The 72,089-nt window shown below is 39.0% G+C and overlaps 3 protein-coding genes across 4 annotated transcripts; 2 read left to right on the top strand and 1 right to left on the bottom strand.

Moving 5' to 3' along the window:
* Positions 1-27,952: 27,952 nt before the first annotated feature.
* Positions 27,953-35,987, top strand: LOC131946448 (T-complex protein 1 subunit zeta). The gene is made up of 14 exons (XM_059307218.1): positions 27,953-28,178; positions 31,937-32,000; positions 32,352-32,486; positions 32,637-32,810; positions 32,899-33,002; positions 33,085-33,195; positions 33,281-33,440; positions 33,548-33,630; positions 33,716-33,812; positions 34,128-34,275; positions 34,893-34,985; positions 35,109-35,252; positions 35,501-35,573; positions 35,682-35,987. The coding sequence occupies exons 1-14, from the start codon at positions 28,042-28,044 to the stop codon at positions 35,758-35,760; spliced, it is 1,602 nt and encodes a 533-aa protein (XP_059163201.1). The 5' UTR covers positions 27,953-28,041; the 3' UTR covers positions 35,761-35,987.
* A 105-nt stretch (positions 35,988-36,092) lies between these two features.
* On the bottom strand, positions 36,093-41,222 carry LOC131946429 (elongin-B). Of its 2 annotated transcripts, none has more exons than XM_059307188.1 (2): positions 41,027-41,222; positions 36,093-36,809 (listed from the first exon to the last, which is right to left on the bottom strand). In XM_059307188.1, exon 2 carries the CDS (start codon positions 36,788-36,790, stop codon positions 36,425-36,427), a length of 366 nt encoding a protein of 121 aa, XP_059163171.1. In that variant the 5' UTR covers positions 36,791-36,809; positions 41,027-41,222; the 3' UTR covers positions 36,093-36,424. The 2 variants fall into 2 exon arrangements, with proteins under 2 accessions (XP_059163171.1, XP_059163170.1); XM_059307187.1 differs by having other exon boundaries at positions 41,031-41,215.
* A 2,757-nt stretch (positions 41,223-43,979) lies between these two features.
* Positions 43,980-64,837, top strand: LOC131946449 (uncharacterized). Its single transcript, XM_059307219.1, has 9 exons — positions 43,980-44,135; positions 51,548-51,814; positions 57,216-57,439; positions 59,956-60,123; positions 62,098-62,214; positions 62,608-62,748; positions 62,828-62,974; positions 63,316-63,454; positions 64,465-64,837. Exons 2-9 carry the CDS (start codon positions 51,626-51,628, stop codon positions 64,783-64,785), a joined length of 1,446 nt encoding a protein of 481 aa, XP_059163202.1. The 5' UTR covers positions 43,980-44,135; positions 51,548-51,625; the 3' UTR covers positions 64,786-64,837.
* Positions 64,838-72,089: the final 7,252 nt, after the last annotated feature.

Here is a 72,089-nt window from a genome sequence, read left to right as displayed (position 1 = left end):
AGCTATAGGGCTATGGGGTTATGTACCTGTAGGGCTATAGGGCTATGTACCTGTAGGACTATAGGGCTATGTACCTGTAGGGCTATAGGGCTATGGACTATGGTGCTGTGGGGCTATGTACCTAGTGCTAAAGGGCTGTGAGTCTATAGTGTTATAGGCTCACCTTCCGAAAGATCTGTTGGTAGATTTCTCCGGGTTTTCTGGCTCGTACTCCCAGGCCAGACAATGTGGCAGGTTGTAGAGTATGGACAGGATGACAACCATCATGACAACCTTCTTGGACGTGTGGTTGCTGGAACAATACATCCGATATGTTTACTGGTGGGGGGGGGGGGGGGTGGGGGGTGGGGGATGTGACAACCTTCCTGGAGGTGTGGCTGCGGGAACAATACATCTGATATGTTTACTGGTGGGGTGGGGGGATGTGACAACCTTCTTGGACGTGTGACTGCTGGAACAATACATCCTATATGTTTACTGGTGGGGGTGGGGGTGGGGGGTGGGGGGGATGTGACAACCTTCTTGGACGTGTGACTGCTGGAACAATACATCCTATATGTTTACTGGTGGGGGTGGGGGTGGGGGGTGGGGGGGATGTGACAACCTTCTTGGACGTGTGGTTGCTGGAACAATACAAATGTTTAATTGTGGGGGATGTTGTGATGTAGGGCTGTTGAAATTTTTTTTTTTTTGGGGGGGGGGGGGGGAGGGGTAGTTTTGATTTGTGGGTAGATTTGGGGATGTTGTGATTAACGGGTGAGTAAGATTCAGGTGACGAGCAACTCTCAGTCCTCCCAGCTACATGCCGAGTACATCAACTTTGAAATTAAAAGCTGGTTATCCGATAACAAATCGATGACCCCCCAACCCCCCCCCCCCATAACAAGCTAGATGACAACAACCAAAACACAGTAGACCGAACTGTAATTTAAGCTATGTTAGTACTTTCCTTAAAAATTAGTATCTAAATTCTGTACAAGAAAATTTTTATTATAATATTATAAATACTTAATAGTTTAAGGCATAGTTTGAAAATCTGGCTTTAACATCAGCTATAAATCGACTAATTTCATTTTCAAGCTGTTGGCTTCATAAATTCGGTCCTAAATAGCCCCACTGGCAACTTGATAGTAGCTCTTCAATCAATAAAATGACATTTCCCTTTCTGTCTTGTCCAGGATGAAATCCTTCAACCAACTAGGCTAAGTGCGGTACACCGTGTCTAAAATCGATTCGATTTGAAATGTTTACACGATATTTCATCTTCTTTTTTTATTCAAAAAACTAAAACAAAAGAATCTGACATACGATTTTTTAAAGTATGGAAGAATTGGAAGAATTTAAAAAATATATATCTCAAGACGGTACTGCGGCAGAAAAGTTTTGCCATCAAAGACCCCCCGAAGAAAGTCTACCCCCCCCCCCTCGAACGAAATGGAATGAATATAGAAAATATATACTTATAACAGTGTCCTCCCCCCCCCCCCCGCAAAATGTTGACCGCTCCCCCCCCCCCCCCCCCCCCGAAAATATCAAATTATCAAGTGTCCCGTCCCTCCGGATAAAAAAAAGTCTGGAAGAAACACTGAATACGTTATGATTTTTTTGTGAATGTAGTGCCAACAATTTATAGGATCTTTTTGAGAACATTAGGCAGGCAGTGCCAACAATTTATTAAACAACCCAAAAAATATGAGATTTAAAATCTCCAACTCCTGATCATGACAGTCTCTAGCATGAAGCCTTCAAATGCCGCTTTACGCGTGTCACATGAAAGTACTCTTGTGGATTTTAGATATATGTCTTCACTGTAGACCAGTGTTTCTTTCAGACTTGTTTCTCCAGTGGGGGAGGGGCACTTGAAATTTTCCGGGGGAGGGGCGGGGGAAACAACGACGACACTGGTAGAAGAATACTTTTTCCATATAATTTATATATTATACATTCTATTTCGTTCGTGGGGTGTCCGGTAAGCGGGGTGGGGGGGGGGGGTAGAGTTGCCTGAAATAAACTCTGCTGTCGACTGCGTGATCCAGTTCATACATACGCATATGCACACACATTAACACACAAATAATCACACAACACACACATACACCTATTACCTTATTAAATGTAGTTGAACAGTATCATTGTCTTATTTAAAATGTATTCTAGAAAACTATTCTAAAACCAGCAATCTCGGTAAGTGGGGCCAAGTATAGTTGAGTACGTCGCTGGCGGCTCCACATCAATTTGTTGTTCTCAGCCCCAGTGTTTACATTTTTGATCCTCAACTTAATTAAATTAATTGCGCGTATTTTTGTTTAATTAGATTAAGCCCAATTAATTCTCCGCACAAGTTCTAAGGTTAATACACCCTGACATTTTCGCTCTCTTTCTTTTTTATCTTTCAAAGATTTAGAATTTATTAATCTCGCGATTAAAATTGTTTTTCTTTAGCACGTAGACAGCTGTGGATGAAACAATCTTCGCCACACCATACATGCTAAGTAAATATCGTTATTGCGTCATCCATGAAGAAACGGCCTTGAAATATTTTTTTTTACCAAAGATCACACAGAGAAATAAAGTAAATTTTTGTCAAGGACGTCACATAAGCTGCTTTATACTTGACAATGTTTGAGAAATGAAACTTCAAAGTTTACACACTGAATATTTCACTTATTTAAACAACTGGATAATCAACAATGAGCTTATCAATTTTATTTACTTACCGACTAAAAATAGCCGAAGTACACGGTCATGCTTGTTTAAAACACAAGTTTATTGGCTATCCAATTAGTTGCTTTATTAAGTTTGTTTGTTGTCTTTCAGTTTTTGTTTCAGTACGCGGTATGTGAAATATATTTTAATGCTCAGCTATCGAATTATTTTTAGCATCAGTAACATGAAGCTGTACAAGGTCGTTACCAAAAATACTCTTTAAAGACTTTTTTTTAATACAATAATTTTTGTAACCAAAATGTGGAAAATTGTAGTTGGTGGAGGATGGTTGCTGATGGAAGATGGTTGTTGTTGAAAGATGGTTGTTGGTGTCTGACATCTGAACATGACATCTGAACATGACAACATGACATGTGAACATGACATCTGAACATGACAACATGACATGTGAACATGACATTTGAACATGACAACATGACATGTGAACATGACATCTGAACAGTACATCTGAACAGTACATCTGAACATGACATCTGAACATGACATATGAAAAGGATATCTGTAGGACACTGTCTCTGTTATCTAACCCACAAGGGAGGAACATGATTTAGGAGGATTGATTAGGGTTGTGAGGGGTGGGGTGGGGGGGGGGGGTGAACGTCTAGTTTAGTGACGGCTCCAACCATCAGATGGGCTGTGACGTCTACATGACGTATCTCTCCAGAACACGCAGAAACCTGACACCCTACTGGATTTTCCCAGCATGATTTGGGAGATCTGGTGTGTGTGTGGGGGGGGGGGAGGTAATATAGGGTCTGGTGTGTGTGTATGTGGAGGGGTCAATGTAATTGAACGAGTTTATGGTTTCCCGGAGCACGAAGACTTAAAATGACACTTTTCTGCTCATTTCTATTTTGGAAGATAAAACTCCGAGGATTCCAATCCATCTTGAATGATTCACTTTTTGTATCTGTAAACTGCTATAGAGTTAGTTCCCTTTCTCGCGGCTCTAGCTGTCTGTCATTTAATAAGATTGTTTTATTCCTATCTTTTTCTCCTGCAAGTTTTTTAGTTAACACATAAAACATCCCCTTTTAAATTACAGCTGACTATGAAACATTTAATGACGATTGTTAATGACAAAATGGCTGTGGATAATATGGCTCACTACAATTAACCTTTATAGCCTTAACACGTCTTCAGTGGCGTAGCTAGGATTTTCGGGCCCCTATGCAACAATTATAATTGGGCCCCTACGTCTATATGTAAATTGCGTATTTTATACGCCCCAATTGTGTATTTATACGGTATTACTATGTAGTACCCCGTAAAGTAAAATACCTTTGATTTTATATCACATTTATGTAAAAACAAACTAACAAATTAACTGTAAGTCTGTAACATTAAAGTAACCTAACACTGTAGCGTCACGGGGCGGGGGCCTCACAATTTAGGCGTGACACCATGACGAAAACCCGTAAAATTTGTTTTATTCAGTTAGATAATAAAATATTAAGGAGAGGAGTAACACCCCACCGGAAATGCAAAATTGTTGGACGGGGTGGGGGAGGGTGACACTCACTAAACGCACCGGGTGATATCAAACCTTGTGACGTAACTAACAAAATACAAATTTTAAAAAGCTGCTCATGATTGATTTAGATTTGTTTTTTTTTGCACGTATCGCGTTAAAAGAGCCCGCATTATATATATATATATATATATATATATATATATATATATATATATATATATATATATATATATATATATATATATATATATATAGGTACATACACACATAATTAATATATTATTTATATATATAGAGAGAGAGGTTGAGAGAGAGTGCGAGAGGCACACGTTTAAAAACCAGAGAAAAGGCCTTACCTGTCATTGAAGTAGGCCTTAAATGGCCAGGCAACCACCAGGTACCGCTCTAGGCTGATGGCAACCACGGTGTACGAGATGCAGGTCTGGCTGATGAGTCGGATGGGGAAGAAGATCCTGGGGAGTCAAAATGGGGAGTCAGGATGTGGGAGTCATTAGGGGGGAGTCAAGATGGGAAGCCATTGGGGGGAGTCAAGATGGGGAGCCATTAGAAGGGAGTCAAGATGGGGAGTCATTGGGGGAGTCAAGATGGGGAGCCGTTAGTGGAGTCAAGATGGGGAGTCATTAGGGGAGTCAAGATGGGGAGTCAAGATGGGGAGCCGTTAGTGGAGTCAAGATGGGGAGTTATTGGGGGAGTCAAGATGGGGAGTGATGGGGGAGTAAAGATGGGGAGTCATTAGGGGAGTCAAGATGGGGAGTCATTAGGGGAGTCAAGATGGGGATCCACTGGGGGGGGAGGGTCAAGATGGGCAGACATTAGAAGGGGTCAAGATGGGGAGACATTAGAAGGGGTCAAGATGGGGAGACATTAGGGGAGAGCCCATGGGTGAGAAATGGAGTCATTTGGGCAGTCATTTTTGGTAGCCACTAGAGCCTTGAAATAACGGTAAGATTATCCAGAATCATCATGAAAACAGAAAATAACGCATGGAAAGAGACCCATCATTAACCGAGAAAAGAATCGATGACACATTTACATGGGAAGTCGTGATCTGATTCCTTACAAAATAAAACCTTAGTGCATGAAGGTAACAGAAAAAAAGATTTGAAATGATCAAGTCTAGAACAAGGAAGGCAAGCGCAGGTCAGATTTTAAATGATAAACAACAGGGGGGGGGGAATAACCTCAGTTTGTCAGGCCCACGCCTTATTAACATGTTAATTAATATTCTCACTGGTCATGTGTAACGCTAAGCATGTCGTGGGTGTAATTGGGTTAATTAGAATATAGGATATATATATATATATATATATATATATATATATATATATATATATATATATATATATATATATATATATATATATATGTGTGTATATATATATGTGTGTATATATATATATATATATATATATATATATATATATATATATATATATATATATATATATATATATATATATATATATGTATATATATCTTAGGATATGATGGTCAATATACAGTGTTGATGAGGTAGAATTTATCTATTTCAATTTAATTATTTCCTGATTTAATAGTTTAACCTATTCCTTTGCTATGTGTATTTGAGATAACAAAACACAAAATACGGCTCAAACTCCGTTCGAATCTGAACTAATGTCCTACTTCTAGTACCTACGTATATGCCGGTATAATGTCCTATTAGTACCTAATGTGAGCCGACATAATGTCTCACTTCTAGTACCTACATGTAAGCCGGCATAATGTCCTAGTACCTACATGTAAGCCGGCATAATGTCCTAATACCTACATGTAAGCCGGCATAATGTCCTAGTACCTACATGTAAGCCGGCATAATGTCCTAATACCTACATGTAAGCCGGCATAATGTCCTAATACCTACATGTAAGCCGACATAATGTCCTAGTACCTACATGTAAGCCGGCATGATGTCCTAGTACCTACATGTAAGCCGGCATAATGTCCTAATACCTACATGTAAGCCGGCATAATGTCCTAGTACCTACATGTAAGCCGGCATAATGTCCTAATACCTACATGTAAGCCGGCATAATGTCCTAATACCTACATGTAAGCCGACATAATGTCCTAGTACCTACATGTAAGCCGGCATGATGTCCTAGTACCTACATGTAAGCCGGCATAATGTCCTAATACCTACATGTAAGCCGGCATAATGTCCTAGTACCTACATGTAAGCCGGCATGATGTCATACAGGTACCTACATGTAAGCCGGCATAATGTCCTAATACCTACATGTAAGCCGGCATAATGTCCTAGTACCTACATGTAAGCCGGCATAATGTCCTAGTACCTACATGTAAGCCGGCATAATGTCCTAGTACCCCATATAAGCCGGCATAATGTCCTAATACCTACATGTAAGCCGGCATGATGTCCTACAGGTACCTACATGTAAGCCGGCATGATGTCATACAGGTAACTCTTGAAAATGAGGCCGCCCCTGGACAGGTATGCCAAGTTCTCCAGGATGAGGGTGAAGAGCAGGTAGACCGTGTCCATCAGTGCCAGACTGACCAGCAGGAAGGAGGCAGACGTGTTGTTTCTGTGGGAGGGAAATGGTTAAAGTAGGTGGGTGGGGGGGGGGGGGTCGCTGGTGGATGGTTCGGGGTTTGAAATATGGCTGAAATAGTTGCGTTTGTTGTAATATGGCTGCAATAGTTGTTGCAATATGGCTGAAGTTAGAAGTTGTTGTAATATGGCTGAAATAGTTGCGTTTGTTGTAATATGGCTGAAATAGTTGCTTTTGTGAAAATATGGCTGAAATAGTTACGTTTGTTAAAATATGGCTGAAATAGTTACGTTTGTTGTAATATGGCTGAAATGGCTGAGATGGTTAGGTTTGGTTTGAAAATTGTCAAACAGTTTGTTGTGTTGGCTACACCAGAACTTAACTGGTTAGGGTTAGGGGATGATAAAAGTTTTTGTGTAAACCAAACGCAGACGTGAACCCACCCACCTGAAGTTGGCCAGCACGATGACGGAGCAGACGTTGCAGATAATCCCAAACACGCAGACGACAGAGCCGACCAGGGCGAACAGGATGATCCGCCAGTACCAGAGGTCCTGGTCGGGTTCTTCTGTTGTTGTCGTGTTGTTCATGGTAGAGGGGACAGAGATGATGTAGTCACACCTGGTATGTGGTGGTGTGGAGGTGGTGTGAAGGTGGTGTGGAGGTACCAGAGATTCTGTAATCTTAGCGTGTCTTCAGTTAAAAGTTTTGTTTTAAAATTCTTAAGTCACCTCCCCTAAGTCCTTAAGTCATCTTCTCCAGCTGTGAGTGCAGGTGCACACTGCTAGAAGCCTGCGTACGTTCTCAGAAGTTGCTGTAGTTGTTGTCTGCGACTGATGGCAAAGTTTATGTAGTATTAGTCACTGATTATGTCAAAGTTGGTGTAGATGTTTTGCCTGTGACGTTGGTGTAGATGTTGTCTGCGACTGATGGCAAAGTTGCTGTAGTTTTAGTCAGTGATTGATGGCAAAGTTCCAAGAACAAGCTTTATACAAAACATATTTTAATTATGTGGGGTTGTGGTGATGTAGGCGTTGTGTGTGTTTGTGTGTGTGTGGGGGGGGGGGGGTGAGGGAGGCGGATGACCCATAAGAACCCTCTCCTCCTCCAGGTCAGCCCACTCGGTCTCTCGGTCAGAAAGATCACGACGGAACATCACTAGAGATTCCTGGGGGTAGAGAGTGGAGGGGTTGCGTGTTGGCCATTGAGATACATGCCCGCTCTTTCTGCTCACTGGGGAAGGGGGGGGGTATTTATAACTATATTATATTGACCCTTCCCCCCACCATTACTGACTACTTGCGAAATGTACAAGCGGAGTATAGTGTCCAATAGTTGGGTGGGGTGGGGGTGGACAAATCGAGTACGTGACCCCTGACCTACTGAACTAGGGGTGAGGCAACAACCGGACACTCGTCACAAGGACATTTTAACACGAGATTTCTAATCACGTATTTCCGAAAAAAAAACATCGAAAAACATTTCAAAATCAAGATTTTCGAATCACAGAATCAGAAATCGTTATTTGTAACTAATGTTTTATCATTATGTTTAAAATATTTAGGCGGTGCTTGTGTAGGGGGGGGGGGGAAGAAGTGAAACTTTGTTATATAACACTGCTTGTGATTTTCATTAAAAAAAATTCTGAACATGATTACATTGGTGGTACGAAAGAATGGACACACCTTTAGTAGGTCTACTCATGCTGTCCTTTATCCGTGTAAGACCAGGCAGGTGTCTCCCATGACATATAAACAGTCATTTTCTCTCAAACGATACAACTTCCTTAAAATTTGTTGTTGTTTACTGTGGTGTGGTGGTGGGCGTTGTGTTTCTAGAAATACTATACCATTTAAAGTGTTTGATGTATGACAACATCATGTGGTGTGATGTGGCTTAGTTGTGGTTGAGAACTGTATTATGTTGTGTTCTATAATGAGTGCTTGGTCACTTACTCGTCAAAAATAAAAGTTGACGTGTTCCTCGGATTGTAAAAACGTAAATGTCAAATCACTATTTAAAAGTGTACTTTAAAATAACGGAAACAAATACTGTATTTTACGATTTCCAGTTAAAAATCGTAAATCGCCCTGAAATATAACGCGAAAATGTCAATTTTTGAGTGCAATGATTACTAACCTTCAGAGCGATAGTCGGACGGACAAAATCGCAGTCGCTATTGTCACTCTTAATTAAGATTTTTAAAAATATAATCACAACTGTCAGGATTTAAAAAAATTAAAAATGGAGCTCACGCGATCACACAATTAGGTCAATTATTTAAATTTTACAAGATAATTACACCAAACACTGTCAGAAATTGGGCGAAAATTTAAAAAAATACATCTCTATTTACCAATTAATTAGTTTAAATCACACATTTTTAATTGCGTTAAAATATACTGAATACACAATTCTATTTCACAAACAATTTTTTTTTCAGATGTTGATGCGCTTTCCTCAGATCGAAAAAAATTATCAACGGACTATTTGAAAAGTTTGTTCCGGTATAAATTGATAAAAAAGAAATACGTCGATCCTAAAGTTTAGAATCACACAGTACGAACTCTCGGCAGCATCCAGAGAACTAGTCTGTGATCTCTTTAAGTGCTGGAGAATCAGCAGATTGTCTTGATTAAAACCCTTACATGGGATATCGATTGGTGACGTCACGGTATCAGTGGACAGCTGCGCATGCGCTGAGAGTGTAAAACTGACTCGATTCATTCACAAGTTGTCGCAATATTCGAACTGTGAGCCAGGATGTTAACCCCTAAAGACCTGTGTTCGACAAACAAGAAATAATTGATTCAAATCAGTCTTTGATTGATATTTATACCGGCATCTGATTTGGAAAACTACGCTACACAAAGCACATTGAAGCAGATTGGTTTAGCATTGTTTTGTTTTTAGAACAATGGGTCAATGCTTAGTTTTAATTTAAAAAAAATCTATTTTCGGCTTATCTTTTTCCCACTAATTTTTAAGTACTAAGCTGGGATTATCTGATTTGTGTGTGTGTGTGTTTGTGTGTGGGCGTGCGTGTGTCACATTTGGTGTTTAACTGAGTTTCCGTTAGGCTGTTTGTTCATCTTCAATGTCATTTTTTTTTCTCTATCGGCTATGAAGATTAGGACAAAAATTGGTTAAGTCTTTTGTCGAAGAATTTTTATAAGCTTTGGTCTGTTTGTGGGTGGGTGTGTGGGTGTGTGGTCATTTTGTTTAAACTTCGACCAAGATCAAAGTCTGGCACTAACGTTTCCAGAAATGACGTCTGGTCTTCTGACGATCTTCTGCATGTCGTATGCTAATGGCCCCGGCCACGTGTTGATTGTTATGATTCTAGCTGGAGGTCACGTGTCACCCGGATAACAAATGTCAGCACGTGCTGTTACTGTCGTGCATCTGTGGGTGAGGGAGGTCTTTGTTCAGGTATTCACAGTTGGGCTTGATGTATTTATTGGGCCGTCTATCTGTTGGCTGGCCGTCCGCTTGTCTGCTGGCCGTCCATCCGTGGGCTGGCCGTCCATTTATTGACTGGCCGTCCATCTTTGGGCTGACCGTTTATCTGTGTGATGACCGTCCATCTGAAAACTGGCCGTCCATCTGTAAACAGGATAACTTGATAAAGTATTAAATGATTTTTCAATTAAACTTTCAATTATTCAGAGTTAAACATATTTGTTACACTTTGATGAAATCTAACAAAAGTTTTAACTGGTCCTGCAATTTAACAAAAGAGCGATAAATTCTAATGATCCCCCCCCCCCCCGCCCCTCTTTCTCTCGATATCGACCTCTTTGATTTCTCCATTACCAATCGCAATTGATGACCTATAGTAATGTCAGCAATCTAATGTATCCCTTTTACTTTAAAATAACAAACAAAAACAAGTTTTCGAAATCATCTTTCAAATAGAGGCAAATAGAGTAGTTACCAAAATTAGCATTCTGCAATTAATTAATCATGTAAACCAATTAACATAACGTTCAGTAGGCCGAGACCAATAGCCTCAGACAGTCGTTGATATTTCAATTATCGATTGAGACTTATTGAAGACTGTATGGGCCTATCTACATACAGCCTACATAATATCTCTACATCTATTCTACAATAATCAAACACACGATATACGACCTTAAAACAGCTCAATAACTTGCTATGTGAAAAGGACAAAAGAACTCATGAATCTTGTCACCAATGACGCATAACAAAAAAAAAATTGTGATCATTTCCATAACGAGGAGTTACTAAGCTAACATATGCAAGACAATTTACAATTTTATACGGAGTTATCCCGCCTCCCTGCCCTATACGCTACCATACTGGGGGCTGTTGTATGTGCATGGTGGGCAATTTTAGCAGTGACCGGCAACACTGTGAGCAGTTTTAACATTGATCAGCAGCTTAGCAGTCTTGGCCAAGGAGCGAATTATACATTGAGATTAACAATTTTCAGATGGAATTTTACCCCTATCCCCCAAGGGAGAATACTGTTAACCATGATCAGTTAGACAAAGAAATACTTTAAACTTTGAAACATTTTCATTGTTAATTCCATTGGTTGACCTACAAGTAAATTAATTCTATTTTAAATTTTAAGTTTCGCCATTCTCGCCAAAACTGGGCCTTTAAAATGTAAACAACTATAAAAGTTTGTACTTTCAAGGTTCGTAGCTTGTTACTAAGTGCAACGAAAAAAGCTTCGTTTTGTTGCTTTATTTAGCTATTTCCCCCCCCCCCTTCCACGCTACGATACGCTGATCCCCCCCCCCCCCCACTTCCCCAGGGATGGTACCTTATTAAAATGTTTACTGACACCAGATGTCCAGTTCTACATGGTCTTATCGAGTCGATAAATCTATACATCAATACAAGCGTCCAACTACACAACATATACACATCTATACATACGTCCAACTACACAACAGATATAAGTACACTAAATAGACTTATGTACACATCTATAGATACATCCAACTACACAACAGATGTAAGTACACTAAATAGACTTATGTACACATCTATAGATACATCCAACTACACAACAGATATAAGTACACTAAATAGACTTATGTACACATCTATAGATACATCCAACTACACAACAGATATATGTACACTAAATAGACTTATGTACACATCTATAGATACATCAAACTACACAACAAATATATGTACACTAAATACGTATAACATCTATAGATACATCCAACCACACAACAGATATAAGTACACTAAATAGACTTATGTACACATCTATAGATACATCCAACTACACAACAGATATATGTACACTAAATAGACTTATGTACACATCTATGTCTATATCTACATCAACCGTCCGACAGATATAAGTACACTAAACAGACTTATGTACACATCTATAGATACGTCCAGCTACATAACAGATATAAGTACACCTGCTGATAGACTGATACATTTAAAGTCTGAAGCCAATTTGTCATGTCCAATTCCCAGCAGGGCCCCAACAGACAGCCATTCATTCAGTCCTGATATTGAGGTTGATGTCATTAGGGCTGATCCATTTTTAATAATTGACTGATGAGGATGCTCACGATGAGAATACACACCAAAAAAAAAAAAAAAAAGAAGAAAAAGAAAAAAGAAGTAAAAAAAAACGGAAGGATCTATAAATAGCACACGACTTGATCTTTACTGGATGCAAAAATTAAACGGGTCGAAAAAAAAATTCCATAGGGTCATTAAAACAATGGTTGGTTAGATTTTAATCAAGAAATTGCGCTCTAAATATCAACAGCCAAGATGTAAATATATTTTAATTAAAGACTGTCGTGTGATGATTGTTTTTAAGAACTCCAGGACAATTTCCATCGTCATTGACTTGAAGAAAATAATAAAGTTGTTTACGTTGGTGGGTCCATCTTGTGAATGTAGAACTTGGTTGTTTTTGTTTAGCGAGGGTCTCCACTAGTGATTGTGTGTCTAGGAAGGAGAGTTTAACACCAGTCACTTGAATGTTGACCTAGATCTGATGATTGGGATTATAGAACACCATTTTCTTGGAATTAATGAAACTTTTTACCGCATCTTCAGCAACATTACACGCTTCAAGCGATATTTACAGACACCAAGGACAGTAGTTGACCAGTTAAGGCATGTTCACATCACTGTTAGCTGACCAGTTGAGGCATGTTCACATCACTGTTGTTACTACAGCTTCAACTCATTTTGATTGTTGTTGTCAATTATTTTTACTGGAATGTAAATATGTTTCAAGCAATTACTTTTGTGTTGAGGGTTTCATTAATTTTAAGTTCATATCTCTGTATCTTACAAAGTCCAGTCATTCACGTGTTTTTCTAAACATCGAGAGGTTACCATGACAACCAAGCCGGAGCATTTGACACCACGTGACACCACCCGATACCACGTGATACAATCTGTAAACATCCAGGTCACTAGGCACGTAAACAACGGAGACCTTGGAATCTGGGAGTCGCCGCTAGAGGTCAGTGCCAGCCAACTGCTAAATGCAGGGCAGGTTTCCGTGTGGTGGCGCCACAGCATGACGCCAACCTGACACCGCATCGTGACGACAGCTACCTGCACTTTTCCTGCAGGTTAATGCTCGGTCATGGCACTTTTCATGCAGGGAAATTTGTCTTGCTTTACGGCAAGGTAATCATATGGTCTTTGTTTAACGGCTGGTCGTTGTTTTACTGTAAATTAATGTCCTTTTTACCGTAAAATAATGTTTTTATTTTACTGTAAAGTAATATATCGTTATTTTTTACTGTAAAGTAACGTGTCGTTGTTTTACTGCATGTTGATACAATTGAATCTAACTTTGAATACTTGTTTTTTTTTTTTTTTTTTTTTTTTAAATATTAAAAAAAAGCTTTTATTTTCAATTTAAAACAAGTAGGCCTACATCAACACCAACATATTTTACTTAATTTAAACATCAAATGAAGCCGAAGGATTTAAAAACTTTACATAATGAATATTTACATCATGGCATATTTGTGGTTATACTGGGATTTGATGTTATGTACACAATTCAACGGGATAAACAGTAACAGGAGTAAAGGTAAAATGGAAGTGGGGAGTGGGGATTGGTAAAGCAGTCGTTGAAGGGAGGGGGATGGTTAGGAAGATACTATGGGGCAGTGAAACGTGTAGCGAGTGGGGGAAGCATAATGTTTTGGTTGGTTGAAAGAATGTTAGTTTTATCCGGGTGACGAGGGGGGGGGGGTACCAGAAAGGTTGCTGTGTGAGCGATTAACACTGATTTGAGCGGGAACGGGGTGATGGTGGTGTGTCAGTGTAAGTAAACTGTGTAGAATATATATTTATTTGGTAGGATCGTAGCTTTTTAGTACAATATAACATGAAGAGGTAGAGAAATTTTTAGCTCATGTTTTTCAGTAAATTTTACCCTGTTTTAAGGGTAGCCAAAATTATTTTTTTTTTGTGAATGAGTAATGCAAATTAATATTTGTTAATCAATAGTGACAGATCATATTATTTAATAAAGGTATAGTTTTTAATTTTTTAATTTCATTACATTATAAAATACAGAGATGTATTCTTTTTTTTTATATACAGCATACAAATCTGTTTAAATATCACTAGCAAATAAATAAAATAAATATTCATGATTTAATAACTATTGAGTTTGAATTATTTTTGTTAATTTTATTGATTCATTTTGTGGTTGCCTCCCTTGATTTTATTTTTATAAACTTTGATATATGATGTGTACAAGCTCGTATTTCTGAAAACCCCAAGGTGCAAAATTTTTTACCTCAAACTTAGCCGATAAATACTTTAAGTTAAAACTATTATTTTGAATAGCGCATGTCCTAGTTATACCATACTTATTTACATTTTTAATGAGAAAATGCGAAAAAAATTGTTTGTAGCTTTTAAAAATGTGTTGTCAGTTAAAATGATACAATTTCGCCAGATCTTTGGAAAGTCCGACATGTTGGATAATATTATGGCTACATTTATTTCAAGCTAAAGCCGCTCATCTCAGAAATGCTGTCTGCACTCTGAATACTTGTTGGTGCACCATTTCTCTTTATATACTGTGACTACAGCGATTTATATAAGTTTACCATTGTCATTTTAAAACAGGTAGGCCTGTCATTATTTTCTGGTGGTTTTCGGTTAACTTTTTTTCTGGTTGTTTTGGTAAAACCGTGATATTTTTTGTGGAGGTTTTTGGTAAAACCGTGGTATTTTGTGGAGGGTTTTGGTAAAACATTGGGTTTTTTTCCATGCGTATTTCTCCTAATTGTAATTACACACAACATAGGATCAATATGCTGTTAGGGATAGTGTATTGATTTCAGATTAATTAATCTTAATAGCCTCTGGTTATTACCATAGGCTTTTGTTTCTGATTTGATGAATGTTTTTTATGATGAAAACTATTTGTCGAAACATTTGTAACAGGTGTTGATGAACTAGGAGAGCGTGTATTCACGCGAGTGAGTGTCCATAAAATATCGATTTTATTTTCTTCTTTTTAATGTGAAAATAGACATTTCTTAATGTGATTATAAACGTCTAAATATTTGTGTTACTGCTTTGAACATATAACATATGGTTTCCATAACAAAGTAAAGTTACACCAAACTAGTTACAGTGATCAGTGTTTCTTTCAGGCATCTCTGACAGTGATACAAACACATTTTCGCCCCCATTGTCTGTGTCAACATAGGGTCAGATAATTCAACAAAAAATTAAAAAAATAACCACACACTGACAGGTTGATAATTCAAGTTTGGTTCTTATTGGGGCGTACTTTGAGAAAAAAAAAACAACGAGATTTTACATTCATCGCGAAAATTTGGCATGAGAAAGTACAAATGTATTCTTGCCAGAACGACAAGAATGTCACCAAAACCCAAAGTCAGGAGCCAGAAGTCTCACAAGGTTTGGTGTCCCCTTGAGGCGCTACTGTCAGGAACATTCCAGAAAGAGACGCGTTGTTCCCGAGGAGCTTCCATTTGCTGGGATGTGAGTTTAGAATTTAAAATGTCCAGAGCTAAAAAGTAGATGTGGTGTAGAGAGAAGTGGACAACTCCCTTTATACCAAACTTTCACATCAGTATCTAGTAGCAATGAACGAGAGAGCATCAACAGACTTTGTTTAGAAACATGTGTGACGTCACGGCAATGGGCCTTCCATTGGCATCATCAGACAACACCAGTTTGATGAAATGGTTTCAAGCATTCTTCTAGACATGGATAAAAATGTTTTTTTTTAAATTTAGCATCTTCAAAGCGGGCGTAAAAAATAAAATAAACTTAAGCCTGAGAATTTCAGATGTTTAATATTTTAAGAATTAATGTTATAAAATTTGCAAATGCAGAAAACTTGAAATATTATATCTTTGATTCTTAAAATATTAAATTTCTGAAATTTTATCTGGATTAAGTTTATTTTATTTTCATCAAGCCTAAGTTTTAGCCTTGAGATTTCACTTTCGTTAGATAACCTTTGATGTTTGTACAGAAACTCTGTGATAAATCTTCTGGTAACCCCACTAAGTAGTGATTTGTCCTCAAAACTTTGCCGATACAATTTTTAAATAAAATTATACTTTAAAAAAAAAACACATGACCTAGTTATGGAACGGTTATTTATATTTTAGTAAATAAAAAAAAAACCACACATTGTTTAGTTACACAAAATACTAAAAACATCAAATATATTCAGTCTCTAGCTGATGAGACGTCGCAGGCTAGTTAGCCTCTAGTAGCGAGAAGATGTTGATGTAAAACCAGAAAATATGTCCGAGTCATTATTTTTGCTCATTGTATGTCTGAGCAACTACACTAGTAATATAAACAGTGTTTCTTCCAGACTTTTTTCTCCGGGAAGGGGGGGGGGGGCACTTGAAATTTTCGGGGGGGGGGGGGTGGTAGACTTTCTTCGGGGGGCGGACACTGTTAAAAGTATATATTTTCTATATAAATTATATAAATTTCATTTCGTTCTGGGGGGGGGGCGGTAAAAAATTTCGGGGGAGGGGGGGGCTTGCCCCCTCCCTCCCCGAAGAGATGCCTGGAAGAAACTCTGAATATAAACAACAGATATAGTAAAAATGCCCCAAATATAGGCCTAAAAGAACATTTAATAGTTCCATTTCGAGGCTGCCACTTAAAGTTAGTTCAATTCGAGGCTGCCACTAAAACTTAGATCCAGATCGAGACTATGCTAGCCAAACACTCGTCACTACTACAAAACACGGACGTTACATCCGGGTCAATGTATTCTACAACTAATTCATCCAAATCTAAAATTGCAGACCTTCCACCCACGTCCTGTCGAGTCGATAAACTCTCCCTACACGTGAGCCATAGCTATTGGATGACTTCTGACCTCCGCGTACATTACTTCCGTATTCGTCATGCACGAGTGTGTCAGATTTAGTATACATGTCCGCTAACCCTGACCTTGACACTTGGACGTAATATTCCACCCATTTTGACGTAAATACATTTTTAATTCATCAAACCCGAAGCCTCGTTCTGACACACTCTGTCAGTGATACGGAAAACTGCACAATTTCAATTGTGAGAAACTAATATGCAGCGATTGTCTAAGAAGTAAAGCCCTGAAGTTGAAAAAACCCGACTAAATAATAAATTTCCAATTGTGTCGAAATACGACATAGCTGAACACAAGGCACCTGACTTAGTGATGTAACTGCCCTAATAAATGTACGTATTTTCTATGCTTATGCATAGAAGTGAGGCGTCAACTCCCCCACCCACCCCCAACACTGAAGTGAGGCGTCAACTCCCCCACCCACCCCCAACACTGAAGTGTGGCGTCAACTCCCCCACCCACCCCCAACACTGAAGTGTGGCGTCAACTCCCCCACCCACCCCCAACACTGAAGTGAGGCGTCAACTCCCCCATCCACCCCCAACACAGAAGTGAGGCGTCCTCTCCCCCATCCACCCCCAACACAGAAGTGGAGTAGAAAATTCCCTCCTACCGCCAACACGTCAGATGCACATCAAACGCTACCCCCGCCCCCACCCCCAACACAAAAGTAATGCATCAACCGCCCACCCCTACCCCCAACACAAAATTCGTGCATCGAACACATCCCACCCACAACCCCAACACAAACGTAATGCATCGAACTTATGTATTCCCCACAACATAACACACATACACACAGATTGAAAAGGTTTCTGTTGCAATGTTCTCCACTTCGCCAAAGACGGTCAGACTCAAATGGTTTCGAAAGTCGTATATTTTATCCTACAATCAAATCAAGGTACATAAATTATCATTCCGTGGAAACAAAATGTATTAGAAATGTATTTTTTGTCTGCCCAGAATCTAAGAGCATACGTTAGCAGACACCAGCACTCTAGCAGATTCTAGCAGACTCTAGCAGACTCTAGCAGACACTAACAGACTCTAGCAGACTCTAGCAGACTCTAGCAGACTCTAGCAGACTCTATCAGCCCCAACAAAACGTTGACCCCTCCTAAAGTATTCCCGTCTGTTGTCTCGTGGGTACCATTCAAGTACTTGTCTAACTGTGATGACCTTTTCTTTTAGTTTTCTCCGGAGGGGCATTCGAAACCGGTTTCTTTCAAACGAAATACAAAAAAATGAAATAAACAAAAACAAACTTTAAATAGAAAATAGGGCCTATTTACTTTTTTTTAAACAGAATCCCCCCCTCCCCAACTCCGAACGTTTTAAGTGCCCCTTGCCGGGAAAAATAGATTAGAGAATGTTTGAAACTTTTTTTTTGGGGGGGGGGGGGAGTGAGGGGGGAGAGGTCTTTTGACTTGCTCCGGGTGGGGGAGGAGGGACAGTGACTCCCACCCACCTGCTTCCATCCTGCCCATCTTGTGCTGCTGATCTCTCGCAGTGGTCCACAGGCTCTACATCTTGTTGAGGTACAGCTGCATCATTGTAGAGATGTTAACAACGTACAACACGTTGGTATACAAAAATAAAGTGAGAACCTCGTAATTTTTAAAATAAAGTCATTTGAGTGCGACCCTGAACAATATGAGAACCTTCTCTATTTCAAGGTTTTCAGCCTCACACCCGAGACTGGGGGGGGGGGGGGGGGGAGAAGGAGGGGAGGGACAGCTGCACGCTGTACTTTCCGGGAGTGTGAAAAACGTGATCAATTGATGGCAGCCAGTCGAAAATTTGGTGCCAGTGGAGCGCTGGCATCCTAGGGGAGATCACAGGTGTGCTTCTAGTACTCGGCATTTCCATATATATATATATATATATATATATATATATATATATATATATATATATATATATATATATATATATATATATATATATATAATGGTGTGGGTATGAGTGTCTGTGTGCGTAAGTAGTGTATCCATTCCTTCACTACGGTGTATATATTGAAAAATTAATTAGTTTTTCGCGGAAGAACAAAGCAGAACTAGACAGAAGAGAAAACAGCAAACATTGAAACAAGTGCCCGTTGTAAAGCTAAAAATAGAAAGTAATGGTTTAAAGAAGAGAACAACAGTATAGTACAGTGGTGAACTGTGCTAAATAAAACGAAACAAAGCAAAAAAGAAAAACGAAATAAAGCACAATATAACAACACGGCCAAAACAGAGATACTATTCCTAAGTCCACAAACGGTAGCTCTGGTCGGTAAAGTACATGTACCATCATCTTTAACGTCTTGTTTTATGTAGCAACACTTTCATGTTTTTATTTTACATCGTTATTGACAACATCCCTGCTTGTCTGATGTCAATTTTTATCGTCGTCCATTGTATGGGTAGGGGGGGGGGGTGGGGGGTTGGGGCGGGGGGATATATGAGAAGGGATGGGGGAGACGAAAGGTTCCATTGTCTTCTAGTCGGAGACACAGGAGATAATTAAACGATAGCACGTTGTTTAATTAACGGTCAAAGGTGCGATAATGTGAAGGTAATTTAAGAAGTTTTTAATGAGAGAGTTTGTCTAATGATGAAGAGGGGTGGTGAAGGGGGATAGCCGGATAACATTGGTAAACAAACTTGTTTACTTTTAGCGTGATTGGTTCAATCATTGGGTGATCGAAACGTTGGAGAGGCGAGGTATGATTGTTGATGTACCAGGTGGTGTTGGGTTGTTGCTGTGAAGGTCAGGGCTCTATAGCCTGTAGGTCGCATTTAAATACTGTATTTGAAATGGTGGTCAACAGGGTAGTTAAAGTAGAGTTTACCTGTTATGTGGTGATGGTGTGGGGTGATGTTATGGCAGTCAGTCAACAGGGTAGATGAAGTAGAGTTTACCTGTTATGTGATGATGGTGTGTTGTGATGTTGAAGTAGAGTTACATGTAGTTTCGCACCGTACTCACAGACCCTCTTCAGAAATTCTCCCACCCCTAGCTCTGCAACATTTCAAACGATGGTTACGTCAACACTCGCAAACATCGACCTGATCAAATTTGAAGGCGTTTTTTTTTTCTAATTTGAACTAAAAAAGAACCCATTAAATGAGCACCAAAACATCGTAACTTAATTCTAGACTGCGACAAACTGGGGACTGCACTTTATGAGGAGATTTTGAAAATCCATACTTCAAGAGAAATAAATAACCATATTTACAGCAATTTTAAACCACTGAAATAGTAATGACTTCGTATTTTGTTGCACATGTAGTGACCAACAACCGAAAAGTAACATTTGTGTTTTTATTCAAGCATAAAACGTATTTTGTTCATGGGTACTGACATCAAATACATCAAACAATACTGGACAACACAACAACAACATTATATGATCAAATAATTACACCCGCACCTTGATTTAAAACTTTATTGCTGACATTTTGATTACTGAACTTAGGTAAATCTTGACAACTACATGATCAATTATGACAAGTATAGGATAGGCCAAGTGGCCAAGCTGGCCAATATTTGCATGTATTGTGACAAGTAGAGGATAAGGCGAGTGGCCAAGTTGGCCAAAGCTTGTATGTATTGTGACGAGCATAGGATAAGGCAAGTGGCCAAGTAGCTCAGTGCTTGTTGGCCCACATGAGCTCGCGAACCCTCTAAAAAATTGTAGTTTGGTAAAAGTCGCCAGTGGTTCATTAACAAATCTGAAATAATTTGTCTGAACCCCGCCCCCTAGTCCCGCCCTAGGGATCAATTAAACTAAGACATTATCCGTTTTTCCACATTTGTATTCATTTTTAAACTGTCCCATTAAGGAAGTTCAAGAAATCGGTTAATTAGTTTTTAATGACGCCGTGACATCGAGAAACCAAAATGGAAATGTTTTGACGTGGTGGTGATTCACTGAAGCAACAACACAATAAACAAATCATTGTTTTCATCCGGGTCTAATTAGTGGAGTTACCCTGCCCTTTGTTCCTGGCGATTTTCCATGACCTGGTAGTTTTAGTATATGACCCTCGATATGGCAGATGAAGTAGAGCTATCCTACTATTTCAAGTGACCTTTTTTTCTGTACACCAAACAAAAAAATAACAACAACAATACCTACCAAAACCTGGTGTTCAAAAGAACAGATAAAGTAGTGTTCACCTGTTTTTGTGACCTGAACAAACAGACATTGTGGTCAGCACTATGTCCATCCACATTTCCTTCCCTCCCGTGAATCAGGTACTATTTACTTTTTCTCTGACCTCTACCAAAACATAGATGTGTCAGCACCGACCAGCACTATCCCCACTTCAGGAACCTACAAGAGATGGGTGGGCTGAGTGACGTCATGCAGCCCAGGTACCAATTAGAGCTGACTAGACTCACCGACGTCAGGTAGCCAAGTAAGTCTTGCGGACCAGAGCCCACACCAAACTTAGGTGACTCATGTGGACCTTGTGGACCCTGCGGACCAGAGCTCACCAAACGTGAATGCGAGGCATCAGTAGGCGGCGATGTAAACACTCACCAATACAACACTTTTTTCCCGGACTGATTTCCCTTTGTAAATTCTCCAAGTTCCCCACGTGTAAATTCTCAAAATATCCCACATGGTAATGGCCAACATGTTCTCAGCATTAGATGGCGATGGCCGATGATTATGGCCAAAGATAAATGTACACGCCACACACCAACATTACCCAATGCACGCAAGCACACACTAGTTTTGGCCTATGGAAAATTACAGAAGATTTCTCTTTAAAACAGAGGCGTAGCGACCCTTCCCGGCGCCCGGGGACAAACTTTTCGAATTGCACCTCCCCTCAAACTTTCAATTTGCACCCCTCTCAACCTTTCAATTTATTTTTCCAACACATTTTGGCGCCCCCTAAGGTCGACGCCCGGGGACATATGTAACCCCCCCCCCCCCCCGCCCCCTCCTCGCTACGCTACTGCTTTAAACGATTGTCTTTCCAGCGCTCCTTGAAGTGAAAACAAATTCCAGAACGAGACAACTCAAAAACAAGAAGATTTGTTGTATCTGAAGGAAAATAATCACAAAATTACTTCCCTTTCTGTGCATGTTTCGAGTTTCTTCCCTTGTGAATTATTATTTTTGGCCAGGATGAAATATGTTTTTACTCCTCGGATTTGGGATACACTTTAGTCCGAACTTTTTATTTCGCCTTTTTCAGCTCTTGCACATTATTATTTTTCAGATGGTAAAAAATTATTTCAAAGACAGAAAGTGTCATGAGAAAAATCAAATTTCAACAAAACTGATTTCTGACTAAAAATATTCAAATTTCAAGATATTTTTGTTTTCCAAGAAATCGAAAATTCCTGAAAAAATATTTCCTGACTTTAGAATACTTGACGCCAATCTTTTAAACAAGTCAAATTTTAAAACTCAACAAGATTTTTTAAACTCACAATTCTTTATACACTTTTCAAACGTTTTACCCTAAAATATGTAATGCCCTCACACTTCTCACACATTCTAGTCTAAACAAAAACATTTTAAAATATATAATTTAACGTAATACTTTTTACTCCCCTACCCCCTCCTTTATGCTTTGTCTCACACAGGCACACTAGTCCTCCCCCCCTTCCCCCGCCCATTTCAGAAAGAGTGTGATACCATTTATGGACGACCCCTAAGTTTAGTGTATTAAAAAAAATTGCTTCCGGGTAATTTGTCATCACCATTCAGCAACTCAATGTAAAATACAGAGATCATCATATGTCTTCCTCCACTTTCAGCACTTTCCCCTGAACAATATCCAGTCCATGTTTTAAAGATGATCCAGTCCATGTTTTTGTCTTACTTGTACAGCTTCGTTAAGCCAGCATTACAGTTTCATGTTCTCCAAGGACGCTGACTGCCGGGCTTCGGTTGGGTAGCCGCGTTAACGGAAAATCAAAAACTTGAAACCCAAGGTTGCTCGTTAAAAAACTGCGTACTTATAACGAAACAAAGACTTTTTCATCCAAGATTTGTTTCGTTGTGCTGCTCGACGCAAAGAGAAACAAAGAAGCCAGGGTGGGGGAAAATATCCTAGAAATTAGCAAATTGTGATTGTTCTTGCTGTGACCTTGTGTGAGTCTGCAGAAAGGTGGAGCCACGCGCGTCGAGAGTAGACAGTGGGCGAGACAGGAATAGACAAACTGAATGGCACATCGTTAGTGAGGCGGTCTCCATACCCGAAGCTTTCGTTAATTTCTAGGCAGAAATTTAAGACGCGGAATTAACACAATAGCGCCACGAAAATAATTGAACTGAAAACAGCACCCACATTCACACACACACACACACATACATACACATACACATACACACACACATACATACACATACACACACACACACACATATATATATATATATATATATATATATATATATATATATATATATATATATATATATATATATATATATATATATATACAAACAACACAAACAAACTGTTAAAATTAATATTCCTCAGGTGTTTTTTTTTCACTCTCAAAATAATTAAGCATTAAAAAACTAACAAACAAAAAGAAGAAGAAAAGAAGAAAAAGGGGACAGAATCACACAATAGATCCTTGAACTAAGACCGAATTATACAAAAGGGGAAGTAATCTACTTCTAGCCAACATTTTAAAACCACCATATCCCAAACATTTATTGCAAATAGCATAATACTATGTGAACTATGTAACAAAGTTGGTAACTAAAATTATTGGTATTTATCACAAGAGTTGTACTAGTTTTACGTTTTTTTTTCTTCTTACAATGAAATAATAATTTTAAAAAATTAATAGATTTACAATGTTATGTGATATAACAGAATTTAAGTCCAGGAATAATGTTTGTAACAATGTAACGCCTTCCGTTATATTTTACACTATAGGCTTCTTTTTATCACTTTGTAACATTGTTTTCGGAAATACAAAAAAGTGACTACAATTAACATTGGAACATTTCTGGCGCGTGGGAAAATATTCACAAGCTACGCAAGCAAGCGTTCACAAAAATTTTATGGACTTAAAAATTGATATCTGAAAGATTTAGACTATTCTTTTTTTTTAGGTTTACATTTGTCATTTGACTGCTAGTTAACCCATCTTTAACTCCACTAGATTTTGACGAAAACCGCAAATTTCATTTCTGAATTTTGAATGAGATGAACTAGTACATTGCCTGTCGATTTCTGATGTTGGTCATTATTTGTGTCACGTGGTCGACGAGCTATCTGTTGTCACCAGGTTCTGTAAGCCCCTTTAAAGTTTGAAAAAAGTTTTCCGGCTGGTTCCCTCTGAGACACGTTGATCAAACCGGCAACAAGCGGACGAGTTAGCTGACATATCATGGAATCCCGAAGGTGGAAGACAAATGGGGGGCCCAAAAACACCTGCTGGGGATAAATAAAAATAACATGAGAATTTTCGGAAAGAGTTGAGAAAAAAATATCAACGTACAGACAAGTATGGAAGAATGTTCTAGATGGCTTATAATCCTATGGGAGTTTTTAAAAAGCCAAGGAGATAATATCCTCTTGGGCACCCCTTCGTCACGTACCTCTCGGGTCACTACCCCGCCCCCTCCCTACATCAGTTACTGTCATGTTAATTACCGACCACCCCTCCCAATATATTAATTACAGACTATTCTCCACTCCCAACCCCTTGAAGGCTATGTTAATACTAACTTAATAACCACCCACACTGTCAACTATATTAACCCCAAACTGTGCCAAATATGGCCAACGTTAATTACTGACCATATTCCTAAATATGTTAATTAATTAATACCTGGCGGCAACTTGGGATATAGAAATGATTTTTAATCAATTTTTAATTACTTAAACTTTTAAAAATAGAATAGCAGAATCTCGTAGAAAAAAAAATGGCACAAACAAGTGACATGCAAACAATATGTGTATAATGGTGCGGAACATTAGTCCTTCTATAAATTCATATGCAATTTTTCAGAAATCGGAAATCGCGTAAAGTAATACTTCCACTAACCGGAAATTAGTCACAATTTGAATGATAACAGAGAATTAGATCTTTTACCGATATATGAAATTGCATCTATCTATCAGAAACAGTACTCAAGTTATAGGCTTTTGAAAACCCGGAAAAAGAATAAATTTCACTTACGACTTACGGTTACCGGAAATTGCGAAAAGTCGATACAGAACTACAAATTTGATATAATATTTATACTTATATATGAAATTTCATCAACCAAGCTGTAAAGATACTCAAGGTATCGTGTTCACAGACATGCATACACACATACATACATTCACACTTCACACACACACATACAAACATACGGACAGTTTTTACGACTCGATTACGCGTAAAACGTCTAAATTTTGTTAAACTGGATTTTGAACTTTCGCCCGATTAAAATAAGTCCCCTATACTCCGTATATGATGAAGTACTGAAGCGTAAAACAGTGAAAACTCAGTATACGAGAAAGTAAAAATGTAGCTAGTGATAGGATCATAGGAAGTAAACCTATAGAGTCCTTGCAAACACGTGACCTAAATCACGTGATACCTACGCCCGCCGCCACAGTGGTGTACATCAGACGTAAACACAATCAGCTGTTCGCCAGCGCTGGACGTGTTCACCGTATGTAAAGAATCGCGACCGCGGAAAAGGAAAAATACGTTAAAAAACTTGAACTCTTAGGAATTGAAGATCCTTATACAGTTATTGACAGTTTCGTGGATAATATAAATATGTGGCCGAAATTTCTAAATAAAAATACTGTTAGTAATACCGTTTGCGTTTAGAGTTTAAGTAGACGAATCTGATCAAATGCATTAATATATTAGAGGTTATCTACTGTAGCAAACGTGAGACCACTTAACTCCTACAAAACCCACACTACAACGGCTAATATAATCCATGGAATAACCAATCTGGGTAGCATGTTATACAATTTAAGACCCTTATAATCCAGCAGGGAAGTGATCAGACACATTAATACTGACGTTCAACCCTCACGATGGCTGCCCCCACCTGTATCTAGCCCACAATAAAACCAAAGAGGAGTCTGCCCTGCCCTCCCCTGAAAATGTCTCACCTCCGTGATACCCAGCCCCACAGAGATAGTATTTCTTATATAATTTTGACCCTCAGGGCCCAGCAGGGAGAACAAAAGGGAAAGTCCCACTGCTCTCCCCTCAACGCTTCTCACCTCGGTGTCATGTTATGTCATTTATAGCACACACGGCTTATCAGGGGAAAGCATTAAGGCATTAAGAATCTTAACTCTGGACAGCTACACACTAGTATACTAGCTACACACTAGGTGCCTACTGTAAACTACTAGACTGTAGGCCCTATGTAGACCTGCAATTGTATCAATTGTAGACTGGGTCCATTGTTATTATTCTAAACCATCTCACTTATAATGTTTCTAGCTTGATTTGTTTCTTTTATAAACAGTGGATTTAAAAAAAAAATTAGCCTAATCATTAACCAAATAATAATAATGTGGTTATTTGTTGTTGGCTGGTATGATCTAGATTGTACTACTAGGCTACAAAAACTTAGTAGACCAATTACTAGATATGAATTTGAATTTAATTAAACTCAGTCCAGTATCAGATACATATTGCTGTAAAAAGACAACAAAGTAGTTAGGCCTTAGTAATTTATTAAAGCCTTCTACTACAATAATATCAACTACATGCTTGTATAAAGTTTTTACAATTTAATTTAAGTAGCAGATTCTAGATCTAAGTCTAGTCATATAATCTATTTCAATTTCAGAAAATTTCGTTTGCTAAAAAAATGATTAGATAATACTAATAGAGCGAGATTTTAGATCTTAGAGACAATTAAATGCTTTATTAGGCCTATTAGTATTATGACTACTTTTGATTTATTATGGGTGTATTTTGAATCGAATGTAGATCTAAAGTAATTAAATTTAAGTAAAGAAGTAGATTCTAGATTCTATGTCTACCCAGCGGAGCCAGGTATTAGGCCTACTATTAGATCTTATTATTCTTATTAGCCTATTACTTTTGACTTTGTCTTTTACTATATATTAGTATTTGTGAAGGTCGAGCATATTTGTTTTATTAATTATTAATAGTTATCTTTTATAATTAAAATGAAGTTTATTATTTTACTGTCCTTACCTGAAACAAAGTATCGAGAACTGCATTTGATCAGATTCGGCTACTTTAACTCTAAACGCAAACAGTATTACTAACAGTATTTTTATTTAGAAATTTTGTCCACATTATTTATACGAAACTGTCAATAACAGTATAAGGATCTTCAATTCCTAAGAGTTCAAGTTTTTTAACGTATTTTTCCTTTTCCGCGGGTGCGGTTCTTTACATACAGTGAACGCGTCCAGCGCTGGTGAACACGTCCAGCGCTGGCGAACAGCTGATTGTGTTTACGTCTGATGTACACCACTGTGGCGGCGGGCGTAGGTATCACGAACGGACGTGACGTCATATGAAAGGACTCTATGGGTATCAATAGTATCATGAATAATCTTAGTATCATTCTAGTCAAGTTTGCGATTTCGGAACTTGCCAAATATAATTTTTTAAAAATAATTACACTCCGATTAACTACGTAGTTACATAGATAAGTATACTTAACATATTTATTCAGCTAAATTAATATATATTATTGGCTTTTATAAAAATAAAATAATTCAGCCATACACGCTATAACCATATTTTTCTGCTAGACCTATAATTTAATGCAACATCGTTCACATTTCTTTACACTCAGGCAAATCTGGCCAAGTTTCTAGAACAACATTCCACTTCCGTTTTGTCGGCGTTTTGCATGTGCTAGGCAACTGAAATAAGCGACTGAATTCGTATTATTTTCAATTCTTATTAAAATGGCAGCCATAAAATCATTGAATCCTAAAGCAGAGGTAGCACGAGCTGCTCAGGCTCTTGCTGTTAACATCAGTGCGGCTAAAGGCCTTCAGGAGGTTTTAAGGACTAATTTAGGGCCGAAAGGAACCATGAAAATGTGTGTTGAATTTTTTTTCCATTACCCAAAATTTTAGCCGTACTGGCGTGTCATGAGTCATTCACTCATTATTGACTACTAAGTTTAAAATTATAATTAGATTCTAGATCTACAACTCTGTAGTCCTAGTCATATTTTTCTCGATACTACTGAGCTAAAGGGTTTAGTAGTTGAAGTAGAGTTCCTTTACTTCCATAACAAATAACATGATCATCATTTGCCTTGGGGCAGTTAACTGAAGTTTTTGTTTCTCATTTTCTGTGCTCTCACAAGGAATGGGTAGCCTTTCTCAAAACAATAACATGATGCTGAGCAGCACTATTGCCTAATCTTATTCCTTAACCAAACTTTCAGTTTAAATTCCTCACGGGGATAATTGAATACACTTGTCTCACTAATTTCTGCGAATATGGTAACGCTTATAAATTTTACAATTAGGGCGAGGGCCTATAGAAATTCAAAGAATGTAATGGGTTACCTTCAGTTATTAGCCTGAAATATGCAACTTCATTTTGTTTGTTTTTAAATTAAAATAGGCATATAGATCTGGATTTAGGTTTCATCGATGTTCCCTGATCAACTCTAACTATCTAAACAATTGTTATGGAAAAGTGAACACCAACTCTCATTGGAGACATTGACTCACTACTTGTTTTCACAATTATTTCTATAAAAAAAAAAAATTAATTTATTGAGAAGTTTAAAAACAGTTTGCATCCTCTCATTTAGCCAAATTAATTCTTTTAGGGTAAAGGAGGGCGTTAAGAGCCACACTTTTTAGCACCTGTACATTTTTACAGATTTCTACTAAGCTAAGAATTTTTTAGTATTGAAAATATGGCAAATTTATTCTAACATATCTTACACAATATAAAAATAATAACAAAGTCTATTAAATATACTTTAAATGGGTTTAATTGAACATTTATTGTCATACCCCCAAAATCAGCATTTGGGGTGAAAGGAGCCGGGCAGTGGGGCAATAAGTATTATCTCCTAGTTTAGACTAACTCCGCAATAAAAATAATTAATTTCTAACCCAAAAATAGTTAATGCTGTGTACACACACTTTAACTGATACTAGCTATCACTAGGCCCCAATGGGCCCAGTCTACAATTGATACAATTGCAGGTGTACATAGGGCCTAAAGTCTAGTAGTTTACAGTAGGCACATTAGTATGCCTAGTGTGTAGCTAGTATACTAGTGTGTAGCTGTCCAGAGTTAACATTCTTGTATGTAAAAAGGGGTGGTACTAACTAATCTGCCTTAATGCTTTCCCCTGATAAGCCATGTGTGCTATACATTACATAACATGACATGGAGGTCAGAAATGTTGAGGGGAGAGCAGTTGTACTGGTTTCCCCTTTGTTCTCCTTGCTGGACCCTGAGGGCCATAAATTACATAAGGAGATGCTATCTCTGGTTGGCTGAGATGTAAGAACTAAGTCCATGCTACCTACAAAGAGATAAGTTTTATGGTGGGTTAGATACAGGTGGGGGCTGGGTATCATGGGGGTGAGAAATTGTGAGGGGAGAGCAGTGGTACTGGTTTCCCCTTTTTTCTCCTTGCTGGACCCTGAGGGCCATACATTACATAAGGATATGCTATCTCTGGTTGGCTGAGATCTAAGAACTTAGTCCATGTTACCTACAAAGAGATGAAGTTTTATGGTGGGTTAGATACAGGTGGGGTCTGGCTATCATGGAGGTGAGAAATTGTGAGGGGGGAGCAGTGGTACTGATTCCTCTTTGGTCTCCACCCTGCTTGACCATGAAGGTCATATATTACATAACATGCCACCCCAGATTGTCTGAGATCTGTAACTGTAATCCATGTTACCTACAAAGAGATGAAGTTAAATGGTGGGCCAGAAACTGGCGGGGGGCTGGGTATCATTGGGGTAAGAAATTTTAAGGGGGGAGCAGTGGTATTAATGTGTCTGTTTACTTCCCTGCTGGACCATGAGGGTCATAAATTACATAACATACCACCCCAGATTGACTGAGACCTAAGAACATTTATTCCTGTTACCTACAAAGAGATTTGAAGTTTTATGGTTGGTTAGAAACAGGTGGGGGCTGAGTCGGCTGTATTGCCCCTTAGGGGTAATAAGTACAAGTACCATTTTAAAAATTACATTGCTAACATCAGATGGCTGAATTTTTACTTTTTAGCAGGTTAGAATTGTATTTCTATCATTTAGACACAAGTCTGTTTAACAATTAATACATTTTGTGTTAACTATTCCTATACCAGTGTCATATTCAGTGGTCTAATAAATGAGAAACTCGCACATAGGGTTTCAAGAGCCACATAACAGTATCTGTTATAACTTTTCTAAACAGGCAAGCTAGTGAACAAAATTAATGTATTCATGAAGATTTAGTTATTATCTAACAAATAAAACCATTATGGTAATGATCAGTCAAGTTTTACTCTGATAATGATAAAAACTTTATAGCATGGTAAAATGGGACAAATGTCGGCCATTTTGTTTTGGCACCAATAATCACTGTGCAAAAAAAATTCACCAAAATAAAACTATTCTAGCCATAGCTATAAAAATAATGTTAAAATGTACAACAACCAATGCTCTAATACAGGAACAAAGAATGGGCTTGAAAAACTTATTTGGTTTATTACAAAGTGAAGTTTCCCAAGATATGTCTCTTTGGAAAAAAAGTTCACAAAATGGTTTTATTGAGATGAGAAATTTTAGGGAAAGAGCAGTGGGATTAAATCCTGTCTCATCCTTTCCCTATTGGACCAAGTGGGTCATAAGTTACATAAAATGAATCCTCTGCTTCTCTGTTATCAAAGAACAGCAGTGGTTGTTACCTCAGAAGTAGATTAGCAGTGTTATTGGGGGTTTTGTGGGGGTGGGGTGTTGATTGGGGCTTAATACCACACGGCTCTTAACGCCCTCCTTTACCCATTGAAAATAGTTAGGGACACATAAACTTGAAAGGGTGGCTTAGAGATAGTACTTTTGTTCTTCTTCTTCTTCGTTCTTAATTAAGGATACTGATACATGTCAACTGGTTATGCGCCATTGAGGTCATTGACTACGATTTCAGCCTGCTTTTCTTTTTGGATTTGCTTCCATAGCCTTTGTCCAACCAAGAACAAACTACAAGGCAGCAGTTGTTTGATTTTGGAGTTGTCTCTCCTAGAAGAGTGGCTGTCCTGAGCTAACGAGCCTCATCTGCCCGAGGGTTCAAACTTGAGATCTTTTGGTTTAACAACAATGAGCTTTACTGACTCGACCACGCCGACCCGTACTTTTGTTAATGAGGAACCTTTCATGCAAAATCTATGCCTATAGACTATTTCTTAGTTAAAAACAAAAAAGTAGACCTAGTAATCTTAGATGAACGGAAGATAATGCATTTTTTTCTAGTCTCACATTAAATTTTAGGACCACTACAGTTATTCATCAAGGCTTTCATTCTTTTACATGTATCAAAGTGAGGACACCTCCTCATGGACATCAAAGTGAAACTAGACTCTCAAACCTCTTTTGTTATTTGCCAACAGATATTGATACCCTCATAGTAATGACCCCGAAATAAAAACTGAAGCTCTTGTCTTAAGTTTTCAGTATCTGATCTGTGGTTTAGCTCTATTAGTAATGCTGATATTAGGGTTGCTGAAGATATTACTTTCAGGGTTCAAGTATAATTTAATTCTTGCGTTTATTGTGAACAAGTGTTATTATGAAGGTCTACATTAAGCTTTTTACAATCTATTTTTAGGCTGGTATCTGGAGCTGGTGATATCAAGCTGACTAAGGATGGAAATGTTCTTCTCCATGAGATGGTTTGTTGTGATATTCAAAACTAGGCATTTTAAATTGACTTAAGAGTTGATAAACAGCTAGCTGCATGCATTTTTTATTCTTCTCATTTTAAAGAGATGATTAAAGGTCATCATCATTATAATAGGACTTTTTGCAAAAGTCAAAATTGTAAAGAAAAATTAAGCCTGCTGCATAATTTATATCCTTTTTAATTCAATTGAATTTAAGTAAAACCCGAACGTACTTTTAAAATTTAGAATAGGTTTTTAATTAATTTTAGATATTACTTGTAGGGCTTATCTATATTACTATGTTTCATATGGTTATTTAGTTAAAATGGTTTCCTGTTAATATTTATTCTTTTCTTATAGCAAATCCAAAACCCTACTGCCTCACTTATTGCTCGTGTTGCAACTGCTCAAGATGATATTACAGGAGATGGCACCACATCAAATGTTCTCATTATTGGGGAACTTTTGAAACAAGCTGACTTGTATATTGGTGAGGTAAGTGAAGGACAAGGTACAGTCTATTTGTATTAAAACTATTTAAAAAAAGTTTGAGCTGCTTTTGAATTTTAGCTTATCAGCATTGCTACTATTGATTTTTTGTTTTGTTGATATTGTTTTTAAAAACTACCTTTTCATTATTGTTAGGGTCTTCATCCACGTTTGATCACAGAGGGCTTTGAAATTGCTCGCAACAAGGCTTTAGAAGTCCTAGAACAAATTAAAATCAAGAGAGAAATTGACAGGGACACCCTGATCCAAGTCTGTAGGACCTCCCTACGCACCAAAGTTTATCAAGAGCTAGCTGATCTGTTAACTGAGGTATTCAAGAAACCAAACATTTGAGTTCATCATGTTTAATGATACTTTGCTTTAGTTGGACGTACAATCTCAATTACTTACATTTCAGCATGTTGTGGATGCAGTGCTTGCTATTAAACAGCCAAATGGGTTAATTGATTTGCACATGGTTGAGACCATAGAAATGAGACACAAGACTGATATGGACTCAGTGTAAGAAAATCAGTCTTTTTGTTTTAACAAGTAGTTTAAGTGCTAGCTTTCAACTGTAGATCTTCATTTTGTTCACTTTCAGACTTGTGCGTGGCATGGTACTAGACCATGGTGCCAGACATCCTGACATGAAGAAAAACATTGAAAATGTTTACATTCTGACATGCAACGTTTCACTTGAGTATGAGAAGACGTAAGTAGTTTTATTTTTGGTTGTCCTTCATTTTAATTATTAGATTGCTTATTTACACCTAATGTTTAAAAAAAATATTTTTCAGTGAGGTGAATTCTGGATTCTTCTACAAAAGTGCTCAGGAAAGAGAAAAACTAGTTGCAGCAGAGCGTGAGTTTATTAATGACAGGGTGAAGAAAATTATTGAGATGAAAAAGAAAGTGTGTGATGGTACAAAAAATAACTTCCTGGTCATTAATCAGAAGGTAAGTGTGTGCTGGAACCTGGATAATCTAATATTGTATTGAATGCTCATGTATGAGTTGTTTGTTACTCTTTTACCCTGTAGTTTAAAAGTAACTTGTTTGTTTAGGGCATTGATCCAATGTCATTGGATTTGTTGGCTAAGGAAGGAATTGTTGCTTTAAGACGGGCTAAACGAAGGAACATGGAGCGGTAAGTTTTCATTTTTAAAGTCTATTTTAAACAAAAGTAAGTTGTTTATATGTCTTTGTTCTGATAAATATGATTTTTTTCCCAGAGTTGTTCTTGCATGTGGTGGTATGGCAGTGAACTCTGTCGATGATCTGGTGCCTGAGTCCCTTGGCTGGGCGGGCCATGTTTACGAACAAGTCCTGGTCAGTATCATGTGTCCTGTTTAAAACCATCTAGTTTTGTTGTATAAACAAACCTAAGAAAATCTTAATTTAAAATAATTTTTTTGTTACAGATGCTTATTCATATTTAAATTTTAAATGATACTTGCGTATATTTGCTTTTCAGTATTATTTTAGTTAATGAGAATTTCAAATCAAAGGGTATTCCTTTTTTTAGTTAAATTATAATCATACTGGAAACCGCTTTTTTGTTAGCTGAATATATTAGCTTCTTAAAATGCAGCTTGACAAATCTGCATTACTTTTCTATATGAACTTTTATACTGTTGACTGTAGGGTGAAGATAAATTCACATACATTGAAGACTGCAAGGATCCTCATTCAGTTACAGTTGTTATTAAAGGACCCAATGCTCACACTATTACCCAGATTAAAGATGCTATCAGGGATGGTTTGAGGGCTGTTAAGAATGCTATTGATGACAGTAAGTAATTTTTTATAAGACGTTTTTTTTCACCACTGTGTCACTCAACCGCTTTCAATTTCCTGCTTCATTTTAGCATAAGTATTTCCAAACCATTTACTGTTAGGACATTCCAATATTTTCACTTTCTAGTCTGAACAAACCAACAGCTACTTTTTTGAAACGTGTTCAAAATTCAGTCAGGAAAATTGTGACAGTTGTGTCAAATTATTTACAAATATTAAAACATTATTAAACAAAAAAAAAAAACATCCAATAATTGCTATGATTTAAAAAAAAATTAAACAATTTTGCTATACATTTTGCAATGTCACTATTTTATTTACATTATAAACAAAGCATGTTTTGTTAGCAAGATTCTAGCTAGTTTTTATTTACTAGTTTGGCCCCCCATGTAATGAGCCTAAAAGTTGCTATTTCTGGCTTCTCCTACCATCTGTTAAACCTAGTCACCAGCTAATTGATGATACATAGTTATAGAATCCTTATTGCAAAGTCATTTTAGTTCAAATAGTTTTATGTACATTATTTCTAAGAAATTAAAGGATGTAGCTGATGAATGATGAAAATAGTACTTGTTTTTTAACCATAACATTAAATGTACTCTACTTCCTCAGATTGTGTCCTGCCTGGTGCTGGAGCTTTTGAAATAGCTGCTTACCAAGAACTCATGAAATTCAAGGACACAGTTAAAGGACGTGCTAGATTAGGTACATTACATATTTAAGTTGAAAATATGTTAAAATGTATCAGATTAACTGCTGTTTTAGTAGACAATGTTTGCCTATGTCATGCCCCCAAGGATTCACCTAGGTATCACTTGTTTCCCACAGGTGTTCAAGCATTTGCTGAAGCTCTGCTTATCATAGTCAAAGTTTTGGCACAGAACTCAGGTTTAGATCCACAGGAAGCTATTGTTAAATTGCAGCAAGAATATCTTGGAGTGGAACAAGCTGTTGGTCTTGATATTAAGACAGGTACAATTTTTCTTGTGCTTTATTTTTTATGATAATCTGGGATATGTAGTTTTACAGTTAGCAAATATTTAGTGATCTAGAACATTTTATGCTTTTCCACATTAGCTTTGATAACTAATTTCTGCAAACAGGCATTACTTAACAAATGTGTACCAAGACATTATCTAATTGAGTGAAAGGTGCCAGTTTAAGCAGTAGAAAGACAATAGTGTGGTAAATTGTATTTAATTTGTTGCTGTTTATTGTAGGTGAAGCATTAATTCCTGTGAATGAAGGCATCCTTGACAATTACAATGTGAAGCGTCAACTTTTACATTCATGGTAAGTCTTAATAAAAATTGTCTAGCCTTTAAACACAGCGGCAGCTAACTTTAAAATGTACTGGTAGTGGTCTTTACTGTCTGTATATTTTTACCATTTTTCTTTCAGCACTGTGATAGCCACCAACCTCCTACTTGTTGATGAAATCATGCGTGCGGGAATGTCATCATTGAAAGGAGACTCTTGATGCTTTTAATTTATTCCTACCAGCTTTTTACCACTGCTTTTTTACAGTTATTATTCAGTTAAAATTGTGTATATATGCAGTTCGCTAGGAGTTGACCTGGAAAGAATTAAGTTAAAAATAGACACCATCTTTATGTGTTTGGCTGAATTTATATTAATTTAAGCATGTCTGCTGTTGCTCTTTATTAAGCTTGTTTTTTTTTTACAATAAAAATTTGTTTGACACTTCTGCTTCTTCACTTGCATTTGTTGATATAATAAGTCATTCCTAATGTAGTTAATCCCTTGCTAAAAAAAAACACCAGATCAGGATAAAGAATGTTACAAAATCGAGAAATTTAAAGGAGTTTATTACCAAAACAATTCAAAGTACATTTTCAAAGTCAACAGCAGATTAAAAACAAACAAGAAATATATTAGTTCATTACAATTCTATGATAAATTGGTTTCAAACTTAAAAAAAAATTTAACTTCAATTTTATGACTGGTTAAAAAATTACACAACTAAAAGACTTGAAATCTGATAAAAATAAAGATGTGATGTTGGCTACTAATGGAATGGGGTATGATGAAATAATACAATTTACAACAATTGTATGCTATAATGATGATGACCTTGGCAAACACAACTGAAAAGATCTGTACACTTGCATAATGGCACTCATCTACATACTGTTGCCATCAGGCTGATGGGCCTGGTTGGTGTCCTGGGGCTTCATCACATCAGGAAGTTCTGGGGGGCAAGACAGGGGGTGGATGTCCAGGTGCTCCCACTCCCCTTCCTCTGTCTTTATGATAAGTCCAATAGTTGCAGGGGACTGAGCCCTGGCTAAGGAGCTTGTGAAACCATAATCTGAGAGATTTTTGTGGTCATCTGCCATTATAGTGTCATCCTTGAGTAGCCTCATTTGGTCATGTGGGACTTTTAAAATGCCTTCAATAATCCTCTTGACTTCTCCCAATGTTGTATTTTCTTTGACGTCTGTGAAGATCGTTGTCTTTTTACGGCGGATCATCAAAAATACATCCATTTTTCTTGGCAATATTGAGCTGTATTGAAGAGAAATTTAATTTACATCAACAAACGGAAGATACATTATTCCTTCATTAATTAAAAACAACAAAGATTTAAAAAAGGTATTAATACTTGGAATTTTAAATTAAAGATTATCAAATCCATGCCGTCAGAAAATCACAAAATTCACATTAAGACGAGCAGTACAAAATCCTGAATGAACTCCTCAGATGTATTGGGTCAAGCACATAATTACACAAAGCTTTATTTTTTTAGATATTTTAGTTGTACATGAGGTGCTTTGCGGTATATGGAAATATTTAAAGAACTCTGCTTTTTAATTTCTTTACCTTTCCTAAACTTTTGTCAGAAGGGTCATATAAAAGGTGTACAAGTCAGCTTTTTAAATGAAGATAGAAGGGGAAAACACCAAGCTGTAAGCGCACCTCGCAGCCCCCTCTCTAAGCATATCCCTACCACCCCCACATGGTCTGGTGAGCTGTGGTTCACACTAAATGTTTACAATCGTAGAGCCGGGTTGAGTGACGGCTATTAGGGGTGGTAAATTAAGTTTGAAATGATTTTAAACTTAGGAGAGGTAACTAAGAGGAGGCTGCTTTCACGGGGGGGGGGGGGGGGGGGGGGGGGTGTGTGTGTGTGTGTGTGTGTGTTATCATCCTTAACGACCTACTGATAGTGTTTTAAAGCAAATATTTTCAGTGGCAGCATTGGTACTGTCGAATTCACAAAATATGAATTAAATAGCCGCAGGTCGGCTCGTATATTATATTACTACTAGCCTTCAGGCTTAGGTCTAAGTATTAATGATGTAATAAGGCCCTAAGGCTATATTTAAAGCAAATTAATAGCCAATTTAAACAATACTGCTTATTTCCATCAACGGTAGACAAAATAAATAATGCACTTATATCCACCAATGGGCTATTGAAGGAACATTGCTACAAAAAATGCTCATTCAGTTAAATTTCTTTGCTCTGATAAAAATCATTATTTTCTTAGATAATTTTAGCTTAACAATAAGATATAATGCATTTAAAAACTATATTACTATTAATAATGCCATTTGCAGTATAAACAAACAAAAAAAAACCTCACCACAACTATACTGATACTCAGTTTCTGACTCAAAACCTATTTCATAGCTACAGTACACTCCATTCTGCAACAACGACATTCAAACCTATCTATCCAATGTGCAGATGAAGAAGAGTTAGTGTTTCTTGACCTCAGCATATGAAGGGATGGTGAGGTCAGTACTATGTCCTGTTACTAGTACTTTCCCATAAAGTCAGGTACACATCTGAGCTGGGTGGACTCAGGGACATCCAACAGTCACAAGTCCTAACCGAGATCAGCACTCCAGACCTTCAGGCTAGAAGCTAAATGCTCTACATTTGACCATGTAGTCTCCTTCAGGCCTACACTCATCAATAGATATTTTGTAAATAGTAGACCCAACTAAATTCCCCACACAATAGTCAATCAAAATATTAAAAAGTAAAAGGCCTATGCTATAGGGCAAATAGCATAGGCCTTTAATATTTTGATAGTATAAGCTAAAATGCAGCTAACTTACAGTCTAAAAAATACTAAATTACTAAATAGAACCAGTGCTTAATAAATGTGTGCCAGATCTCAGTTTACTTTTAGTAGTCTAACTTAAATCATAGTCTAGCTCCTTTTAAAATTTTTAGTCCACTGACCAAGCAAGGATAGAATTTTTTTAGAATAGATCTGGAAATCTAGTAAGTAATCTAGATAGATCTACAAGATTTACATAACATAGATTTAGAATTTTGAATCTAGATCTGATTAGAGTTTAGTTTCGGGCTAATTATTTATAACGAGCCGACCCGCTGCGTATCATACACCGCTATTTAGTTGTTTTATTTTCTACTTTTCAGTAATCCATAATTTGTGAATTCGACAGTACCACTGCTGTCATATTTGCTTTAACTTTAAAACACTATCAGTAAGTCGTTAAGGATGATAACCCCCCCTCCTTTCCTCCAACCCCTACCCCCCCCCCCCCCGTGAAAGCAGCCTCCTCTTAGCTACCTCCCCTAAGTTTAAAATAGTTTCAAACTAAATTATCTGTAAACATTTAGCGTGAACCACAGCTCACCAGACTTCCTAGAGAGGAAGAGCGGGGACTGCAAGGCTTGTTTTCTAACTCTCCAAGAGTTACTTAATGATTAGGCTAACAATGGCTTAATAATATTTAAAGTTTGACTTTGAAAGTGATAGATAGAATCTGGGGTAAAACTCCATTTTAGCGTATTTTATTCCCCGCTTTACGCTCACCTTCAGTTTAGCGTATTTTATTATAAACACAACAGAAATACACAAAAAAAACATTGGGCTTATTTCTTTATGAAGTGTTGTTTTAGTTTTGATGATTTACTTTTGTTAAAACTTGAGAAAAATCCAAATTTGGAATGTGCTATTATCGTGTGTCAGTTAAGATATTCATAGCAATGGGTGCAGTACGAAACTCACAATTGCAAGGCAGTTAAGTTTGTATTGTTACAAGTATCTCCCATGCATGATAGTATAAATAAACTTTTATGAACTCACAGTGACCCCAAAACTGAGGCCAACACCATTTCAAATAGTTATTGCCCAAAATATGACGTATGCGGATAATTAAAGTCAATAGGCTTATGAGCTCACAGTGAATCCTCTTCCGTGTAGGGATTTTTCTCCCGCTGACGATCACACGCTATTTAATTGGAACTGTCCTAATGCTTTTTTAATGGTTTCTTTTTTTACCTTTTCTGATTAAAACTCGCATTAGGCCTAATAAGAAAAAAATAAGTAGATCTAGCTCTAATCCTAGTGTTTTCCTAACGTTTTTGTGTGTTTTGGTTGTGTTTATAATAAAATATGCTAAACCGAAGGTGAACGTGAAATGGCGAATAAAATACGCTAAAATATACTTATATTAACCCTTTGAGCCCGGGCCTCCCTGACCTAATTTCGACCATTTCCTGAGCTCCCAGGGCCAAACCAAATTTTCACTTATCTGCTTCTAACTTTGCCTATATCTTTTGTACCGTTTGAGATAATCAAGCCAAATTTCATATCCAGACTCTGGATCAAACAACAATGCAGCAAGATTCTGAAATTCTTTCTTTATTTTTTTTTTACTATGTTTGAACAGCACAATGTATATAAAACGAACACATAATTATTGTTTTGATAAAACATAGAAGAAAGCAATTTACAATTAGTAATTGTTTTGTTATTATTGATACCTGGCCATACTAGTTCATCGCCAGAAGTCCACTTTTATGTGATAACTTTCAAAACAGTTATCACTGCCGGACCCGATGCAAAGAAAAACTTCGCATGTGTTGCATAAGTAAACATTATTTTTTTTGTTTCGGCTAGTCTTTGTCCTTGACACCACGTGCATCAGAACGTACTTGAACAGTTTCATTGTCACTGTCAATTTCAATGTCACTGTGTTCAGTTTCAAATTCAACGTCACTATCATCACAATATAGACCAGGATTATTATCTTCTTCATCAGAATCAATAAGTAGTTGTATTGCCTGAGATGCAGTCATTCTACTTCTTGTGTTGATATTTCGATCTTTTGCTTCATCTTTTTCACCAACTTTATGTGAAGAAGTCGACGGCTGTGGCTCAGCGTTTCGTTTCGGCTGCATTGCTACGAATTGTAAACACATTCACTTACACTTTTCCTAAAAATCAATTTTTAAAATCATAATCCCGCACTCGAAAGACATATGCGCAGTTTAAGTCAGTCTTCCGCTAATTATAGTTAATTAGACGGTATACCGGCCGCAAGGAATATGACGCTAGATCATCGGGCCGGAAAACCGGCTTTTCGGACATATATGCCTAATGTTGAAGCCGGTTTACCGGCCTAGCGGGCTCAAAGGGTTAAAGCCTTGACAATGAGGTAACTTTTTCGTACATTACTAGCCCATTACTGGGCCATTACGTACCCAAAACGATAGATTACCCCAATATTTTTAATATAGGCCCTGCCTAAGTTACAAAGTATTTACTAACTATTACTAGATCTAGATTCTAGATCTAAGTACTTAGTAAGTAAGATCTAATCTAGATCTAGAAGTATAACTAGATTAGTGATTAGTAGATTACTAGATTTCTAAGTCGTTGGCCGAACCTGCCCTGGCCTAGCCGCTAGCGTGTGATAGTGATACAACTCAAACTGACTGTCATTAAGAGAACTCACTTACTTGAAGAAAAATGTGTTTCTAATCGATCAGATGGATCGAGAATCAAGTATCACAAGATGCCAAGACAGATTTGTTCCCGCAAGATGTCTGCAGAATGGATATGCGACGTTTACAAACGGCGCCGAACTGTTTTCGTTTTTGTTAATCGTAAGATTTCCAATAATAAGGGGAAAAATTGTTCTATTTATAGTTAAAATTCTTAAAAAGTTGAATCATTTAAAAACTGTAATTTATAAATCTATTTGTTACATTAAATGCCACGGCATTCAATTAAATAAGCAACAGTGTATTCTTGTCATCATTTTGACTAACTGGGCTAATTTTAATTTAATTAATAGGCCTACATCTATATTTTCTGGTGAATATGTAGTAATTGATCTTTTCACTAATAAATGAGGTGACCCTTTTCTTTATCAGACTATTGACACAACAAAAGTACGCTAAACTATTTATATTCTAGTTCTAGAAGTACTTTGTGTAGCCTAATTTGACGGTGAACGGAAAAAAAGTCACAGGAAAAAAACCCACAGAAATAAAGTCACAGTTTTTGCTTGGAAAAAAGTCACAGAGTGTTTATTTATGTGGATGGTGTTTTTTTTGTAGCATATTTGCAAATTTACAGCATTATGGTTTAAAACAATAATAAATAAAATACTATAAGATAATTTATACAGCAAACTCAAATTTTGTTACGTATTTAAATACGCGGTAGTAAAAAATAATTACAAATGAAATTTTTCTTCACCCCCAAAATGTATCTTTTACTTAGGCCTATGTGTAGCCTACTTTATTGTAATAAATAGTGTGTTTGACTCTACTAATTCTAAACAGAGGCCTATCCCAATACTGATATTATAAGTCCGTGTTATAATTTATACAGAAAATATATTATTTAACCCGTTTTTGCCCCCATCCACCGGAAATTTTAAGTGCATAAAAATCCCCACCCCCTAAGAAAACGTCTACTGCCCACCCCCCCCCCCCCCTTCGCGCGGAAATTTTAGTCCGCCCGGGGGGGGGGAAGTCTGAAAGAAACACTGAACAAGTGTAACGACACACGGTCACATGGTAAAACATTAGCTTCTTCCAGGACTGATCAAATGAGATAAATTAAATACTGCTGGTTGCCTCATTTTTTTTAGTGTAAGGGAGGATACCGTGTTTTATCTAATCCGCCTTTGAATTTGTTGAATTGTTTCCCCTTAGAGAGCGATTGTCTGTGACACAATTAGTTAGGACCACATTACCGTTACGATTTGAAATCGTAGGAAGTTTTGCACGGAGATTTTAGAATTGTATAATTTTTTATCCCCAACACAAGATCAGCCAACATAGAAATGTTTTTGTAATCGTAAACGGTAACGTAAAAAAAAGACTCCAATTTTTTTTTTAAATATTTCACCGAGCTAATGTATTTTATTGATTAGAAGCTTGTGTAGGGTATCCAAAGACAAACAATACTGTCGTAATCTCGTGTAGAACGTGTTTTGATGGCGTCTGTTGCTAGGCAGTTGCTAGGCATGAAGGGGAAATAAGCGGTAAGAGACTCATAAAAGCTGCTTGATTGAGAAAATGTCAGATATTCAGTTATCTTCAAATTCGAAATTGTGTGTGTGTGTGTGGGGGGGGGGGGGTGTAGAGGTTGGGGGTGGGGGTGGGGTAGAAGCTAAAGCAATATATATTTTCTAAAAGAATTAAAGTGTGGTTTTAAAATTGTCTCCGAAATGGAAGTAGGATTTTCTGGCAAAATGTAAGAAAAGGATAGGGCCTACATTTTCTGTGTACTTTTTTTTTTTTTTTTTACATCTCATGAAAGTGAAAGTAAAATCCCATATATAATTAGGGATAGTGCGTAGATGAAGTCACGTTTTTTAGACCTCTCACCCATCCCCAAATAGCCAAATAGTAACACATTGTGACGAAATGTCGAGCCCCAAGAGATGCCTGGAAGAAACTGCAAACTGGAGAGGTGAGTACATTTTAAACACATGCGCCCATTACATTTGTCGTTGTTAAGATAGTAGACAGAGAAGGAATATGTATTTTTGTGTTGGTCATTCTGTTCCTTTTCTGTAGGTCTTTCTACTCCTTGTGTGTTGTTGCTGCTTTGTGAAGGTCATTCTGCTGCTTTGTGAAGGTCATTCTGCTGCTTTGTGAAGGTCATTCTGCTGCTCCTGTAAGTTATATGCAACTGGAGACAAAAGGGACTTAGGAACTAGTCAAGTGACTCACATGGGAACTGGCCAAAAGACGGACGTGGGAACTGGCCACACCAAACTTTGGAACTGACCATACTGCAATGTGTAATGGACACAATTTGTGATGGTTTCAATTACTTGACGCCACTCCCCTGAGCGCTTGATGCGCCATCTGTCACAGCCCTGGCTACAATAAAGCAATGTTGATGTAGTTCATAAGTCATTCTGTCTGTCACAGCTACACTAAGGCAATGTCCATGTTGATGTAGTTCATAAGTCATTCTGTCTGTCACAGCTACACTAAGGCAATGTCCATGTTGATGTAGTTCATAAGTCATTCTGTCTGTCACAGCTACACTAAGGCAATGTCCATGTTGATGTAGTTCATAAGTCATTCTGTCTGTCACAGCTACACTAAGGCAATGTTCATGTTGATGTAGTTCATAAGTCATTCTGTCTGTCACAGCTACACTAAGGCAATGTTCATGTTGATGTAGTTCATAAGTCATTCTGTCTGTCACAGCTACACTAAGGCAATGTTCATGTTGATGTAGTTCATAAGTCATTCTGTCTGTCACAGCTACACTAAGGCAATGTTCATGTTGATGTAGTTCATAAGTCATTCTGTCTGTCATCCTACCCGCTGCTGTGGGGCCGGGTAAAAATAAATTGTTTGGGTTGGTCTTGTTTACATTACACCACGTGACCCGTGGGGCGGTATCGATTTTTCTGAGTGATGAGAGCCATCGTCTGCTCACGTTGACATGGCCGGCCTCTGGCCAGATGTGGCGACTGGGTTTGACGAGGTACACGTGAATGGGCCACTGGACCGTCCAGGTGATCACGTGATGTCCTGTGGGATTTTATCTCAGCTGTTCTAGAGACTAGAGACACGAGAAAGCTCAATGTGAGTTTGTTTACTTGTTTTAAAAGAAAAGTTGTGCCATTAGTGACATTCACGGACTGAACGGATTTCTGGATTCAGTTTTTATATATAATTTTACAACCTGTGACCTTGGTCTCTTTTAGAAAACAAATACAACTATTGTTTCCTGTTTAGTTATATTGTATAATTATAAGCTAATTATTTTTGTAACGTGACTGGGTTGGCCCAGTTTTCATGTAGTGAGTTAAGTTCTCCTGATTCTATTTAAAACGTGTTGGCCGGTTAACTAAACGCGCATGTGCTGTTTGAAATAATATTAGAGGTCTAAATATTAGAGGTCTAAATATTAGAGGTCTAAATATTAGAGGTCTAAATATTAGAGGTCTAAATATTAGAGGTCTAAATATTAGAGGTCTAAATATGGATCTAAATTGATAACAATAATATAAACAGTCTAAAAAAAGTCTAAATATTAGCGGACTAAACATTAATTTAAATTGATAAAAATAATTTTAAAAAAAGTCTTAATATAAGCAGACTAAATATTGATCTAAATTGATAACAATATTGTAAAAAGTCTAAAAAATCTAAAAACAAACGGACTAAATATTGATCTAAATTGACCACAATAATATAAAAAGTCTAAAAAAAGTCTAAATATTAGCGGACTAAACATTAATTTTAATTTATAAAAATAATTTTAAAAAAAGTCTAAAAACAAACGGACTAAATATTGATCTAAATTGATAACAATAATATAAAAAGTTAAAAAAAAGTCTAAAAACAAACGGACTAAATATTGATCTAAATTGATCACAATAATATAAAAAGTCTAAAAAAAATGTCTAAATATTAGCGGACTAAACATTGAATTTAATTTATAAAAATAATTTAAAAAAAAAGTCTAAAAACAAACGGACTAAAAATTGATCTAAATTGATAACAATAATATAAAAAGTCTAAAAAAAGTCTAAAAACAAACGGACTAAATATTGATCTAAATTGATAACAACAATATAAAAAGTCTAAAAAAAGTCTAAAAACAAACGGACTAAATATTGATCTAAATTGATAACAATAATATAAAAAGTCTAAAAAAATCTAAAAACAAACGGACTAAATATTGATCTAAATTGATCACAATAATATAAAAAGTCTAAAAAAAGTCTAAATATTAGCGGACTAAACATTGATTTTAATTTATAAAAATTATTTTAAAAAAAGTCTAAAAACAAACGGACTAAATATTGATCAAAATTGATAACAATAATATAAAAAGTCTAAAAAAAAGTCTAAAAACAAACGGACTAAATATTGATCTAAATTGATAAAAATTAATATAAAAAGTCTAAAAAAAAGTCTAAAAACAAACGGACTAAATATTGATCTGATGTGAAACAGTCTTATCGTGTCGAGCTGTAGGGGTGGGGGTGGGGGGGGGGGGGTCTTTAATCAAGCTCAGTCTGACAACCATCACAGCTATATTGAACAAAAAAAAAATCAAATTAATTTTTTTAAATAGTTGGGCGGTACCTAGATGTCTTGACGTTAAAGATGTGGGTAATCAAAGATTCAGATAAACAAATGTAAACACACTGAACACTTTAATAGAACAATAAAAAAAAACAATTTAGGAATAACAATTTAAAACGAATAAAAAAAACAAAAAACGAATTAAAAATACCCCAATAAAAACAACAACAAACAGCTGCTATTGTAAATACATTTTTTGTTTTTGAATAAAAGGGATGTTTTAAATTGACCAATGAAAGTCATCATCTCCCAACGCCCATTGGCACACGAGACATCAACCAGTAGGCACTATTTCATCCTGTCTCTAGCTAGAACCTCTGCCTGTTGGTATCGTCTCTTTCCTTCAACTCTTTCTCCATTGGTCTTCTCTAAGTTTCTTTTGGCTGTTCTTGTTATCTCTTGCCCTGTGGTGCCAATCTCAGGACAGTCCTAGCCGATGTGTGTTCTCATTCTTAGCATATGGCACAACCGCTGAGCTACAGTTTTCCGACCCCTCTTGTCAGCCCGACATCCCCCCCCCCCGACCTTGTCAGTTCTCCGTCATTGACCGCGGCCTACGGTGTCTATAAAGTTATCCAAACATTTAAGGCTAGTCCAAAAATGACTTCGTGATTTTAGAACATTGCCACCCCCCTCCCACTGTAACATCATTTTAAACCCCTCCCCATTCCATTTCTCACTGTCTATCTCTGTCAGACTCCTGATATTGTCTAGATCCGGAAGTTGAAAATTCACTGAGAAAACATCAACATTACACCCCCCCCCCGCCATGGCACAAGGAACTGTAGAGAGAAATAAAATCCCCCCCCCCACAGAGGCGTAGCTAGGGGAGGGCGGGGAGGGCGGCCGCCCCGGGCGCCGACCCTAGGGGGGCGCCAAAAGGGGTAGAAAAAAAAATTAAAATCTCATTTTAAGCTGCAGTTTTGAATTATAAACAGTCAAAATAAAGAAATTTAACGGCTGAGAGCCTTTGCATACTGATTTAACTGTTTTCTACCATGATTGTGTAACTGTAAAACGTATATATTTAAGAAACAGTGACAGGAAAATCCGCTTTCCTAGATAAGGAGGGGGGGGGGGCGCTTTTTCGAAGACTAAAATCGGAAAAATTCACACCGGATTAAGGAATAAATAACCAATATCACTCAGAAAAGATACCCATTGTACTAAAGCGTATTTTACGATTTTGTAACATCAAAAAAGAGTTAGTGACGTTTAAAATCCGCTCTACTTATTTGTCCAAGATAGTGAGGCCCTTTTTCACCAACAAAAATCGTAGGAAATCAACTGGATCGGTTGCTAGATAACTTTTTTAACATTAGAAAAGAAATCAATTGTATTAACACTTAATGTACGATTTCACTACCCAGTTTTGCTAAGTAATAACGCGACTAGTTCTTTGTACGATTCTTACGATTCTCTCAACTTGATCAGATACTTTTACTTGATTGCATTATATCTTGCCTGGATCTGCATTAAAGAGAAATAAATATAACCGATTCTTGTATAGCTATCAGATCAGTAAAATAGCAGACTGTCGGAGCGGGTGGATTGGAACCGACACTCTTTGACAAAATTTTTAGAGAGAAGAGAATTAGTGTATTGTACTGATTATTACTTTGTTCAACCTAACTTATAATTCAAAATTGTAATATAGGCCTACTATTATCGAAATTATTCTAAAGATACGATCAAAAGTAGACCAACTAAGGCTTGCACCTTCTACAAAATACACTCTAAAGCAGTGGTTCTTACTTTTTTGGAAAAACGAACCCAACCAGTTTTATATGCGTAATCACCGAACCCCTCTTAATAGTAGTATCGTCCACAATGACAAAATCCGATCATGATTCATATAGGTCGGCTGTGTGTCTTGGCCTCCGCGGAAGCCCAAAGACTGAATTACCGAACCTCTCGGGTTCGATGGAGCCCACTGTTCTAAGCTCTTTTGATTTTCTACTTCTTTCGTTTCGGCATGTTAAGGGGAATTTAATTGGCGTCCAGTGAAATTTTAGGGAACGACAATCAGCGTAATTTTTAATTTTTTGCCAGACTGTCGCACACACATGCACACACACACACACACGCATATATATATATATATATATATATATATATATATATATATATATATATATATATATATATATATATATATATATATATATATATATATATATATATATATATATATATGGGAGGGCGCCAAACTGAAAGTTCGCCCCGGGCGCCGGGAGGGGTCGCTACGCCTCTGCCCCCCCCACCCTTTAAAATACTAGTACCAGATGTGAACACGACTAAACAACCAACTCAATGGGAATAAAACCCAAATGTGAACACGACTTAACCAACAACTCAATGGGAATAAACCAAAATGTGAACACGACTTAACCACCAACTCAATGGGAATAAACCCAAATGTGAACACGACTTAACCACCAACTCAATGGGAATAAAACACAAATGTGAACACGACTTAACCAACAACTCAATGGGAATAAAACACAAATGTGAACACGACTTAACCACCAACTCAATGGGAATAAAAACCAAATGTGAACACGACTTAACCGCCAACTCAATGGGAATAAAATCTAAACAAGGAAACAAACATGAGAAGTAAACATCGATTTTCCAAGCAACAAAAGGTCAAAAGGTCACGCCAGCTACTGAAACTGATATCTATTTGAAGGCGCGTAAATGAAATTCAAAACTGAATGATTTTAACACACAAGAATTGATTAGTTCAAGAAGCAAACAGATGGTGAGTTAGACTAGGTAAAAAACTGACAGCTGATTGTGTGGTTGTGTGGAAGTTTTGGTGTGGGTGGGGGACAGGAAACTAGGACACGTGACATCACCATAAAATGTGGTGTCAGACATTGTTTGGGCTATTTTTAGATGCCAGTCCATTAGCTTCAACTGAAATATTCATTCATTCATTCTTTATGGGTCACTTCTGCTGGGTTTAGGGCCGCTATCCACAGATCTCCAGAGTCCCCTGTCGTGTGCTATCATCTCACCTCCACTCCAGGTGTGCCTCATCTTTTTGGGGTAGGTCTCAATCAGGGTTTCTTTCAGGCATTTCTTCGGGAAAGCTGCGAAGTTAGCGAAAAATGCCACGTAAAAATATATGAGGTTATAATGAAACACTTAAATAGCTTGCGTAATGAAAAGCTAAAATTCACAAGCTGGACTAAAAATTAGAACTTTAGTTAAATTTGTGACATTTTAGACCACATCCACGCACAGATGGGGATAGAAAGACATATTGTGAGTGTTTAAAAATAAATTAGAGTTATACTTAGACAAACGACATGAGTTTAGAATTCTAAGTTACCCACTGCGGTCTAATGAAGACAGTGTACATGAGCAGACGACAGTGTACATGAGCAGACGACAATGTACATGAGCAGACGACAGTGTACATGAGCAGACGACAGTGTACACCAGCAGAGGACACCAGCAGACGACAGTGTACATGAGAAGACGACAGTGTACATGAGAAGACGACAGTGTACATGAGCAGACGACAGTGTACATCAGCAGACGACAGTGTACATGAGAAGACGACAGTGTACACCAGCAGACGTCGATGAACCCAGCCACGTGACAGTGACGGTATTGTCCGGGTGACATCCTGACAGAACGACCGTTGTGCCAGTCGCTCATCGACCGAGCAGAGCGCCGAGAGCGAGCAGACGTACGGGTGAGTGGCACAGGTGGGTTGTGTGCCATTCAGGTGAATTTGTCATTCAGGTGCGTTTGTCGTTCAGGTGATTTTATCATTCAGGTGAGTTTGTCTTTCAGGTGCGTTTGTCGTTCAGGTGATTTTATCATTCAGGTGAGTTTGTCTTTCAGGTGCGTTTGTCGTTCAGGTGATTTTATCATTCAGGTGGGTTTGTCATTCAGGTATTTGTGTGTCGTTCAGGGGATTTTATCATTCAGGTGAGTTTGTCTTTCAGGTGATTTTGTCATTCTGGTTATTTTGTCATTCTGGTGATTTTGTCATTCAGGTGATTTTGTCATTCAGGTGATTTTGTAATTCTGGTGATTTTGTCATTCTGGTGATTTTGTCATTCTGGTGATTTTGTCATTCAGGTGATTTTGTCATTCTGGTGATTTTGTCATTCTGGTTATTTTGTCATTCTGGTGATTTTGTCATTCAGGTGATTTTGTAATTCTGGTGATTTTGTCATTCTGGTGATTTTGTCATTCAGGTGATTTTGTAATTCTGGTGATTTTGTCATTCTGGTGATTTTGTCATTCTGGTGATTTTGTCATTCAGGTGATTTTGTCATTCTGGTGATTTTGTCATTCTGGTTATTTTGTCATTCTGGTGATTTTGTCATTCTGGTGATTTTGTCATTCTGGTGATTTTGTCATTCAGGTGATTTTGTCATTCAGGTGATTTTGTCATTCTGGTTATTTTGTCATTCTGGTGATTTTGTCATTCTGGTGATTTTGTCATTCAGGTGATTTTCTCATTCTGGTGATTTTGTCATTCTGGTGATTTTGTCATTCAGGTGATTTTGTCATTCTGGTGATTTTGTCATTCAGGTGGTTTGTCATTCAGGTGATTTTGTCATTCTGGTTATTTTGTCATTCTGGTGATTTTGTCATTCAGGTGGTTTGTCATTCAGGTGATTTTCTCATTCTGGTGATTTTGTCATTCTGGTGATTTTGTCATTCTGGTTATTTTGTCATTCAGGTGATTTTGTCATTCTGGTGATTTTGTCATTCTGGTGATTTTGTCATTCTGGTGATTTTGTCATTCTGGTGATTTTGTCATTCTGGTGATTTTGTCATTCAGGTGATTTTGCCATTCAGGTGATTTTGTCATTCTGGTGAATTTGTCATTCAGGTGATTTTCTCATTCAGGTGAGTTTGTTTACGTAATCCTGATATCGTGATGTGTTTGTTTACCTGAGAGTGCCAGAGCTTAAGGTCAAGATTTAATTGTCAAAGTTTTCTGTGGAACTTGCCACGAAACGAAAATGTTTGTCTTTCACATACAGTTTAAGTTTAAAAAAAAAAACAACAACGAAAAAAACCGAATTCAGAAATATTAATTCAAATAGTTCGTTAAAGAAAAGAGACACAGACATTATCAATTTAATTCTGATGTTTAATGGGCCCTGTGAGGAAGGGGAGACTAGTTGATAAAGGGACGCAACTACTTGCTGGTTGATCTACGGGGAGGTAACTGTTCCCTGTCATAGCAATCAATTATCGCCAGGAAAACTAATTAATGAGTTGTAATATGGTTAGCATTGTGAAAAATAAAGCGATGTTACTCACTAATTACAGATGCGTATGATTAAATCTGTGTTCGGTTAATTACAAGGCTAGAGTTGATTAAAATAACTGGACCCTAACATGAATATTTTTTTTTAGAGACAGAAGTAGATCAATAGGTAGACACGTTGCTCAATAAAATCATTAGGCCATTTTTCGGTGAGATAAAACCAACAACACAGCAAGACACCCAACAAAAAAAAAAACACCCAACACGACACCCAACTAAGACACCCAACTAAGACAACCAACAAAAGACAACTAACAAAACAGCAAGACAACCAACAACAACAGACCAGCCTTAACGAAACATCTTCGAATTTATCGCATCACGGTGATTGGCTGCAGAACTGACTTATCGAAATTAGGTTTCATTAGCATTCACCCACAAATCTTTGTCAACCATGCACACCTATTATCGATTTATTTTCCGAACTCTTTTATTCTTCTGGTCGCGAACTGGATCTGTTTGACCGAAGTAAACTAAACTTTATATAGTGACAGACCAGTGGCGTAGCCAGGAATTGGTCATGGGAGGGGTCCAAACATTTTTCCATATGTATACAATCATACACGGTGTTGTCAACAGATCCTTGTTTCAGATCTCCTGCCCTACCATGAGGTTGTGAGGTTGCCCTCGTGAGGCAAGACGTTCTACAGCCCGTTGATGCGCGCTCCGAATGCCGACCAATGCCAACGGCACGACCTTCAGTGCGGTCAACTCGACCTTGACCTCCGTGACGAAAGCGGATGTGACGAAGGAGGTGGTGACGTACACGGACGTGTTGCTGGTGTCAGCCACGGTGGTGCTGGTGGTCAACACGGCGGTCAGCTTGTTCCTGAACATTCTGCTGGTGCTCATTATACAGGTGAGACATTCACACAGGTGAGACATTCACACAGGTGAGACATTCACACAGGTGAGACATTCACACAGGTGAGACATTTATAGAGGTGAGACATTTATAGAGGTGAGACATTCACACAGGTGAGACATTCACACAGGTGAGACATTTATAGAGGTGAGACATTTATAGAGGTGAGACATTCACACAGGTGAGACATTCACACAGGTGAGACATTTATAGAGGTGAGACATTTATAGAGGTGAGACATTCACACAGGTGAGACATTTATAGAGGTGAGACATTCACACAAGTGAGACATTTATAGAGGTGAGACATTCACACAGGTGTGACATTTATAGAGGTGAGACATTTATAGAGGAGAGACATTTATAGAGGTGAGACATTCACACAGATGAGACATTCACACAGGTGAGGCATTTATAGAGGTGAGACATTAGGAGAGACATTTATAGAGGTGAGACATTCACACAGGTGAAACATTTACACAGGTGAGACATTCACACAGGTGTGACATTTATAGAGGTGAGACATTTATAGAGGTGAGACATTCACACATGTGAGACATTTATAGAGGTGAGACATTTAAAGAGGTGAGACATTCACACAGGTGAGACATTCACACAGGTGAGACATTCACACAGGTGAGACATTTACACAGGTGAGACATTTATAGAGATGAGACATTTATAGAGGTGAGACATTTAAAGAGGTGAGACATTCACACAGGTGAGACATTCACACAGGTGAGACATTCACACAGGTGAGACATTCACACAGGTGAGACATTTACACAGGTGAGACATTTATAGAGGTGAGACATTCACACAGGTGAGACATTCACACAGGTGAGACATTTACACAGGTGAGACATTTATAGAGGTGAGACATTTATAGAGGTGAGACATTAACACAGGTGAGACATTTATAGAGGTGAGACATTTATAGAGGTGAGACATTCACACAGGTGAGACATTCAGACAGGTGAGACATTTATAGAGGTGAGACATTTATAGAGGTGAGACATTTATAGAGGTGAAACATTTAGAGAGGTGAGACATTCACACAGGTGAGACATTTATAGAGGTGAGACATTTATAGAGGTGAGACATTTACACTGGTGAGACATTTATAGAGGTGAGACATTTATAGAGGTGAGACATTCACACAGGTGAGACATTTATAGAGGTGAGACATTTATAGAGGTGAGACATTTATAGAGGTGAGACATTAACACAGGTGAGACATTTATAGAGGTGAGACATTTATAGAGGTGAGACATTCACACAGGTGAGACATTCAGACAGGTGAGACATTTATAGAGGTGAGACATTTATAGAGGTGAGACATTCACACAGGTGAGACATTTACACAGGTGAGACATTGAGACAGGTGAGACATTTATAGAGGCGAGACATTTATAGAGGTGAGACATTTATAGAGGTGAGACATTCACACAGGTGAGACATTTACACAGGTGAGACATTCACACAGGTTAGACATTTATAGAGGTGAGACATTCACACAGGTGAGACATTCACACAGGTGAGATATTCACACAGGTGAGACATTTATAGAGGTTAGACATTTATAGAGGTGAGACATTCACACAGGTGAGACATTTATAGAGGTTAGACATTTATAGAGGTGAGACATTCACACAGGTGAGACATTCACACAGGTGAGACGTTCACACAGGTGAGACATTCACACAGGTGAGACATTCACTCAGGTGAGACATTTATAGAGGTGAGACATTTATAGAGGTGAGACATTCACATAGGTGAGACATTTATAGAGGTGAGACATTTATAGAGGTGAGACATTTATAGAGGTGAGACATTTATAGAGGTAAGACATTTACACAGGTGAGACATTCACACAGGTGAGACATTTATAGAGGTGAGACATTCACACAAGTGAGACATTCACACAGGTGAGACATTCACACAGATGAGACATTCACACAGGTGAGACATTCACACAGGTGAGACATTCACACAGGTGAGACATTCACACAGATGAGACATTCACACAGGTGAGACATTTATAGAGGTGAGACATTCACACAGGTGAGACATTCACGCAGGTGAGACATTCACACAGGTGAGACATTCACACAGTTGAGACATTCACACAGATGAGACATTTATAGAGATGAGACATTTATAGAGGTGAGACATTCACACAGGTGAGACATTCACACAGGTGAGACATTTATAGAGGTGAGACATTTATAGAGGTGAGACATTCACACAGGTGAGACATTCACACAGGTGAGACATTCACACAGGTGAGACATTTATAGAGGTGAGACATTTATAGAGGTGAGACATTCACACAGGTGAGACATTTATAGAGGTGAGACATTTATAGAGGTGAGACATTCACACAGGTGAGACATTCACACAGGTGAGACATTCACACAGGTGAGACATTTATAGAGGTGAGACATTTATAGAGGTGAGACATTTATAGAGGTGAGACATTCACACAGGTGAGACATTCACACAGGTGAGACATTCACACAAGTGAGACATTCACACAAGTGAGACATTCACACAGTTGAGACATTCACACAAGTGAGACATTCACACAGGTGAGACATTCACACAGTTGAGACATTCACACAGGTGAGACATTCACACAGGTGAGACATTCACTCAGGTGAGACATTTATAGAGGTGAGACATTTATATAGGTGAGACATTCACACAGGTGAGACATTCACACAGGTGAGACGTTCACACAGGTGAGACATTCACACAGGTGAGACATTCACTCAGGTGAGACATTTATAGAGGTGAGACATTTATAGAGGTGAGACATTCACATAGGTGAGACATTTATAGAGGTGAGACATTTATAGAGGTGAGACATTTATAGAGGTGAGACATTTATAGAGGTGAGACATTTATAGAGGTGAGACATTTACACAGGTGAGACATTCACACAGGTGAGACATTTATAGAGGTGAGACATTTATAGAGGTGAGACATTTATAGAGGTGAGACATTTATAGAGGTGAGACATTTATACAGGTGAGACATTCACACAGGTGAGACATTCACACAAGTGAGACATTCACACAAGTGAGACATTCACACAGTTGAGACATTCACACAAGTGAGACATTCACACAGGTGAGACATTCACACAGTTGAGACATTCACACAGGTGAGACATTCACACAGGTGAGACATTCACTCAGGTGAGACATTTATAGAGGTGAGACATTTATATAGGTGAGACATTCACACAGGTGAGACATTCACACAGGTGAGACGTTCACACAGGTGAGACATTCACACAGGTGAGACATTCACTCAGGTGAGACATTTATAGAGGTGAGACATTTATAGAGGTGAGACATTCACATAGGTGAGACATTTATAGAGGTGAGACATTTATAGAGGTGAGACATTTATAGAGGTGAGACATTTATAGAGGTGAGACATTTACACAGGTGAGACATTCACACAGGTGAGACATTTATAGAGGTGAGACATTCACACAAGTGAGACATTCACACAGGTGAGACATTCACACAGATGAGACATTCACACAGGTGAGACATTCACACAGGTGAGACATTCACACAGGTGAGACATTCACACAGATGAGACATTCACACAGGTGAGACATTTATAGAGGTGAGACATTCACACAGGTGAGACATTCACGCAGGTGAGACATTCACACAGGTGAGACATTCACACAGTTGAGACATTCACACAGATGAGACATTTATAGAGATGAGACATTTATAGAGGTGAGACATTCACACAGGTGAGACATTCACACAGGTGAGACATTTATAGAGGTGAGACATTTATAGAGGTGAGACATTCACACAGGTGAGACATTCACACAGGTGAGACATTCACACAGGTGAGACATTTATAGAGGTGAGACATTTATAGAGGTGAGACATTCACACAGGTGAGACATCTATAGAGGTGAGACATTTATAGAGGTGAGACATTCAAATAGGTGAGACATTCACACAGGTGAGACATTCACACAGGTGAGACATTTATAGAGGTGAGACATTTATAGAGGTGAGACATTTATAGAGGTGAGACATTTATAGAGGTGAGACATTTATAGAGGTGAGACATTTATACAGGTGAGACATTCACACAGGTGAGACATTCACACAGGTGAGACATTCACACAAGTGAGACATTCACACAAGTGAGACATTCACACAGTTGAGACATTCACACAGGTGAGACATTTATAGAGGTGAGAGATTCACACAGGTGAGACATTCACACAGGTGAGACATTTATAGAGGTGAGACATTCACACAGGTGAGACATTCACACAGGTGAGACATTCACACAGGTGAGACATTCACACAGGTGAGACATTCACACAGGTGAGACATTCACACAGTTGAGACATTTAGACAGGTGAGACATTTATATAGGTGAGACATTCACACAGGTGAGACATTCACACAGGTGAGACATTTATAGAGGTGAGACATTTATAGAGGTGAGACATTTATACAGGTGAGACATTCACACAGGTGAGACATTCACACAGGTGAGACATTTATAGAGGTGAGACATTTATACAGGTGAGACATTCACACAGGTGAGACATTCACACAGGTGAGACATTCACACAGGTGAGACATTCACACAGGTTAGATATTCACACATGTTAGACATTTACACAGGTGAGACATTTATAGAGGTGAGACATTCACACAGGTGAGACAATTATAGAGGTGAGACATTTATAGAAGTGAGACATTCACACAGGTGAGACGTTTATAGAGGTGAGATATTCACACAGGTGAGACATTTACACAGGTGAGACATTTATAGAGGTGAGATATTCACACAGGTTAGACATGAGAAGAAGTGAAACATTTATACAAGCGACACTTTTACAGGATAGACTTTTAGAGGTGAGACTTATAGAGGTGAGACTTATAGAGGTGAGACTTTTCTGTGAGCTTGCTCATCAACATACTGCTGGTGCTGAGTATACAAATGAGACTTTCAGGAAAGATTTTTATTCGTGCAATTTTTCATAGAGGTAAGACTTTCATAAAGGTGAGCCCCATTCAGGTGACATTTACACAGGTGTTACTTTCAGGTGAGACTTTAATTTTACAATAATACATCAGAAGTGTTTTTCCAAATATCCGTAGTTGAAATAATTAGATTAAATAGGTCTGGGTGGGGTGGGGTGTGTGTGTGTGTGGGGTCTGAATGAGCTTTTTCTTTACGCGTTTGGCGCCCCTTTAGGGTTGGCGCCCCACCCCCTAGCTACGCCTCTCTGTGTATTTTTGTGTAGGGGGGTGGTTATGAAATGTGAAGGTTAGGGATGATAAAATCAGAAAAGATCGAATTTAAATAGATGTCAAACATTTTCCTACCTGCAGTACTCCCCTAGCCTGCGGACACCCCCCAACAGCCACCTCCTGAACATCTGCGTCAACAACCTCCTGCTGTGTGCCGACATGGTGCTCTGCGCCCTCTGTCTGCACTACAACTCCCTCCAGCTGCCCGCCGACAAGGCAGAAGTCATCAGCGGCGTCCAAATCTTCATCACATACAACAGTCTTCTCCAGTACTGGGGCACGTTTGCTAGTATAGGCTACTACAGGTGAGGGGATGTCTGCTAGTACAGTCTTCTCCAGTACTGGGGCACGTTTGCTAGTATAGGCTACTACAGGTGAGGGGGCGTCTGCTAGTACAGTCTTCTCCAGTACTGGGGCACGTTTGCTAGTATAGGCTACTACAGGTGAGGGGATGTCTGCTAGTATAGGCTATTTGATAGGATGTTTGCTAGTATAGGCTACTACAGGTGAGGGGATGTCTGCTAGTACAGTCTTCTCCAGTACTGGGGCACGTTTGCTAGTATAGGCTATTACAGGTGAGGGGACGTTTGCTAGTATAGGCTATTTGATAGGACGTCTGCTAGTATAGTCTTCTCCAGTACTGGGGCACGTTTGCTAGTATAGGCTACTACAGGTAAGGGGGCGTCTGCTAGTACAGTCTTCTCCAGTACTGGGGCACGTTTGCTAGTATAGGCTACTACAGGTGAGGGGACGTCTGCTAGTATAGTCTTCTCCAGTACTGGGGCACGTTTGCTAGTATAGGCTATTACAGGTGAGGGGACGTTTGCTAGTACAGTCTTCTCCAGTACTGGGGCAAGTTTGCTAGTATAGGCTACTACAGGTGAGGGGGCGTCTGCTAGTACAGTCTTCTCCAGTACTGGGGCACGTTTGCTAGTATAGGCTATTACAGGTGAGGGGACGTTTGCTAGTATAGGCTATTTGATAGGACGTCTGCTAGTATAGTCTTCTCCAGTACTGGGGCACGTTTGCTAGTATAGGCTACTACAGGTAAGGGGGCGTCTGCTAGTACAGTCTTCTCCAGTACTGGGGCACGTTTGCTAGTATAGGCTACTACAGGTGAGGGGACGTCTGCTAGTATAGTCTTCTCCAGTACTGGGGCACGTTTGCTAGTATAGGCTATTACAGGTGAGGGGACGTTTGCTAGTATAGGCTACTACAGGTGAGGGGACGTCTGCTAGTACAGTCTTCTCCAGTACTGGGGCACGTTTGCTAGTATAGGCTATTACAGGTGAGGGGACGTTTGCTAGTATAGGCTACTACAGGTGGGGGGACGTCTGCTAGTATAGTCTTCTCCAGTACTGGGGCACGTTTGCTAGTATAGGCTACTACAGGTGAGGGGACGTCTGCTAGTACAGTCTTCTCCAGTACTGGGGCACTTTTGCTAGTATAGGCTATTACAGGTGAGGGGACGTTTGCTAGTATAGGCTACTACAGGTGAGGGGACGTCTGCTAGTACAGTCTTCTCCAGTACTGGGGCACGTTTGCTAGTATAGGCTATTACAGGTGAGGGGACGTTTGCTAGTATAGGCTACTACAGGTGAGGGGACGTCTGCTAGTACAGTCTTCTCCAGTACTGGGGCACGTTTGCTAGTATAGGCTATTACAGGTGAGGGGACGTTTGCTAGTATAGACTACTACAGGTGAGGGGACGTCTGCTAGTACAGTCTTCTCCAGTACTGGGGCACGTTTGCTAGTATAGGCTATTACAGGTGAGGGGACGTTTGCTAGTATAGGCTATTTGATAGGATGTTTGCTAGTATAGGCTACTACAGGTGAGGGGACGTCTGCTAGTATAGGCTATTTGATAGGATGTTTGCTAGTATAGGCTATTACAGGTGAGGGCACGTTTGCTAGTATAGGCTATTACAGGTGAGGGGACGTTTGCTAGTATAGGCTATTAAATCTTAGAGGACATTTGCCGGTGTAAGTGAAAGCATAGTTTGCTGGTATAATTCAGGAATGTTTTCTTGTGTGTACTAGCAAATGCATGTACTGTAGGCTTCTACAAACAAAAGGACATTCTATATTTTCGCATAGAAGGCTGGGCTATATCCTAAACTACTATTAGTAAGGACATTGTGCTATTACAAGCAACATCGATGTTGTCTAAGTCCTTTTGTGAATTGTATTTGACATCGCCTCTAATGTCCTGTATCCTGCGTGAAAGCGAGTTTGTTTATCTTAAATCTCGCTAATGACCGCCTTTCCCTACACGCCCAATACTTAATGACTGCCAATTAAATGTTATTTTAACCCATAAACCAATTAAATTTTTGTTTACTGATTTCTCCAAACGACCATTATAAACTCCAAACAGATGAAAGTCTCCAAAAATATCCATCCCATGTTTTCTCTCGCGCTGTCTAATTAATTATTCACGCGGTAAAGCAGTTTAAAATTCCTGACATTTCCAGGCCAAAGTTCCAGCGGTTTTATCTGCTGGTCCGGTCAAACTTTAGCCTCAATCAAACTTAATTAATTAACCAAAATATTCGAGATCGATAAACTGACGTCATTGTTTTTTTTCAACATTATGGTGGCATCAAAATTCATGAACACAAATTATATACGTTTATATTAAAGAAATGTCAAAGTCTACTCCCTCTACGTCTCGAAATGGTACTAGCTACTAAGCAATAATACCTCTAATTTTGACTTTCAGACACAAAACCATAAAAAAGCCAGAATTAACCTATAATTTTGTCTTTCAGACACAAAACCATCAAAAAAGCCAAAATTGACTTCTAATTTCAACTTTCAGACACAAAACTATCAAAAAGCCAGGACTGACGTTACGCAGCAGACGACAGCTCGTGTCACGCAGCGTGACGTGTAACTGGGTCATCTCCTCCCTGTTGAGTCTAACCGTCAGTCTCTCCTACTCATCAGACTCCCAGAATGCCTTCGGAACTCTGGATCCGTTCAGACGGTAAAGTAGTTGGTGCTGATCTAGCTCAATAGCTTTATTGTACATAGCCCTCTGCTAGACACTTCTTTGAAAGGAACTCAATCAAACCCACATTAAAACACCAATGTCGATCAAAAGAGAATGATTAGGGAACAAAGGTTAGGTGCTAAACGCGAACCCAACATACATTAAGGACTAAAAATACAGTATAGAAAGCTTGAGATTCCCCAGCAAGATAAAGTAGTTCTTTCATTCCCTCTAATCAAACCCAGCTCTTTAGGTGCAAGTTGATTAATGTCGTGCTAGAAAAAAAACGAGAATTTTTAGTTTTTCATTTACTGAAAATGTAATAACTAAGTGATGAAAGGCTAGCAAGGAGATGAGAAAAAGGAAGAGTTTAGGTGATAAGAATTTTTTTTTTCACAAGTAAATACGATTCTAAAGCAACGAAAAACAAACAAACAAACAAACAAACAAACAAACAAACAAACAAGACGACAAAGGTAGCTCTACTTGCGGCTAGCTGGAGTCAGGTTCAAGAGGAACCCACACAGTTTAAGGGGCACCCGTCTCCACTTTATCTAGTTTATTTTAAACTTAAATATATCGCAGGTAATCTGTTCGATGGTTTAGTTTAAACTCTTAGACATAGGTCAGTTGTCTGGCATTGGTTCAGCGCTAAACATGTGTACATAATTAAATTCTCTGGTCTAGGTTAAGGTCTTTGACCTGGGTTAAGGTCTTTATATATTCAATAAGTTCTTAGAGCTGTATGACTATGCGTGTGATGTGTGATGTGAGATGTGTGATGTCTGATGTCTGATGTATAATGTCTGATGCATGCGTGTGATGTGTGATGTATGATATCTGATGTATGATATCTGATGTGTGATGTGTGATGTATGCTGTGTGATGTGAAATGTGTGATGTAGACCTATACATCGCTAAAAAGGAAAACAAAAGTTTAAAACGGAACACGATAAGCCATCGCGCTATGATTAGACGCACGTGCTAGCATCGATTCTTGAAAAAAAATATCGATACTCGTTGCCACGGCAACGGCATATGTTTTCGTGCTGGTTTGGTCCGGGTTATTTTTCCTGGCATTTCTTCCATAATTTGTTTCTTTTTTCAACAAAGCCGCCCATTTTATCATACACAATCGTTGTTTGTTTAGAGATACCATTGGTGGCGTTCAGATTACACAAGTAGAGGTACCATTGGTGGCGTACAGATTACACAAGTAGAGGTACCATTGGTGGCGTACAGATTACACAAGTAGAGATACCATTGGTGGCGTTCAGATTACACAAGTAGAGGTACCATTGGTGGCGTTCAGATTACTGCAGTAGAGGTACCACTGGTGGCGTTCAGATTACACAAGTAGAGGTACCATTGGTGGCGTTCAGATTACACAAGTAGAGGTACCATTGGTGGCGTTCAGATTACACAAGTAGAGGTACCATTGGTGGCGTTCAGGTTACAGCAGTAGAGGTACCATTGATGGCGTTCAGATTACAGCAATAGAGGTACCATTGGTGGCGTTCAGATTACACAAGTAGAGGTACCATTGGTGGCGTTCAGATTACACAAGTAGAGATGGTAGGGTATGGTAGGAATGTGTAGATTTGGTTGCCATTATAGAGCGATGGTTGCTTGTTTAAAATGTTTGAGATTGTATGTTTTTTGTGTGTGTACAATCGACGTTGCATGAGTTATGTTTTATATGTTTGTATGGGTTATAAGTTAAAAAATTACCGAGGTTGACCTGAAGCTCATCAACATATAATTAAACAAACGTTATGTCGTATAAAAAACCGTGTACAAATATGCGAGTCTTACCACCCTAATGGCACCTTGCAGGAACTCTGGTCTGTCACCTGCTGAGATTAGCCCCCACCCCGTCCCACCCCGTCCCACCCCAGTAACGCCTTACACACAAAAAAATAATTACAAGCTGGTAAACAATTAATTTCCATCTCTCGCCAATGCCAGGGATTTTTATGCAAACAAGGTGAAGGACGCCCCAACACGAGAACACGTGGCCGTGACCTTTGTCATCTTGATGGCCTTTTTTGTGGGGCTCGGGATCATCCTCTCGGCTTATTACACGTGAGTCGCTCTAGGGGTCAGTGAACTTTAGATTAGGTGAACTAACCGTGACCTAACCATGACCTAGGCGATGAGGGTACCATGACCTAACCATGACCTAACCTATGAGGGTACCATGACCTAACCATGACCTAGTCTATGAGGGTACCATGACCTAACCATGACCTAGCCTATGAGGGTACCATGACCTAACCATGATCTAGCCTATGAGGGTACCATGGCCTAACCATGACCTTACCATTATACTACCATGACCGTACCACCACTACGACTTGTTTTGATTATTTAAGCCGATACAAACACACACACACACAATATCCGTACGACCGAGACCTTTGACCGTGCCGACCCTGACCAACCGCATGTCTTGAGCTGGTATTCCCTGACCCACAGGATTTGCCGGACCCTCAACGTCGTGTCGGCCGTGGGGCGGAACCGTGTGGCGCCCCACCAGCAGTCACCCCACATCCACTCGGACTCAACTGACCTGACCTTGGCCGTGTCAAGGTCATACAGACCCCAGTATACCATCAGGTGAGCGGTGTTGTAGTGTACTCAATGTGTATTTAATGTGTGTACCTGGGTAGCACTGTGACATGATTCTATATTGCAGGACCCCCTCCTACCTGGGCAGCACACTGACCAAAGAACACAAGGACAAGTTCATCGTTGTGTTCAACAAACAGGACAACACCGTCTCACTAGACGACACCAACATCGAGATAAAGCAGCCCAAATCTCTCATCACAAACACCCCCAGGTAACTTAATCATCAACATCACCAGGTAACTTAATCATCAACATCATCTGGTAACTTAATCATCAATATCAATTGGTAACTTAATCATCAATATCACCTGGTAACTTAATCAACAACACCAGGTAACTTAATCATGGTAACTTAGCATCAATATGTAATCAAAATGTTATCAGAACGCCTAGCAACAAGAAATAGCCACACGGTGTAGCCACAAAATGTAGCCTCAGCAACTAGTCCTAACCCTAGCCCCTTACACCTAGCCCTTCAACACCTATCCCCATTCTAGCCCAACACCTAGCCTCCACCCGATCACGTGGTGTAACTCCCCCCTCCCTCCCCAGAAACCTTCCATCCCGAAGTGCCTACGGAGAACGGCGACAGCTGAGCACCACCTTCAGTAACGCCAGCACGTCCTCCATCAAGTCCAGAGCTCCAGAGTTCACAGACATCAGCATAGGGGCTGACCTGCTCAGGTTTCAGGTAAGACGGGAACCACGTGACACATTTCAGGTAACACGGGACCCACGTGACACAGTTCAAGTAACACGGGACCCACGTGACACATTTCAGGTAATACGGGACCCACGTGACACATTTCAGGTAATACGGGAACCACGTGACAGGTTTCAGTAAACACGGGACCCACGTGATAGACTTCAGGTAACACGGGACCCACGTGACAGATTTCAGTAAACAGGGGACCCACGTGACACAGTACAGGTAACACGGGACCCACGTGACAGATTTCATGTTATCTTGTTTACACGAAAAAAGAGTAAAATACCAATTCCGGTTACCTGATAAATTTTAAAATTTGAATGTAACCTGCACTTACATGGTTATACGCATGTGAAATTTCGTCCACCTAATTTAAACGGTGCTCCAGTTATTAGCATTTGAGCAACTACCATTTCCGGTTACCGGAAACCGCTCAAAAGTTGATAGAAAACTACGCATTTGATGTAATACTCTATTTGAAATCTCGTCAACCTAACTGAAACGGTACTTAAGTTATCGTCCTCACGTACACAGACAGACAAACAGGGTTGCAAACAGTGTTTAGACTTTTTTCTCCGGGGGGGGGGGGGTGGCACTTGAACTTTTTTTTTTGGGGGGGGGGGGGGTGTGGGCGGACACAGTTAAAAGTATTTATTTTCTATATAAATTCCATTTCGTTCGAAGAGGTGCCTGGAAGAAACTCTGGTTGCAAACCTAAGTTTTTCCATCTCCAGAGTGTTGTAAATCGTACAAATCGTTTTTTAATTAGTATTTTAATTATGTTAAAGTATTAAAATTATTAACACCCCTTTTCCCTTATAAGTTAAAAATAAGAGCATTTTAATTAAGTAACATGGAAAAAAAAACGTCCCAAACAAATCTTATCTCAAGTGGAGTGAATTAAACTTCTTTATCCAAGATAATTAAATATTAGCTATACGACTACAGACGTGGATAACCACACTTACCTGCCTTTGTTCCCCCCCCCCCAGCGGGAGCACAGCCACACCCTCCACCGACGCCAGTCCTTCCGCCGGGAGTCCATCAGCCTGAGCAGTGCCATCAGGAACAGCCTGGCCATGCTCATAGCCTACTGCTCCTGCTCCCTGCCCCTCATCGTCCTCTCCGTGCCCGAGCCAAGCTGGGCCCTGACGCCCCTCCAGAGACTCCACGCCCTCCTGGGGTGCCGGTTGTTGTTCTACCTGAACGCCCCTGTGTATCCGGTGTGGTACCTGCTGTGTAGCGTCACCGTCAGGAAGTGTTTTACACGTCTGTGGGAGAGTCTGTTCGGCAGGAGCAGGTGCAGGCAGTGACAGGTGCAGGCAGTGACAGGTGCAGGCAGTGACAGGTGCAGGCAGTGACAGGTGCAGGTACAGACAGGTACAGGTGCATGCAGTGACAGGTGCAGGCAGTGTCAGGTGCAGGCAGTGTCAGGTGCAGGCAGTGACAGGTGCAGGCAGTGACAGGTGCAGGTGCAGGCAGGTGCAGGCAGTGACAGGTGCAGGTGCAGGCAGTGACAGGTGCAGGCAGTGTCAGGTGCAGGTTGTGACAGGTGCAGGTGCAGGCAGTGACAGCTAGAGCTGCAGGTGCAGGCAGTAAAGGTTATATGTGCCCTTATAAGAATTTCCTGTGATGACAGTTATCGGCGCCCCATGTTTGCTAGACGCCCCACAAGGTAGCCACTATGTACAGACACCCTACGCCATCACCGCATCTCAACACAACCAACCACCTCCTTCCCCCACCCATCCAGACGATTCTCGAACACATTTTTCTCACCTTAACATGCTGTTGTTGTATATGTTTTTACATCGTGTTGTTGTCTACATTTTGTGAGGGATCCCGCACATATTATATAACACAAGACCGACACTCGGACCAACCACTGAGACATCTCCACCCCCACCCCTTATAACAATATAACAAGCCAATCAACCACTCAGTGTTATATCATATGTGTAGGATCCCCAAGCTTATGTCGTTATAAATTGACAATATGTTGTTGCTGAAACTGCAAGTTAAATTTAAAAAATAAATTTTAAAAAATTTAGTTTTTCTAAATTTTGGGCTTTGTTATTTTTAAATTTTAAATGTTGCTGTGATGTACGTCAATGATCTTTAGTTTTTTTCTGGGAAACAAATTGTTCTTTTCTGTGGTCTAACTTTACTTTGGTTCAATGGCTAATTGCATCAGTTGCGCTCAACCTCAGCTTTATCCATCGTCTATCCACCATCTCGAATCTCCGTGTGTAGGCCTACATTGCGTTTATTTTTTGTACAATTTAAAATTCGCTAAATACAGATTATAAAAAACTGTTTTATATTGCACATCATCATCTTCTACCAAAGCAGCCCATCCTAGACCCCAGCAACAATCCGCCCTGTAAAACGTGTTTTTTAATACATCGTGTACAGCCAGCACCTGGGGTTCTTCTTCTTCGTTCTTAATTTTTAGTGTTGGAAGTGATCGAGCCTTATCTGCCAGTGGGTTTGAACTCGAGACTTTTTTCGAATTTATCAACCATGAGCTTTTGCCGACTCGACCATGCTTCCATCACAATTAAGGATTACGTGTCAACTGCTTATGCGCCATTGAGGCCATTGACTCCGATTTCAGCTTGCTTTTCTTTTTGAATTTGCTTCCATAGCCTTTGTCCAACCAAGAACAAACTACAAGACAGCAGTTGTTTGATTTTGGAGTTGTCTCTCCTAGAAGAGTGGCTGTCCCCAGCTAACGAGCCTCATCTGCCCGAGGGTTCGAACTCCGGGCTTACGTAGTACACCCCCCCCCCAACACTTAAGCCAGGTGACCTTACCCTCGTATAAAATTACAACTTTGGGGTAATGACAGGGAGTTCTAATTATCTGTGGTAATGGTGGTAATCTCCCCTTACAGTACGCCGTAGCAACCAAAAACATTTCTGCTACACTTTACCCCCCCCCCCCCCACCCCCCTTGGCAGCGCTGATGGATTTGTCCTTGTAGCGTGTACCTGAAAGTTGTAGCACTTTTACAATTTACGTATTACACCAAACGACATTTTTTAAAAGCAGAGAGCTCCGCAACAATTAGCACCCTCCCAAAAAATCTATACCCTCCCCAACAATCTACACCCCTCCCCAACAATCTACACCCCTCCCCAACAATCTACACCCCTCCCCAACAATCTACACCCCTCCCCAACAATCTACACCCCTCCACAACAATATGCACTCCTCTCAACATGAGGCACCCCACCCCAATAATATCCACCCTTCCCGTTAAATTTGCCCTCCTCCCCAACTGTACATCCAGCTCAAGACTTTCAACCACTAAACGCCAGCCAAAAGTAACAATAGTCATGTATAAGGTCAGTCGAAATGTTCAAACAATATTTCATATATATATATATATATATATATATATATATATATATATATATATATATATATATATATAGTCTTTGGTTGATCGTTGTCAGTTTATAAACTTCACCAGAAAATACTTGATCATGCAAGTGTTAGGTCAGAGGTTTGCCTGTCGCCCCTCCTGGGACATAAGCCGCAGACAAGAAGAGCGTTCCAGAAGTCTCTGTCCTGGGCTAGTCTCTCCAACTGTCCCCAGGTGTATCCTGTCCTGAACTAGTCTCTCCAACTGTCCCCAGGTGTATCCTGTCCTGAGCTAGTCTCTCCAACTGTCCCCAGGTGTATCCTGTCCTGAGCTAGTCTCTCCAACTGTCCCTAGGTGTATCCTGTCCTGGGCTAGTCTCTCCAACTGTCCCCAGGTGTATCCTGTCCTGGGCTAGTCTCTCCAACTGTCCCCAGGTGTATCCTGTCCTGGGCTAGTCTCTCCAACTGTCCCCAGGTGTATCCTATCCTGAGCTAGTCTCTCCAACTGTCCCCAGGTGTATCCTGTCCTGGGCTAGTCTCTCCAACTGTCCCCAGGTGTATCCTGTCCTGAGCTAGTCTCTCCAACTGTCCCCAGGTGTATCCTGTCCTGAGCTAGTCTCTCCAACTGTCCCCAGGTGTATCCTGTCCTGGGCTAGTCTCTCCAACTGTCCCCAGGTGTCCTGGTCTAGTCTCATCAACTGTCCCCAGGTGTATCCTGTCCTGGGCTAGTCTCTCCAACTGTCCCCAGGTGTATCCTGTCCTGGGCTAGTCTCTCCAACTGTCCCCAGGTGTCCTGGGCTAGTCTCTCCAACTGTCCCCAGGTGTATCCAATCGACTTGGTTTCTTCTTCCAGGTAACGTCTCCAGGTCTTTTTTTGTCTGCCTTTTTTTTCTTTTGTCCTGTGTATTCCATGGTGAGGGTCTGTCTTGTTATGCCTGAAACAGGCTTCCTGAGTGTGTAGCCAATCTATCTCCATTTTCTCTGGAGGATCTCTACTTCAGCTGGCAGTTGATTTGTCCGTTGCCAGAATACATAATTTCTGGTGTTGTAAGGTCAGTGTATCCGAAAGATGTTTCCGAGACATGAGTTTATAAATGATTGTATTTTCTTATTTATGGCACTTATTCTCCATGGCTCAGCTGCATAGATTAAAAAAGATTTGACTAGTATGTACGTGTTTCATGTGACCAGCATCTAGAAAAGTCAAGTCTAGACCAGATTCTAGTGCTCCAGACAATTTGTCAAGAAACGTCAAGTCTAGACCAGATTCTAGTGCTCCAGACAATTTGTCAAGAAACGTCAAGTCTAGACCAGATTCTAGTGCTCCAGACAATTTGTCAAGAAACGTCAAGTCTAGACCAGATTCTAGTGCTCAGGACATTTTGTCAGGACATTTTAAAGTTGAGCCTATCTAGTCCTACTCACTTTCCTTGCTGGAAAGTTCAAGACTTTAATTGCCAGCTTAATTAAATAATTAGCCGCTTGATAAGCTCGCGTCATCTGAAGAATTGTCCATCTAAAGCCTAATTGATGCCGTCCAACATAGCTGTAGTTATTGCCACAAGTGCTGACTGTCTGTGTGGTGTTAGGGAACGACTGCCTGATTAGGCGCTACTTTGTCGGACATATTTCATAATTGTACCTGACTACTTCGTCAACTTCCCAACTGATTCTTTTACGTGTCTGATCTGACCTGACTCAACACATGTTGGTGTGTCGGCCTTGAATAGGACGTTTCAACCATTTGTGTTATATCGGCCTTGAATTCACCCTAGCACCGTGTATCCAGACGGCCTTTGTTGTCTGCTTTCATAAATTCTATATTCCAATCTCCTGGTTCCAGCCCTCAATATAGTTCTTTACATCTTCTCATAAACAACATTTTGCATCTTTAAACTGTTAGGATAATTAAAATTAATACTTGTTAATTAATTTCAGCTAATTAGTGTTGCAGTCGCCATGTGTCTGGTCCTACAACTGACCACAGCCCAGAGCTGCCGACAGTCGGAAAAGACAGCCTGTAAGGAGGAGGGCTGTGCCTGCATCCGCGGCAAAAAACCGGGAATCTCCGCTACAGAGTCCTGTGAGGACGTCTGGGACAACAACCTGATCTTGTCCTGTAGGCGGGACTGGATGGCGTGTATGCAGGCTAGGGGGTGTATCCCACAGAGCAGGGTGGGGCCATGAGGGTCATGGGACCACAACCACACGGAGACAACCATGGGACCACAACCACACGGAGACAACCATGGGATCACAACCACACGGGGACAACCACAAGACGACAACCACAGGACAGCAACCATGAAACCTCATTTCCGTAAAAAATCAAACCACAACCCTATGACTACAACCCTATGACGACAACCATGAGACGACAACCACACGACAGCATACAAAGCTTTTTTTTTTAAACTTTAAATCTTTCCATATTAATCATCTTCCTTTCAACATTCATCAAACTCCAATAAAAAATTAATTAATTAATCAAATCCTCCTATTGTTGGTGTACTAATGTTGCTCACTCTTAAAGTTCTTCATGTTTTTATGTAAGTCGGTATGTGTGTGAATATGTTGATATGTGAGTTGTTATGTAAGTGTGTAGCTATATTTTATATGGCTAGTTTCAAAAGTTAACTTGATCAAGTGCGGCTTTAGAAAGGTTAAAGTTCGCTTCAGATAACATTCGTGAACACCGGCTGTTGAGAATTGAGAGGGTTAGGGCTAGGGTGAGGCTTAAGGCTAATGCTAGGGTGAGGGTTAAGGCTAATGCTAGGGTGAGGGTTAAGGCTAATGCTAGGGTGAGGGTTAAGGCTAATGCTAGGGTGAGGGTCAAGGCTAATGCTAGGGTGAGGCTTAAGGCTAATGCTAGGGTGAGGCTTAAGGCTAATGCTAGGGTGAGGGTCAAGGCTAATGCTAGGGTGAGGCTTAAGGCTAATGCTAGGGTGAGGCTTAAGGCTAATGCTAGGGTGAGGGTCAAGGCTAATGCTAGGGTGAGGCTTAAGGCTAATGCTAGGGTGAGGCTTAAGGCTAATGCTAGGGTGAGGGTCAAGGCTAATGCTAGGGTGAGGCTTAAGGCTAATGCTAGGGAGAGGCTTAAGGCTAATGCTATGGTGAGGCCAGAGGCGTATCCAGGTTTTCGTTGTAGGGGGAGCGAAAAAAACAAAAAAAGGCGCCGAATTTTAAACGTGTATTTTATATATATATATATATATATATATATATATATATATATATATATATATATATATATATATATATATATATATATAATTACTAGCTGTATGTCATTACTTCACTATGATGTAAAATAAATTGAAAGTAACACTCTAAAGAAATAAGAAAAAACACATAATGTAGGCCGACAAAACAAAAATTGTATTAATCTAAACAAAATAAAATATATAGACACACTAAAACCAAAAACAATGAACATAACACAATCTGTTTTGTAATTCTTGTAAAAAAAATTCTTACATAATAATTCCTGGGAAATTATTTAAGACAAGTGAATTAGGGGAAATAATCTCTCTCTTAATATAAATATGTATATATCTACACATTTAATTATAAATGTCAAAACAATTAAATAATTACTATAGAATATAATGAAATTGTTCAACACTATTCGTGTTTACAAAATGTTTTTGTCTATAACTATCAAATATCAGCTCGGGGGCCAGAGTTTCCAGGCATCTGTTTGGTGTGGCAGAGCCACCCCCCCCCCACCGAAGAACGTCTTGCGCCGCCCCCGCCCCCCGACTAAAAATAAATTATATAGAAATATATACAAATTTCTAGTAACCCCCCCCCCACACGTCTTGGAGAAAAAAGTCTGAAAAAGAAACACTGTCGGGGCCCGACAAAACACTCAAGGTCCAAGTTTGTTCTCAAATTGTTCTTCGCGTATTTTATTCTTGAAAATGTTTGTTCACACAGGTAAGTTGCTCCAAACTTTGAAAAGTAGTTTAATGTAAAAGGTTCAATATCATGAAGGTCTTTCTTGAGCAAAAACTTATAAAATCCCACCCGCCCTTCTTTGAACTTGTCTTTAAGGAGGTCATTAGCCTGCAATTCTATGACCTCCAGCTGTAGTTCAACTGGGCACATTTGCTTCAAATGTATTTTGAAACAGTTTCACTTCTTCTGCCTTTGAATCCAAGTCAGAAAACCACTACTGAAACTGCAGCTGGGTGTCTTTGATGATCTCGCATGGACATGACGTAAAGGTTCCTCAGCCACCTCCAACAAAAGTTGATTTTTTTCCGTGGACATAAAGATCCCCGCGGGCCGGATGAGAGGACCTCGCGGGCCGCATCAGGCCCGCGGGCCGTAGTTTGGAGACCCCTGCTCTACACAATTGTGGTGGTGAGGTGTACGTGGGTGGGGGGGGGGGGGGGGAGATAACCAACTAAGAGTGAACATAGCGTCAGTTTTTAGATGACTGTTCTAAACATACATATATATTACACAAATATATATTACACAAATATATATTACACAAATATATATTACAGAAATAAATTTAAATAAGTAGCAGTGGTATTATGACAATTTTTTTTTACCGAGGGGTCCATGGGGGAAGGGGGTTGTAACTGTTTCATATAATTTGTAATCGTAATCACTATCGCCCAAACTGTAAGAATACTACTACTTCATCGTGATGACGTTGTTGATCTTGTCAAAATTTCCCCACCACTACGCAGTTTGCTCATAAGTAAATTTAAATAGAGGTGACACATTAGTTGTATTTGTTTCTGTATTGTAATTTAAAAAAAAAATTAATCACATGATTCAAAATGTATATATAAAGTAATTATGTGTGAAGTTTTATGTATAAAATTTTCTAATTCAATTATTCGTAAGCAAATACGTTATACAGATGCCTTAAACTTAACACCCCTCTTGCCAAGTGGTACTAAAGTAGAGGTTTTTTAAACATTGCAAGGCATCGTAATGGTTATTTTTAGAATGGCAAACTGATGCAGATGTTAATACGTGTTGTAAACTTAGACACTACTAGACTAGTACAATAATGCTTAATTGCTGCATGAAAAGAAATCTTGTGATTTACATAGATGTGCCGACCAAAAATATTTTTTTAACAAATATCATTGTTTGAAACTTTGAGTTTAAAAAGTTTCCAAAAAGGCGCCACTTTGCTGAAAATGGCCAGAGGGGGAGCGGCTGCTCCCCCTGCTCCCCCCCTGCGTACGCTACTGGGTGAGGCTTAAGGCTAATGCTAGGGT

The sequence above is a fragment of the Physella acuta genome, unplaced genomic scaffold (genome assembly GCF_028476545.2).
Source record: "Physella acuta isolate Inbredline_101_S28 unplaced genomic scaffold, ASM2847654v3 ptg000561l, whole genome shotgun sequence".
NCBI lineage: Eukaryota > Metazoa > Mollusca > Gastropoda > Physidae > Physella > Physella acuta.
The sequence above is the reverse complement of the archived record's forward strand: the minus strand, read 5'-3'. Positions and strand labels throughout refer to the sequence as shown.

Bases quoted from the DNA above. Each gene is read 5' to 3' on its own strand.
- LOC131946448 (XM_059307218.1), top strand. From the start codon at position 28,042: ATGGCAGCCATAAAATCATTGAATCCTAAAGCAGAGGTAGCACGAGCT. The intron at 28,179-31,936 runs GTGTGTTGAATT...ATCTATTTTTAG, and splicing joins CCGAAAGGAACCATGAAAAT to GCTGGTATCTGGAGCTGGTG. The intron at 33,813-34,127 runs GTCAGTATCATG...TGTTGACTGTAG, and splicing joins ATGTTTACGAACAAGTCCTG to GGTGAAGATAAATTCACATA.
- LOC131946429 (XM_059307188.1), bottom strand. From the start codon at position 36,790: ATGGATGTATTTTTGATGATCCGCCGTAAAAAGACAACGATCTTCACA.
- LOC131946449 (XM_059307219.1), top strand. From the start codon at position 51,626: ATGCCGACCAATGCCAACGGCACGACCTTCAGTGCGGTCAACTCGACC. The intron at 51,815-57,215 runs GTGAGACATTCA...TCCTACCTGCAG, and splicing joins TGCTGGTGCTCATTATACAG to TACTCCCCTAGCCTGCGGAC. The intron at 63,455-64,464 runs GTAAGACGGGAA...CCCCCCCCCCAG, and splicing joins CTGACCTGCTCAGGTTTCAG to CGGGAGCACAGCCACACCCT.